Source organism: Rhyacophila brunnea, unplaced genomic scaffold, assembly GCF_057557595.1.
Source record: "Rhyacophila brunnea isolate RB1 unplaced genomic scaffold, BYU_Rbru_1.0 scaffold_5, whole genome shotgun sequence".
Classification (NCBI taxonomy): domain Eukaryota; kingdom Metazoa; phylum Arthropoda; class Insecta; order Trichoptera; family Rhyacophilidae; genus Rhyacophila; species Rhyacophila brunnea.
Genome location: NW_028233170.1, coordinates 20,770,193 through 20,842,281, shown reverse-complemented (window position 1 = coordinate 20,842,281; position 72,089 = coordinate 20,770,193). Strand labels below are relative to the sequence as shown.

Genomic DNA, 72,089 nt, shown 5'->3' with positions numbered 1-72,089 from the left:
TGTGTTGAGGGCACGAAATCTCAGATAGGCTGGTCACATTGTTAGATGCAAGGGATCTCGAGCTCTGGGTAAAGTTTGTGAAAGACCCCCTGTAAGCACTACCCATGGATGAGGTGGGAGCATAACGTTAAGATATATGCAGCGAGGCTGAGTGTCACCGACTGGATGTTCTGCAACGCCAGCTTCAGAAAGAATAAAGAAAATGTATGGTACATATTTTTAGGTAGGTAATATTTATTTTAATGTATAGTCGTTGAGCTTTTAAAACCTTCGGTGTAATAATGTTGTCAAAATGTTTTTTTTTATTTATTTACTTTTTTATATTATTACACTGCATAAAAATTCTCAATGGTTCATCAGCCAGATAAATTTAAATACAACTATTATTTAAAGTTCCGATTTAAATTTCGAATCTTAATAAGACCGCAATACCTCTTTTGTTAGGAGATGAAATAGGGAACAGGAGGGTAGGTTGACTCCAAAAATGAATAACTCAGAATTTGGTGCGTGAATGAAATGAACCCTGGTTTTGTTATCTCCTTCCAAATAAATATCAATTTAATTATTACAGGTAAGTTTACAGATTTATAATTTAGCTGAGTGAAAGCACGTGTATGCGTTATAAGAAATTGCGAAGTCGATCGGGCGGAGTGGAACTATAACCTTACGGTTAAAACTTTGATAACTGACTGACATTTGATTTCATGTAATTAGTATTTTTATAGTGATTCGATACAATAGAAAATGCTGCTATCACTATTTGGATATTTTGATAATCATGCTTTGTTGTGTAATGCATGATTGTTTTGTAAATTATAAATAATTGATTTTAATTTTAGACAATTAAGCACTTTTTAATTATTAGGCACGATTGATTTTCATATAAACAATTTTGTGCATATCATGATGTTTTGTAAATTATAAATAATATATCGATATAATTAATGAATTATTTTGCTAAATTAGCTTTCTGTTAAAAATTGATTGATTCACATAAATCGCTTGTTCTACTATTTCAACATTGTTATGTTGCAAGGTACATTGTAATTATAAATTAATGGTTTCCTGCCGAGTCATGTGGATGGTAGGGTATTGACCCTACACCTCCAACGTACCTAATCAATAGTAAGGAGGGGTATAAAGCAGTTGTTTGTCTCTGTAGAAGTTTAATTTTGTCACAATAGTGTCGATATTTTGGTACATACCATAAGAAAAACTTGAATGAAATAATGAGAAAATAAAAATATAAACGTATTCCAATAAATCGATAATCGTTTAATTATGTCCAACAATGCAGGCACAATATATTGTAACATCACACCACATGTGTATCCATTTTTAAAGACTTGAAAATTGATTACTTATTTATCATTTGCTCAACTCACACAGTCGAGGATCAAGACAGGAGAGAATGGATAATATTATGAATCATAAAACTAATAATTATTTGATCTTAATACAGACATTTATTGAAAAAAACTATAGTCTATAAATGTATTTCACAAACGGAATTTACACGCAAGATTTCATCGCGTCAAGATATGACATGCAATAATTTTCAATATAATAATATTAAGCTGGCTTTACAGTCTAGTGTGGATCTTTGCTGCTTACGGAAGAGTTTTTTCGACAGATATTTACGAGGTAGTAATCGTTTCTGAACCAAACAATGAATAGTCCACATCATCATAATCATTCATCGCCACTATTACACTGCATTCAAATCAGTGCGAACATAGATATAGAAAACATCTACAAATAGTATAATACTATTTAAAAGTGTCTTCAAATGAATTATAATAACTATATTTTGTACGTCCTTATAATGTAATGGCACACAATCTGTAGAGAGAAAGTGACAATGTCGTTTTCGAGAAGTGATAAGCTTCGTTGTGAGAACTATAATAGTCTATCGCAAGCGCTTACTTATAGTCAAATTAATAAGTTTTCCTCAAAACATATTATCTTATATTGTACAAAAGTGACTTGTGAACTTTAATTTCATTGTATCCATCTGGATAATGTCTCTACATATTATGTTTGGCTCTAAGTTGTTTACACTGAAAAGAGAATTCAATTATATTACGGAAACAATCGTACGGTGGTAGTAACACGGAATCAATAAAACAATTTATTGCCAGGCAATAATACTGAACATTCTCTTGCTTTCCGCATTCAAAATAAACCAAAACAACATGCTTTTATACGACGTATTAACAAGCTTCCATAACTATTGTGGAAGCGCAACTTTACAAACGAACAGGATCTTGAACCAATGAAATACAGCTATAAAAACATCCACGTTATGATATATAGGGCATAACTTGGATGTCCTTGCTCAGTTTTTATATAGACTTTTTATGTGGATGATAATACTTAGGGCGAATTATGCGCATCTCATTCAGAATTATTTTCCAAGTTTTTGTCCGCTATGTTTCGTCGCACTTCCGTTCTTTTATATACGTTGGCAACACAGGAAAGCGACTATAGAACCGCCTCAACTTTTCCGAAACGGTTTATATTGTAAATTAATATAATACGTTATCATTACCGTCTCGCTACGCTTGATAATTTAGACGCCACAGTGTCTACGTTACTATAGTAATAACTCGTTCATTCACTCGTATAGCGGCAAGATATACATGACACAGGGCTCAAGATGACCGGAGCGCTCCGGAGCGCCATTCTGGTTCATGAAATCCCCAAAAATTATCCGTCCGCTCTGTGGAAAAAATAATTTTACCATCTGAGATAAATAGGCCATATAACTATTAATAATAAATTAGATAACTATAAACAATATTTTTTTGTAAGCTTATCGAGCACTCCGGTCCGTATATTTTTTTATTTAGAACGCTTACACAAAACACAACAACTTACTGGGGATGGATAGATGGATCCCAAAAGTTAACACACAAGACGAAGAGAAATAAAATCAGCTCGTAGAGGCTTCCATCTAGCAGTAGATTCAACCATGATAATATTTTTTTTTTCGATAGACTGCTCTATTCATATTTCTGTTTCGTAGCTAGCGGTTTCGCGACGAAAATTATTCCATTGCTGGTTGGTTTTGGGGGGAAATTGTGGAATTAGTAAGCCATCAATGTCAGCTTTTTTCATTATAAATTATTACACCAATATTATCTTCTTTTTTTAATATCCACGAATCAGTAGAAAAGAATAATATTATGATTCTATTAAAATGGTAAGTATAAAATAATATCGTCGCCATATTGCGCACATATTCAGTTGTTATAAACTGAACACGCGTTTGTACTAATAGTGACATTGAAGTATCTATCTATATATTATGTGTGATTTCGAAATGATAGCTTTTTAATCAGCGTTTTTACTATTTTCATAATACCCAAACACAAAATAAATATGTCTGGTTGTTCCGTTATAACGCAAAAACTACTGGACCGATCTTGTTGAAACCACACGGCTTATAGACTGCAATTCTGGTACCTACGAATTTATTAAAGTTAAGTAATAGATGCGTCAAATGGTTCCAAAATTACGTGATAAAACTTCTGAAAAATAACGCACTTGCAACCATTCATCACGAGTAGGTAAAATGGTCAGATAGCAGCAATGAAGTGGTGAGTTAAAGTGCAGTGGAAGAATGAAAGGACTTAGTTGGAACTAATAATAAAATTAAATCACCATAGCAACGGTAGAGTCGTGAGGTTTGGGCGTGCTCCTAGATTCAATGGTTGTATTATATCATTGATTTGAAATACTTAGTTCAAATCGAATCAGAATATTTCTTCATGCTGTATATATGTATACTTTTTACCACGTTTTTCTTAGCTCGTATTCTTGTTTGTCCGGTGGTTGTTTATCCACTACAAATCTTGCAATAGATTTTTAACTAACTTTCCGACTAGCTAGACATTTGAAACTTTTACAATATATCAGAACACGATGCCAATGCATTCCTTTAATACTTTTAGCCATCTAATCCACTAGTATTGGTTGCTAAGGGGGTGGTCTAGCAACCAAATTATTAATATATACGTGCGTTACAATGGAAATCAAAATGACATTTCGGTATTCTATATTTGTTTGTTTGTTTCAAAATAGCAAAAAAAATATTTGTTGACAATTGCCTTATTTGTCCTACATACATAGAATTGTCAAGTTTATATTATGATTCAACAGAAAATTTAAAAACATGGTATATAAAAAGTTCTTTTTATCTAGTAATTATTATTTCCATTATTACATGGTTTACGCGGACGGCTATTGCTATATAGTAATAAAATAAAATATCAATTTGTGGGAAATTTTATGTCAATCGTCCAAATATTTAACTTTAATAATTATAATAATATCAAGTCAAAGAATATTGGTTTTTTTTTCAAAACAATACATAAAACCTATTGTGGCATATTGAATGGTTCGAATGACGATAAAACTGTAATAAACACAATACGAGAATGCGCCAGGAATTGCTGCATTGTTCTCATTCAAGAATTAACATTGTCTATGTTGTCATATTTATTTGGAATTATGCATTTCTATAAAAATAATTAACACACAATTTCGTATTTGGGAATATTTAGCTTATCGGAATTTTTCCTAGTGTCCCGTTTGGAAAATCCACCCTTATCAGTCATTATTTGCTAAATTTCATTGTTAATAAATCATAAAATAATATTTTATATAGTAGGAATGTGTGAGTATTAGTATGTCACAAAAAAAGTTATATGTGAGTAGGTACTTATTTGGAAAATCGTGTATTACTTTGTAACAAACTTTACACCATGTTTAAAATGGCCTTCTGAAAAGTTTTCAGTTCGAATATGTAAGAATAAAAGAACTGTTTTCAAAATGCTTTCACTCCACGCACGACTGCCACCACTGTGACTAAAATTGTCTGTCAAGTTTGCGCTAGGGTTGAAGGATTCCGAGATATTGTTCTCGTTGATGCCCAAATTCCGGGATTGATTTTGCCAACATAACTGGATTTGTTTTGTGTTCTCTTTGTGCAAGGGAACTAGTTTCAAAGTCAGTTATATTGAAAAGTATTCCTAAATATTCACAAAAAAACCGACTGTCATACCTACTTAGTTATGATTGAAAACACGAGTACGTATCGAGTTGAACCATTGTACATTGTCATTGGCATTGTGATTAATTATGCATTGTTATTTTTATTTAATAAAACGCAATTTTTTTGTTGTAGTACTTATTCCACTTTTATACAATAGATTAGGACTGGTTTCGTCCGCCTCAGAGGGACATTTTCAACTCAACTCTGAGGCGAACGAAACCGGTCCTAATTTATTGTATAAAAGTGGAATAAGTACTACAAATAAAATTGCGTTTTATTAAATAAAAACAACAATACAATGCAGTTCCACCATGAATTGACAGTTAACAAAATAAAAGAAAATAATTATGCAAGTTTACTATACCTACTCAAATATGAAAATATTTACTGTTTCAATGACATTCGTTGAGTTTAATCAAAATATAAGTTAAGCCGTTTTTTAGGGTAAGTAAGCATATTTTTGCGTATTTTTAAGAAGATTTTAAAGTATATATAATATATCTACATAAATTGAAAACATCTCAGATATATACCTATTAGAAAAAAACCCTTTTTTTGAAAAAATACGGTTCCCTACGGGACTTGAACCTGTAATCAACTGATTCGCGCCAATGTGCTTTTGTTTTTTGAAAAAAAAATCTAGTAGGTATATTATATCAGAAGTGTTTTCAAATTATGCGGGTATATTCAACATAAAGAATTATTCGTTGAATAAAAGTAATATTTAATTCAATTATTAGTAAGTGCAAGTACGTTATAACTAAAATTTGGAGTGATCCGGGTGTCGGTTAGTACTTAATTGATACCTTAACACAACCAATATTAACGCAATTTTATAAGTTTTATGTAAAAACTACTAGTTATCTTCGTCGTAATTAAAAAGGACGCCCGTAGCATAATTATTGGTAAAGTGATTACAAGTTCAAATTCTGTCAGCATCGTATTTTTTCAAAAAGGATTTTTTCTAGTAGGTAAGTAGGTATATATCTGACGTGTTTTCAAATTATGTCTATTCAATAATTAAGAGTAGGTATTACATTTTCAAATCTTGTGAATTATTTATTTGAATAAAATAAACGGTTTATAAGTATTTTGTTCATCTGTCATCGACTTAATAATAATATTAATATTAATAATAATATGGAATTTCACAGAAGACCCGTGCGCTTTTCAGTTACCACTTTATGGAAAATTAAAATCACCCATGATTTTTTTTTTAAATCTGGGAATAACTAACTAATCCGTGGCGTAATTAAGGTTTCGTGTCTTTCGAGATTACGCCAGGAGTGTCCTAAAATTCTGCTTTGGTATGTTCTTTATACAAAAAAACGTTAATCCCATAATACCGCGACCCAGATTTACATTCGGGATTCGCAATCCCTGGTTTGTAAGTAAAAGCAAGGCAGTGGTTATCTCATACTAGGGCTTAGGATAGACTCGCCATATATTTCAAAGACAAATGTTCTCCTCAACGCTCTGAGGGAAGAACTTTCGCATAAATCGCGGCCGCTTGTATTTTCTCTCGGCACCGACACGACAAACCGCCCGCACCGGCACTGCCCTCGGCTTCCGCCGCTCTTCTACTCGGTCGTACTCTTCAAGTCATAAACATTCTAAACAAAATAGAAATGATTCGGAAGGGATTTTTAACAAAGTTTTCTACGAAACTTCGCTGTCGCAAACTTGCGAAAACATTTCTGAGATAATGCGTACAGCTAGTTCAGTTGTATAACACAAAGTTAGACCATCATATTAAGGCATTTGGAACCAGACTCGATAGGAAAAAAATCATACAAAATAGACAAAACTTTTTTACAGCGCTTTATTTTATTTTTAGGTTAACACCGAGCAAGGAACAAAAAATAATAAAAGTGGGTTACCTTCTGGCAGTGGCGAAGAGTTGAGATAGGGTGTTAAGATCCACCATAAATAGTGCACATTAAACTTTGTCAGTCATACGTATTTGTTTTCATTGGGATAAGACTACAGTTTACAGATGGTGTAGGTTAGTTTTTAAAATTCAATTAAACCCTGCAAAAACCAAGCCATAATAGATAATATTCAAAAAAATACTCGTTTGGAGATTTTATATATATATTAATATTTTTTATCTAATATAGTTTGGTTTAGGCAGGGCTTAATGAATTTAAAAAAAAATGAACCAACTAAATGTCTAATATGTAATTCTTAATCCAATGAAAAAAAATAAGTATGAATGAAACAGTTTGCACGATTTTGTCGTATCGCCCATAATATACCAAAACTATTACGGTTTGGTTAGGTAGGGTTTTATAGTTTTTTTTTAAAGACAACACCACCTATAAATTGCAGTCTTAGTTCAATAAAATCAATTAATACTTTTGACTAATAAAGTTTAATGTGCACTATATATGGCAGATCTAAACAGCCTACCTCCACCCTTCGCGACTGCCTTCTGGGTGTGGGTGTAAGATGGTACGATTTTTGAGTATTAATAAATATGGGATAAACTTAAACATGTCTTAAAAATAGGTTATATTCAATATTTAGGTGTGTATCATAATAATATGCATTAAAACTTGTCACGTAAACATTAATTCTATATTGGAAATATTTTAGGACACTCAAGGTGTCATGGTCTGACAGTCATTAAGTCATACATAAATGATGGCTTCAACGCCTTGGTCTATAGCGGCTGGCTTTCTAATATGTGCTGTGGTTAGCACTATCATCGGCTCCTGATATTTGTGTCAGGCTTGAATTCGGCACCGCGGATTCGAAGTCCAAATCCACGTCCCTTTTATTAACCTATAATGACGAGAATACTTTAAAATCAAAATCCAGGGCTCGAAATGGACAGGAGCGCACCGGAGAGCCGTTCCGATTCGTGAAATCGGTAAAATTAGCTCTCCGTCTCGCGTAAAAAATATTTTGACCGTCTGAGCTAGATAGGCCATATAATAGAAATTTTAACACTTATTTTTATAAAATACACATACCATTTGATAACTATGTAAATATCTTCAGAAAATTCTAGAGCGCTCCAGTTCGTAATCTTTTCCATTTCGAGCGCTGTCAAAATCTATATAATTCAACGCTAGTTTTTAATATTTGAGATGATAATCTATTTCTAATCGTTCACTAGATGCACATATAGAATTATAAGATTCAATAAGATAAACTCAATAATAAAGCATTCGAAAAATCAGTATTAGTTTCAAAATTGAATGAAAGAAACTTGTCAAACAAAATATTCTGAGAATGTTAAATACACTAAAACCATTTAATTATCCAAAACCATTTCATTAATTATATTGTTTTAATTCGAGTACTCAAATTTACACTTTTTACCTGCGAGTCAGACATATTATCTCCAAAATAGCCACTTTCAGGAAAATGCAATTTAAAATTTTTCATGCCCTTAATATTATTATAATGTAATAATTAAGGCTTTATTGTTTTAATAACTTTTGGTTTCTGTTATGAATAGATTACAAGTGTGAATATGATAAATTATTTAGGTACATCATCTTTTGGCATAATTTGACAAAAAGGTCGCAGTAGTCACGTCCCTAGACGAAATGCCGCCCCTAGGCAGCGCCAAAATTCCGTCCTATTTTTTATACAGTAGGTATGTTTTATCATCCTTTCATGACTTCAATATCTAATGAATCTGTTCAATGGAGACATTACTAACAAAATATAGATACCTACCACTAAAACATACCAAATTAAATTTAGATATAAAAAGCGAATAAATAAGGTAATTATGTTAGACACTTTCCGAAGTCTGACGTCCTAATTGGTTGATACTTCTGACACATTTAGTTTGTACTATTTAGCAATATACGAATTTATTATTTTCACACCATTTTTACTACTTATGCTATTATTGTACAGCATGTAAACAAAATAATTTTAGCTATTTCTATATACCAAATGATTCTCCTCGATTTGCCGCCCTTCGAGTTACTGCCGCCTCAAGCGACGCTCAATCTACCTACCCCCACGGGACGTTACTGGGTTGCTGGTTTAGATAATATTATAATATACATAAAAAATAATATTCAATGAAATTCGTTTGCTAATTTTATTATATGCAATTTGTGAAATATATATTGTGTAGTTTTGGAATCATCTTAAAACTGAACATTCACGTTATTTATAACGTAAGTAAATTATACTCGTACATCACAAAAGACAATGCAGTAATAATACACTGTATTCCGAGTAGGTAGTAGATAAAAAATACCTTCATTTTGCAGAACAGACCCAGGTGTCCGATAGTGTAAAGTTGCGACATTATTTTTATTGGGGCAAGGATACACCGACCCATAAACTAGACGAGCAAAAAGTGTCCTTGCTGGAAACAATCCAGAGTCGAAATCTACGCCCGGCGAGCTTTTATTGAAGAGAAAATAACGTTTTATTGGTCTGCCCAAGTGGCCGTCGTTTGATTCAAGAAAATAGAATGACTGCTTTAAATTTCTCTGTCCCCACTTATTCGCTTTAATACTGTTCGATTTAGTTTAAAACGGTGATCTAAAAACAGCTTTTATTCTAAATAATTTCTTTGTTAATAGTACAAAAAAATCCTAATTTTAAATAATATTGTGAGAAATAGTCTGTTAAGTTTATAATGCTTAATAATTATAAATGATTCAATATTCGTTATCCTATTTTAATTAAATATGGATTTCTGCCTTTAATATTGTCGATTAAAACATTAACCACACAAGGCAAATTTCAAGCAACAAAACATTTCGCTCGAGGAATCCTTTCTGAAGTGTATTATTGTTGCTGTTTAAGGCTGAGAACGAGCAGGAGGATTTGGCAACGTGAATGACTAGCATGAGAACCTTGAGTGTCTGAACCAAATCCGGTTTAACTCTGACACACTCAAGGTCGTCTGTCTGTTTGGGTCCGAACCAAATTTGGTTTTCATGATTTTCTTACCTAATGAATTTTTATTTTGAACTAAGTAAATGTTTTACCTTCTTTTTACTATCGCCATCGGCCATAATATGAATATATAATATAATGTCCATAATAGTTTTTATAGTGATATATTGGTGTTGATTATAATTTCCACATACCTAACTGCCTGATGTTAACCCTTCGCACAATCCGCAATGATGGCATTAAGAGCATACATCAGTGAAACGGCAAATAATTTTCAACAATAGGTGGGACGTAATTTTCCACTTGTTGCCAATCGGAGAGCGATAGTCGAGCTGTGAGCACATAAATTTGTTTTGTGATAGTGTCGGAGGAATATATTCTTAAATCGTGTAAGGATGACTAAAAAATGTTACGCATTTACTCGAAAAAGAAAACATTTCAATGAACTAATATAACAATAAACATAACATTAAATGGACGCATGTTGAGTTTTTATGACAAATTATGTTTTGTTCGTCACGCGTGGTTTGCACAATCTGCGCGTCGCGTAGTCACGTTCTTTTTAGACCATGCCTCAGCTGAAGTAGAAAGATAACTGCGGACAAATACAATGACGGTACCTATTTGTCAACAGGCGCTGGCTAATTTTTCGGTCTCTGCGAAATAAATTAAACATATTTTTTAGAAAAATACTGAAAGAACGTTATATGTATTTCATTCACTTTCCTTTATTATTTTATGACTAGAGATGTATGGAGGCCCATTTGCGATGTTTGTATGCACAATAAGCCGTCACTGAGTATTAAAATACAGTAGTAACGTTGTGCTGCAAAGATGTATACCTACACTTTAAAACACCATATTATGAATAATAATAGTTTTCTTTTAAAAATAAATAAACAACAAATAAAAAGTCTCCGGTCGACAATTTAACCCATAATATTTTAATCGTAAGTAAACTGTATTACAACTAAGCTACAGATGCGTGTGTATTCATATAAGTCACAACCCTTGCGATGTAAATAAACAAGTATAAAAATAAAAGCTGAATACTGTAAAAACCGCAAAAGAAAAAAGTATGTCACAATAGATATATCTAACCGGGGAAATCCCTTAAAGTCAATTTTGTGAAAACGTTACAATGGCGTTTGATCCCAGTGGCTCTGGTACACTGACATTTTTACGCAAACCCTATCTCTATAATATTATTAAATAACACTGCGTCTTTATCGCGAACGTTTTAAAAATTCTATGGATGGATTGCATCCGAAATCGGTCACGTGCGAATTTTCTCGTGTTCATTGATGAAAGGCGCCCAAAACGGGAAGATTTATTCGGGCGATCCTGTCGGAGACAACTGAATGGCCGTAACAAGGTCGGCCCACTATTATCGTGCCGCTCCACCCCCTTAGCCTGCCACCTCGCGCACTGTTTGTGAAAAATAACCATTTATCATGCATACTCCAAAAAATTTGTATTTAAAAGCCAAGGAAAACGCCACGAGGGGAAACCCGCCAGACGTTTTTCGCAAAACTGCTTGCCGCCTTTTATAATCTTCTAAAGCAGTTTAAACAATAGTTTTTCTATATAGGTACATCTTATTTCGGTGGTAAATTTTAAAATACATGATTTAGTTATTATAATAAATATAAAATGAATATTATAGTACCTACTCGTATTATGATCATTGCAAATCTGTTCTTAACCGGTTATAAGCATTAATATTCTTTTTCTGTGTCTTTTCTGATTTCTTTCTATTTAATGTCATCGCCATTCTTTTACTATATTGCTAGGCTTTATTATATACCGTTACCTATCATTTATCTATGGGAATTTCACTGGTTGCAACATTTTTGCTTTAATCTATTTTATATGTACCTAAGTACCTACGTATTTATAATCAATGTTGTAAACTGTTTGTTTTCCTTAATAAAATAAATTAAATATACAAAATACAAAAGAATCGAGTTGATTATTATTTTTTTATAACCACATAAGTATTTACCTACTTACGTACATACCTACTGATATCGATTTTCTTTATGCTTTTCAGGGATTAGGACAAAACCAACTTTGGATGATCTTATAACCGGGTAGGAGCAATGGTTGGAGGTTGTCGTCACTTACCCTGTCACTTGGCTTCAGTCCCTATCAAGTTAGTAACTTGTGTCGACTGCTTTTATTATTTAAAAATAATTATTATTGTAATATGCTGTAAACGTATCTCAAAACTATTTTTTTTTTTATATGATAGTAACCCCTCAATTTATTGACGCACATATTAACAATAATTTATTCAAGTTTCTTAGAACTCATCAAGTTTGGGGAATGTACGTGGTAGTGTAGGACTAGAAACCAATAAAAGAGGAAGGGGCTACAGGAAGCATTCATCCAGCAGCGGATCGATCCCGGCTTATGATAATGATGATCGTTACCTGTATAGCTTTTTATAAACGGTTGCAGTTTGTCTAATGGCAACTATATACCTTCATACCACGGTACTGAATCGCGAATCACGATGGTAGTACTAGTTATTGATTACACTACGATCGAAATTAACAGTTTCGTGTTATAGCCTGACTACAGTGGGCCTTGCAGTCTGTCATATATGGAAACTCACGGGAATCGTACACTTTTTATACACGTTACGCCACTGGATATCTCAAATATAGTATGTCAGTCGTATTCGAAGTGTGTGAAGCGATCAAATCCCAGGGGCGCCGCAGGCTATTCAAAAAAATCCAGACAATCTTAATTCAATGCATTGAGACACGATCACAGTGATATATTCGTATGCTTTTGTGACTGTTTTCTTCAGGCGATAATAAAAAAGATCGCTCTCCATCTATCGCAAACGTTAGGCACGTACCTAGCAGTTGAAAGCGGATATGACTTCGCTTTCGAACGGTCATCCACCTTTCAGAAAAGCTTAAAAAAGCTCTGGAATATGATTCTGGAAAGTATTTTTTAATTGGCAGATCAGGAGATTAAAAAGGATTCTGAGAACCTAACAACGCCCGCAGGTCACATATACCTACTATATTTTTGCGAAAATACCTACTATTTAGAACACTGTGTAAAAATCTTTATACATGAAGTGCACCGTGAAACGAAGAAGTTTTAAAACCACTGGATTAGCTTAATCTGTTCTATCCAGAGAGTGTCTATTATAACTCTATAAAGCTTTATTGACTATTTGTATTACAGCCCTTGGTGACATTCCTGAACTATTTGAGTGTAGTTACAGAATAATATTTTGTAATATGGCCGATGTTGACTGCCAATGCATGCACAATAATAAAATTCACGCGGTATATCCTTCCACGTGCCTGCATATTATGTTCCGGACATGTTGAACATATTTTATAATAATATGTGGAATTATCATGTACATATGTATGTGTGTAACGCCAACGGTAGCCGAGCAACCAACGCATTGTCTTATAATGTCGTGGGGTCCCAGGTTCGAATTCTGAGTCTGGAAAATACACATATTGTTTTTTAATGTGTGTTTGGAATTAGAGTATGGACCTAATAGGTTGAGCAAATGACTAACATCCATTTCTCGTAAAAACAAAAATCTGATAATACATACCTCCGCTTTGTGGAGGTCCATATGATCTTCTTAGAATCGGACATGGTCAAAAAAACAATATCATCCAATCATAATAAAAGAGAAAGTTTCATGATTTTTCTGTACATTTGTTATTTATGGAATTGACTGATTGATTAGATTTCTGACAGATTCAGGCGATAACAGTTATTATATTACATGTGGCTAATTATTCACTGATCCTAGAAATCTTTTTTCAGCTTTACTTTACTTTCATATATTTACGTTCCGTGTAAACACATAGGTATATTAGTATAATATATATATATATATATATATATGTATAAGTTTTCTTGAAAACATTTGGTAATTCCCCTGACTTTCTACTATGATATTAACTTCCAGTATTAATTCTCCGCCAATGATACATTTTATTTTTAAAAGCTTATGTTAATCCTGATACCGCTCTTACCATCTCCGCAGGGCCGGATGCCTCAACTTGAAAGGGCCCCTAGGGTCGGAATTTTTTTTTTACATTTATGAAAAACCTTCAGCCAAACGAAGTAGTTGCCCCCGTGCAAAAATATGAAGTTACTTCGAAACACACCATTATTGAATGTTTACTATGCACACAGAACTCATAATAGTGTTCAGACATAAGATAAGCAAAAATAATCAATATTGATTGCGTGCTTATAATCCAAAGCATTCGTTGTAGAAAAACAGACGTGCGATATAATACGGCAAAAAATAGAAGACTATTATAATAGTGGAACAACTTAACCATGAAATTTCGTAGATAACGTTTCTTCTTCTGAGCACGAATTACATAAAATAAATTGAATTATTATTTCGAACTGCTCTTATAATATGAAGCCTATTGCATCGTTTTCTCTCGCTCGGCGTCACTTTAACTACGTCAAATTTTCTGTCAAAACTATTGAACTTCACGCTTATGTAGTATGTTTACACAAATATTTATCATTTTGATAAGCCGTTTTTCTGGGACCCCTAATATGTATTAGCCCAGGCCTCCTTCAAGCGTAAATCCGGCACTGCGTCTCCTTGTTATATCTTTATCCGATAGTACGATAAGTATTGTGCTATAGGTATTTGTAGAAGTATTAGGAATGAACAATATTGCTAATTGCTATAATAAAATTCCAGGAACGCCCGGAAAATGCTTCAATTAGCTTTTAAGAGTTCTGAAGAAAACTCAATTATTCTATTTCTAATAGGTAATTATACTACATATATATTTCTTATACATTCATAGATGCGAAAATATAGTTCCAAGCTTTGTTGTCGGCGCAATTCACGAATCTATATCTAGGGTATCGTAATATGAAATTTCTGTATACCTACATATTTATTTATTTAAAAAAGACACATTGAGCACATAACAAATTATTAATTCAAGACGTTCACAATATGAATTTTTGTTGAATGAACAATTAGAATAAAAATTACAGGTAAATCAACAAAAAATAATTGTACTTATAGCAAAAAAAACAATATTAAAAAAAAACAATACATAATTCAAAAAAAAATACAAATCATAAAATAGAATTTTAAAAACTAAGTACCTACGGAGAAAGGAAAAAATGTCTACATCTCTAGGGAGTGCATTAACCAGCCGCTATTAGTGCCTGGTGAGCTTGACATGTGAGGAAACAGGATATATCTACCCCAGAACATTTTTAGCGTGGTTGAATTGGCAATTACAATAAAATGTAATATTCTTTGGAATGTTTGCATTAATTTTTAAATAAAAAATAAAATGACAGCCCACCGTTGCGCTTGGTAAGCTTGCATACATAATATTGTTCATCTTTATAACGTTTCATTATTTTACTTTTCTATTGCCTATAATACTCGTATTTTCTCATGAGTGTTTTCAGAATTATGTATGTTCAATAAAGAAAGGCGTTATTCTTTTAGTGCGGCCCTGGAAAATCAATGTCAGGTAATACGCAGTGGCGTTCTTAGGTACGTGGAGGCCCGAGGCGCTGACAGGTTTTAAGGCACCCTTGCAAAATTAAATTTCACTATGTGATAAACCACTATTGCGTGTTGTCAGGATTTTTTACACACAGATCGTTAAGATTTCCATACTATTGAACTAAGTACTACCTAAAGAGTTTATGAATTCTCATGTAACTTGATTGAGAATTACTGGTGTATAAGTTAAGACATTTCCAACTGCCCTCCAACGCATGCCGAGATCGAATCGGATGTGAGAATGCTGAAAAAGGGAAATACACATAGGGAGACGGCATGCCTCCCGAATCCCTCATAGACAATCTGAGTGCAATCCTGCACCCAATGTTTTATCTGAGGACGAAGGTGTGGGAAGAAGAGCGCACGCAGTCCGAGGGACTAGGTGAATGATGAAGTGATTACACTGAACAAAAAAATAGTGACTCTACCGAGCTGCGACAATTACCGAGATATCTTTCACGTCATTCATCATTCCGGGAAATATTTTGGCATACGTCATCCTCTTGATAAGATTAAGGGACCGATAACACACATCGTTAGGAAAAACTAAGCTGGTTTCTTTCCCGGAAGTGTACGGACCAAATCCACATTGTGTTTCCCAGCAGAGCCATAATAGGTTGAACAAGTATGACTTTAAAAGTAATAAAGCAAACTATGCAGTTTCTCATCACTATGAAAGCGAAGGAACGAAGTCGAACCTGACTCAGCCATATGCTAAAGATGCCTCAAGAAAGTTTCAACCTGGCCTGCCTGTTCTTCAAGCTAACCGGATTCCAGCATCCTGGAAACTCACTTAATACCATCCACAGGATGCGTATGGCAGAACTCCAGGATGGTGGCATGATCTGTGAAGACGCAAGATGACTGACAAGAACCGGGAATTCTTAGAAACTCCGTATGCTCTGAGTGAGGACTGACTACTATGGATTAAGAAGAAGACATAAATTGGAAAATGACTGAATTTGGAACTAAAATCACCAAACTTACTCCAAAAACTATAGAAAATCCAGTCAAGTGATTGAGTACATGTTAAATTATAAAGAACACAATAATTTATTGACTGTGCCCAAAATGCCGAAGTTTTCAAAAATACATAGGGAAAATATCTGAAAATGATTTATTTTGATGACACCTTAGTGACCTCAATAAATGGTCAACTTAATTGGCCCATCTATATATCTAGGTACTATAAGTTCAGCAGCATCTGAACTTTTGTATAAAAGCATGAATTTGGCCATGAAGAATAGGCATATCCTAAGGGTCATTTATAAGATATTGAGCCACTTCAAAAATTTACCCAAAAGCCACTACATTTTAAAATGGTGAAGAAAATATCAATTTTCTATAATTACCGTTGCTGTTTTAATTGATTTTCAGTTTCGACGTATATTATGGTGCCGAATACTAATTTGAAGTTAAACTTGACAATTTGTAATCGGAATACCATGAATTACCATGATGGCAGTCCAAAAACATTTTTTTTCTTCTGATTCGATTGATTATTTTTTATACACTCATATTAGGCAGGTACTACCTACAACAATATTATACACACTATGATTCATGAGTGTACCATGTGCGAGGTGTTGTTTTTGTGGGCCGGTCACATAGGAAGTTGACCATTTGTGTGCCTTTAAAATATTTAAATAAGTGTAAGGAAAAAGGAGTTATGTACTAGTTTAGAAGAGGGTAATTTTTTTCTTTAGAACAAACACTGTCTTTTGAAACAAAATATATTTTGTATATATTCAAAAAGTATCAAGTAATACTTAATATTACACAATATACATTGTTTAATCATTAATTAATACAGTATACAATATACTTAATTACACTTAATTAGAGTATTTATAATACACATGTCACAGATTACATTCAAACATGATAGGCACAAAATAAGGTTTGAGCAAAATTTGACGTTCCAGGTTGTGTTTGTCGTATAATAATTGCTATTTTATGAAACAATTGAAATTTAACAGTATTATGTCATTTTAAACTTTTACAAAACGTATGACAAATAAACAATATAAACTTTCAGAGCCATCTTTCACTCAGGATAAAAATGCAACACGCCAATTTACTACTAATTATACTTTTTTATAGATATGACTATATAAAAATTTCAATTTATAATTTGGTCTTACCCATATCAAACATAACATTTTCCTAAAGCCTCAATTACATTGAGCTTCTTTACGAGCTGTTTATTGGCGAATTTAAAAGCGGACGATTCAGCTACTGCGATTTGACGATTACACACAAAACTCTCCATTCGCTGAGAAGCCACAAGCCAGCGACTATTTTGACGGAACGTAGTTCGTTTTTTTACCGGGAGGTTGGTACTACGCTCTACTGCGCAGACGCAGTAGGCCCACACGCCGGCGTGTAGCGTGTAAAGTTGACCGGCTTTCAACTTTTCTCAGTAGAGTGTTTACAACCTGCTTATTAGCTTATTCGATGATTACACTGGGCGACTTTACAGGCAGATTGTAAATTTGCCAATAAACAACTCGTAAAGAAGCTCAATGTAATTGAGGCTTTAAGGGTAGCCACAGTTAAAATTATGTATCCATTCGTTATCTACGAATTAATTATTAATGTTGTAAATGTATGTATGTATGTACTATACGCTGCTTAAGTACTTCAAAATCAATGTTGACAAAGCGAAATAAATAATTATTATTGGGTACATAATATTTATGACTCTGACTGTATATTATAAAAAAAATACTAATTGATATCTCTACGAAGAATATAATTGTTTTCAAACAAGATTTTTGTTAATTTTACCAATTTTCAAGTTGATAGTTGACAGAAATAGGTAAACTAATTTTCACTAACGATAATTCATTTTAAAATGTATTTATAGTCTGAAACTAAACTGTTAACATCAATAACTCAAAAATTGTAGAATGAACAGAAATCTTATTTCAAAACCAATATAATAGAGATCTACCTCGTAAATGCCAGTTCGATTAATAAAAAAATACAATAGCAAATTAATTTGTAGAAAAATGAATTTGTTAACGTATCTATGGATAGTAATTATAATTATGTATGGCTCTAGTTAATTCGAACAAACACTTGTAAACAAACTGTAAATACAAAGTGAAATAACATTTATGGCAGGCTTGATCATTTTATAAATGAAATAATTAAAATCTTCGATTTCGATGGAAAAATATAATAATATAATATTAAAAAATAAATCATGTTTTTCTGTCAATATAAAACTTTATTTTACACAAGCCAAAAAACTTGATAACTGAGTTCTATTATCCAATTGAAGCTGTTAGTTTCAAAGTCGGTAAGCTCCATTATTACTTTTTTAATATTGTTCTTGATTTTGATTCTGTAAGCACTTTTTAATGATAATGTATTTTCATTAACGAAATTTTACTTCACTATTCACCTTTTCTAAATTAATAAATGTTTACAAAAAGAAAATATTTACAGTCCTAAATGTGTAAGACGATTTTTTGCAATTAACTAATAATGGCAGAATATAGAGGTTACGGACATTGAAACTAACAGCTACAACTGGATAATACACATTGACAATATAATATTGTAGTTAATTTATACATGAAACAAACACGTCACATTGAATTTTAACATTTTTTCCATATCACAGAAATGCACAATAATTTACATATATAATAAATACTCATTAACTAAGTATGTATAAAGTACGATTTTACTTCGTAAATCATTGAGTGAATATATGAAAATGAAGTAAAATCACCTAATATTAAAAAGGCAGTTATTTTATTTTCAATCAGTTTGTTTAGAAATAATGAATCAAAATTTTTAAAAATGTATAGGAATGAAATACTTGGGTTACTCAGAATCATTAGAGCGCATACATCCTGGCAATTTTTAGAAGCACACACAAGATGAGGCTTCTAACACTTGATGCTGGGGCCACCTTTTTACATACATTAGGATGAGACGCATACCTATATACTTGACGCTTGAGTAAAAAAGGTGGCACCACCGTTTTAAGATCACGCACGCGTATGCCGGCGCTAGTGACGGCGCCGCGTGGCCCTTCTAAAAAAACACCACTTTATTAGGGGTCTTAAACATCATGATTTAAAAAGAAAATGTTTCTTTTTAACTACTGTATTTCAGATTTTCTTATATTATGTGCTTAATTCATGATTTGGAAGTCAATATGAAATATAAAAACATGAATAAATGGTAACATTAAAAAAACAAAATATAAAAGTTTTGTAAAAATTCCAATCCAATAATGTTGAACTCACAAGATTTGAAACTGCAAAATTAAATTCACAAAGAATGAATTAAATACTCAATGCGCTATTCTACATTTCCTTGCAAATTCTGGCGCGATTTCGTGCAGCCATTCGGGTTCGATAACAGACACGGCACTTATGTAGTTTCTCTGCGTACTTATAAGCTCGGTATACAATAAACACGGAGGCAGAGGGGCGAGTCCATGGAGCACGGATGAAGGATGAATAGCGGCCGCCATTCCTGAAGCCGTCATGTAACGGCCACCCCCATTAGCTGTCGCCCCATTCCGAACCCATGCCGTATTGACGAATAGCCCAGACATCAGACATTTGAGAATCTAAAAACAATATTCAGACATTACTGCACTGCTAGGTGAATTTCCATTTACTTTTCTAGTAGGTAATAAGTAATAAGCTTTTCATATTTTACGGCAGTTGTAAAATCTCATAAAACTTCTCAATTTCATAATAAGATCTTATTTTCCACTACCTTTCAAATTCTAATGAAACTGTTGTTATTACACAACACTTATTTCCACCCACGGTGGTCTAGTTGGTAAAACACCTGTCTCTGAATCTATGTGTCGCAGATTCGATCCCGTGACTAAGAAAAAAGTGCATAAGTATTGTTTTTTCAAAATATGTTTAGTGATGGATTAGGTGAATGAGAAACAGTCATTCCTTATAAAAAAAATCTGCTAATATAACCATCACACCATTTTATTTTGTATACCGTTTTACAACCTTAAGGAGGGACATGCTCAGCGTAGGTCAAAATCGAGCTTTTGTTCTATTTTCAAAGCATGATCTTGGACATACCTTAAACGTACAACGTATATAAAAATCTCGTGTCACGGTGTTTGTGGTCGCACTCCTCTGAAACGGCTCGACCAATTTTAATGATATTTTTTATGTATATTTGATAGGTATGAGAATAGGTCGTAAAGTATATTTCATACCGTTAGGTGATTAGGGTATCTCTATCCAAAAAATTTTTTCTTTTATTCTTTTGACAATTTTTTTTTATTTGGCATTAACTATTTATTTGGCATACTCCAAATTTTCACCCTCCTATTTTTTAATCGCGATTTTAGTATTTTTGTATGAACAAATTTAACCGTCGTTCATATTTCAAACAGAACGAAATTATTTATGTTGTTGAATGACAGATGGCGCTACGTCCGAGAAGAATTCAAGAGAAGCGTCGTGTCATTTTGACATTTTATGCGGCATATCACAACGCAGTGCGTGCAAAATTTTGTACTTTGCACTTTTTTATTTTAATTTATCTATTTGTGTGCGTGTATTACAGTGAACAATGCCAGCAAGACGCAAGGGGGCCCATTTGGGCCGTCGAACGAATAAAGCAACAAACATGCGAAATAGTAGAGCAGAAAGTGTGAGCATGTCGCAATTGCGTGCATCTCAATCACAAGAGGCACGAGCTGAACGAAATCAACAATGACAATTGGAACGGAGCCAAGCGCGCCGGTTCGTAGTTAACACACGCAGAGCAAATGACCGACAACGCCAACATCTAGCATTTATATCCGCTTCGTTCCTTCGTCTCGCATTCGATTATGAGGCAGATATTGAATATTCCGCTCATCCGAAAGTGCTGATTGGTGATATGGACAAAGAATGTCCCCATTGTCATGCGCTCAAATTCAAACATGAGTCAGCCGGGATGTGTTGCGCATCAGGAAAAGTGCAACTACCAGAAATTGAGACACCGCCAGAACCATTGAACGGCTTGCTCATCGGCACGGTTCCAGATTCAAGCCTGTTCCTGAAGTCCATTCGCACATTCAATTCATGCTTCCAAATGACTTCGTTCGGAGCAACAGAAATAGTTCACAATACTGGGGCAATGGTCAACAATTCCATTCAACGTTCAAAATCAAAGGCCAAGTGGACCACAAAGTAGGCTCATTGCTGCCAATACCAAACGAACCACATAAATTTTTACAAATCTACTTCATGGGCGGTGAAGACATCAATCGTGTGGATGCACGTTGCGGCTACAATAACCTCAATTCGCCTAATGCCAGGCGCATCGTCGGCAAACTGGACGCCCTATTGAATGAGCACAATGAATTATTGAAATTCTTAAAAAATCACATGCACGAATTGCAAAGTGACAATCATGCTATTGTCATCAATCCTGATAAAAGTGCGTGCGTTGATTCGATGCGCCTGTTGTTGACGACGTTGCTGTAATCATGGTTGGCGACCGCACATCGACGCGAGAAATCGTGATTCAAAGAAAAAATAATCTGGAGTTCATCGCTGACACACCGTTCATACAACGCTCTCCAATATCCGCTAATTTTCTGGAAGGGATAAGACGGATATTGCATAAACATTAAACAACGAGATCCCACCACAGGTAATTCATTCATTATGAACATCATTACTCATTTTGAATTGAGAAAATGAATGGTTGGTGTTTTTTTGTTTTTATCGGCGGTCATCGTCTACAGCGCTCCATTCCTCTTTCTGTCATAAATCCCATCCCCACACACTTACAATACATTCGTTATTTTTTATTTAGAATTATCTTCAAATGTGTTAATCTTGCCCATTTTTTGAATAATAAAATGCCAAATTTTTGTCAAATTTGGGATCACAGAGATTATCAATATAATTTTTTATCGTAAATATATCACTGTAATAATGTCGATATAAATTATACTGATGGTTTTATAAATGCGTTTAAAAATTAATAAATGTAAAAAATCTTAACACCACCGCACATTTATGTACTGAAATATGACTATATTCTAAAACATTAGAGCGAGAGGTTTAAAAGAATACTATTTTATGTAATAAAAATACTTTATGCAGTCATCAAATGTTTAAAATAAATATAACGGATAATAAGGCTTCAAAATTATATAAATAGATTATCTACAACGTTTAAGGTATGTCCAGGATCATGCTTTTAAAATAGAAAAAAAGCTCCATTTTGACCCACGCTGAACATGTCCGCCCTTAAGGCTATATATACCTCAGTTGAGGCATGGTCTAAAAAGATCGTGGCTAGGCAATACGCGGATTGCGGGTCGCGGGTGCAAATGACGCATGCCGAACGAAATATAATTTGTCATATAAATCTAACATGTGTCCATTTAATTTATTATTTATTATATATTTAATTTATTATTATTATATATTTATTGTTCTATTAGTAACAATAATAATATATTCATTGACATGTTTTCTTTTTCATGTAAATGGGTAACGTTTTTAGTCATCTTTACACGATTTAAGAATTAATACCCCCGTCGCCATCATGAAACAAATTGACGTATTGACACCTCGACGTTCGCTCTCCAAATGCCAGCGAGTCCAAAATTTCGTGGCGCCTATAGTTGAAAATTATTTGCCGTTTCACTGATGTATCGTCTTAATATATATTTTTGTTTAAAATTTTTTTTAAGTTTTAAGATTATTTTTATTAGAATGGTTTTTAAAGACTTTTCAACCGAGGAAGAAATACTAACAATCATTCCGATATAAGGAAAACACGAGTGAAGATTTATTAACCAGTTTTAAAAACTTCAATAAGACTACTCAGTTGCCTCTTTATAAATTGGTTTCCATTACTACGGACAGAGCACTAGCTATGACAGGTTGTCACAATGGTATTGTTCCACTGTGTAGGAATGAAGAAGATTTCCCTGACTTTTTACAATATCATTGCATCATAAACCAACAAGTGTTGTGTGCCAAGGCTTTAAATATGAAAGAAATTATGGATTTAAGATTTTAAATATCTAATTCGATTCAGGCAAAAAGTCTTCAGAGGCGTCTTTTTAAACTACAAGTGGAAGAAACTAATAATGATGGACAGGATGATGGAGAATTCATACTGATGTTAGGTGGTTAAGTCGAGGAAAATTAATTTCTACAAAGATTTAGGGATCTAATCAATGATATTAACCAATTTCTTGCTGAAAGGGGTGATGACTACAAGCAGCTGATAGACGAGATTTGGTTACTAGATTTAGCATTTTTAGTCAACTTTAATAAACGAAAATTAGTTGAAAGCCCTGATGTACAATATGTACTAAAAATAAATCCGATATGTTTAACGATTACATACCTGTTCAGTGGCTTGGCCACAAGATTGCCGTTGCATTTTATACTTTTTACAAAGTTCCGACAATTGCTCCCTGACATCTTTTGCATATGAGAGATTACGGTGGTTAAGATAGTTGTCACGGCACCATTGCTAAAAGAAGTAAACCCATGTTATGTCTAGTTCTTAATAGTATACTAACATTACAATAAACTAAAGTATAATCATGATCCCTGGCCCAGAGACAATAATTATTTAAATCGGGAAGTAATTAAAATACTGTCATGCCATCATCCGATATTGAGCAAAAATATAAAATAAAAGTTTATTTCTACTACGAAAATAATAAAATGAGGCGTCTAAGACCAATAAGTCACACATAACACCAAAATCTAACAAAAATATTTACTTATTCTAGTATCAAATCAGATATTTCTCATTTCAATATATTGAAACCTGCTGGTTTTGGTTTCTTTCCAACCTGTCACGAGTGAATTTCAACTTGTGTGTATTTAATTAACAGCACAAAACTATCATGTTGATTGGTGCTATATTTACACATGATACACCTTGACAATAGGACGTAAGAATTTAACATTTCCATTAATAGAGAACACAATAAGTAGCTGAAATGGAGGTTAAGGAATACTTCCTTGGAAATAACATTAAGATAAATAAAACATATTTAAGTACATTTATGATAACATGTTGTTATGGGACATCTGGCTTGGATGAAAGGTCAACAGAGAAACATAAAACGTTTACCATCTCAGAATGAACATATTATGTTGGTCTTTTCAAAACTATATTTACTGGCATCAATTTTGAGAATCATTCTAAAAATGTTCATATTTTCAATTCATATTAAATTGTGATTTTTTTAATATGGTGAAATTATCTAAAAAAAAACCCAATCATAATAGTTTACAACCCCTACAGACGCATTATAACATTGGTGGTACTATAATAGTAGGTTAAAATGAATATAAATTGATATGCAATGAATTATCAAACACCAATAGTAATATCACCAACCTTCGGCGTGGGTGCATTACAAAAAGCTTTGTATACGTTGAGAATAGTAATGTGGTCGCCCAATGGTGAAATAAATTTTGCCTTTGCCAACAATCCTTCCTCTCTTTTATTGACAGGGCAGTGGAAAACTCCATCACTTGATAATAATGCCACCACACTGAGTGCCTATAAAATTAATAAAAAAATATTTATACATCTGTCAAATAACAAGATTTTTCATTCATTTTGATTTTCATCATTTGTAAATTTCCCACGGCTGTAGAGTCGGAGTCAGAAATCAACTGACTTTTTTACTATTTATGAACATTTGTTTTCATTTTTAAAATCAAATTCAGTCAGATTTATTTAAATGACTCTGCAGCCCTGCAATCTTTAACAAATTTAAGAAAGCATTAAATCACGAAATACAGGTGACCCAAAGATTAATAAACATTCTTAATTTACCTCTTCTAGGCATCCAAATTCGTGTGCTCTTAATAAAACCTTTGACAGTTTCGGGTCGATTGGAAATACAGCCATTTTCTTTCCAATATTGGTTAACACAGGAGATTCATTTCCGGTGATAGCACCTAAAATAAATTTTAAAAAATCGCAATAAAAATTACAGTTCTCATAATATGAGAGATGTATATTATGTATTATAATATGTACCTACTTGATAATAATAAAATTATGGTAAATTCACACTTACATAATTATAAATAACTCAGTTAATAATGATAGAGACTATTATAATAAATGGGAGATTATATAAAAATTTTCTTTGCAATGAGTTCTTGCTCTAGATCAGTGCTCCGCAACCTTTTCTCACCCACGGCACATCAAAGGTCTTCCGAGAATTCCACGGCACACCACACGTAAAACCATTTATACACCTAAACATGGACCCCACATCCTGAAGAGGGACCCCAGGCCAGGATCTTTGGTAGGCCCCCTACCTATCGCTCAGGTTAAAGACAGTGTGATACTCTAAAATAGCGTTTTTCAAATGGTGTTCGAGGAAAAATATTGGTATTGATTGTAGCGATTTTTTTGTATTTATTAATACATCCACTTGAATTATGGTTAGCTGTCGGGTTGAGAACAATTTTATTATTTTTCGAGTACTGACATAATAATAAATTGTATCTTACAATCGCATGTTTTAAAATATTAATACCAGTGCAGTAAAATAGCGCCGCAGGCGACTTTTTTTACTTTTCGAGCAAAATTGTAATTTGTGTTTATCTCACTTATCTGGTTGACCTGCCAAGCCGGCCTCCCCTGAGCCTGGGCCCCCAGAGAGCCCTGTTAGCTCCCCCTTGTAGAGGCCATGCACCATAATTAGTATTACATTAGTTTATGTTTTTTTATTTGATGAATAATTAAATATACAAACAACATAACACACGACGAAGAACTAAATGTACAGATTACCATGTATTTGTATTATCAATAACTAATTAATGTGATAACTTAGCTTTTTTCAATGAATGTAAAAGTTTTATATATTTTGACTTGATATTTGAAAGAGTAACCCGAAGCCGTCGGTCAAGAACCTTCAAGCAAGACTGCTTATTATTTTTAATTAGAACTTGAGTTGAAAAACTTTGCTCACCTAGATATGTCGTATAAAATGGGAGCTGAACTGCGATAGCCTTGTCGAAAATCCGAAGATATTCTTTATTAACCGAAATCCTGAAAATAGCCAATGGAACATCGGCGAAATTCAGTTTTAGCGTCCCGTCGTTTCTCAATTCAACCAATTCCTCTCGAATTTATAGGGAAAGCGCTTCTATAGAATTTTCGGCATTATTTGCATAAGGTTTCGAATCCAGTCGTATTGATTGTATGAAAGTAATGATGAAATTTCTTTTGCAGCAAAGTTAAATGTTTTTGAAACGGATCCAAAACTAATTGTTTGTTTTCAATGGTGGTCTGGTAGGTCCTTTGGTACATTTGTAGAGATCCTTGTCTTAAAATTATTTGTGTTTTTTTAGAGCAATGTACCGTGGCACACCGGTTGCGGAGCACTGCTCTAGATCACAAAAAAATTATGAATTACCATCTTTGATCCCAATCGTAGCTATGGGCCACCCGCAAAATAGAGGTTGTATTAACAGATTTTTACAATGAAAACTTTTTAGCCATTCCCTCAACCCATTGGATCAAATACAAATTGAAAAAACAATGTGATTTTCTTTGACCAGCCGTAGGTTTGAACCTGTGACCCACGACTTCGTTTTTATACAAAGACAACTGCACAATACACTAGGCCAACATGGATGCAAAAGCACATTGCGACAACAACTTATCAATGTTTGCCATAAGCTGAGTTCGAACCTAAGTAAAAAGTCAAAAGCAGACACTCTGTCATTAGGGCCATTATCACAGGGACACTACAGCAACATCACTGGCCACGTTGCCAAGCTGCCTCTAGGTCAGACATCCATCATACAATTTCATTCATTATGTTTGGCAATACTGTTGTCGACGTCACCATAGCATCCCGGTGGACTATGGTACTTACTCCACCATGGGTGTTCTAAGAATTGTAGTGAGAGATGTTAATAGATGATTAAATTTGTTCACATGGCCATAATGACTAACCTAGTTGTCGCAGCAACTGTAGAGCTCCTTTGGATGCTTCTTCGGGAGGCTTGTTTATCAAATCGAATGTTGTCGGGTCAACTCCCAGTGCCAACATCTGGAGAAGAGTCGGCGCCAACGGGCATCGCAATATATCAGGTAAAGTGTGCGGTGAAAGACTCTTCAGATGATCAGCCGTATAAAGTCGGTAACAGTGACCGGGAGAATCTCGTCCAGCCCTTCCCGCTCTCTGCCAGCATGCGGCTTGGGAGCAAGGTTCTACACGCAACAGTTCGGCACCAGACGCAGGGCAATATCTCCTATATTGAATATATATTCCAAGCCTCTTTATTTTCCATATTTTAACTAATCGAATAAACCAAATGAATTGCATATTGTCAATTTCATACATTGATGATAAAATTGTGAGAATGATACATAATTTTTAATAAATGAATTTACTTCATGAACCTTTAGATAAATCTTAGGACATAAACAGGACTGACATATTTTGAACCGTCAACTCTTTTACACAATACATTTTATAGCCTCAGGTATTTCATAGAAAATTATTGGTTGATGTTGCTTATTGGAGGATGAATTTTTATCAAGTTGTTGATAGCACATTAAAAACATTATATTTTGCATTGCTTGAAATTTTAAACATTACAATTGAAACACAACATGTATTTCAGTTGTTAAATCATGAGGAATTATGTGACATAGTTATGTTATAACACAATAGGTAAAAAATTGCCATTTTGATAACTATAATCAGTAATTATTATATTTTTATCAATTATTAGGAGAACCATCAATCTAAACCAGTTTGTTATCAATTAATAGACCTTTTTTGATAAATCAATATTTTACTTCCAGGTTATATAATAACAAAATTCTTCAAAATTTTTTTGTCCTTTGATGTCCATATGAGCTGTATAATAAATTGTATCATATTATAACAAAAGCGTAATGCATGTAATGTATGTAATGAAAAATTAACAAAAATGTCTTACCGTGCTTTAACAACACCTGTATCGATAACACATTTAATATTGGGTATTGTGATTGAAGTTTCTGCTATATTTGTTGCCAGAATGATTTTTCGAATATTTGGGGGTGAGGGTCGCCACGCATCCAACTGCTGCGCAGGCGGCAATGCAGCATATAGTGGATAGACCCGAATTATACCACCCCCTACTTCCTAAAAAAAAACCAATAAGCAATTATTAGCAAATTTTTAATCTGATATTTTATACTGAAGAGACCAAACAGCAGATTTCTGCTATACTTCCTACTTTACACAATCAAAAGGTTTTTATAGATTCTAGTTACCGCTCACAGTTCACAGATTAATTATTCATAATAATATTAAATATGTTGTGGTAATTATAGAGATTATGTTCAAGTTTTGAAATGTCTCATAACATAGGTACCAAAAAAATAGTACAGAAGTATCTTACGATACAATGGTTAGGAACCAATGCCATAAAATTTATTGCTGAACGCAGGAATTCCCGAATATCAAAAAAATGCTGATTCATTATGTCTTAATCATATCATCACATCTATAAACAATTATTATGTATATTATCTACGTATCATCGCTAATACATAATCAGAGAACAAAATATGAAGTACAATGAATGTGATAAATATTATTTGAACTAATCTTAGATAAGTAAGTAGGTACTTGAAAGATTTATATAAATTGTGAAATCAGATAATTCTTTACTCACGACATTAATTATTCATGAATCTAATACATACTAAAAAAAAAATATGTCTAAGAAGACAAATATTTCAAAACTGCGTTTAATGATGATCAAGAGAAATATTACAGATCAATTTTAGAAACAAAAATCAAGATAAAATTTACCTTTGCTATTTGTCGGATATTGTACATCAGAGCTTCAATTTCTTCTTGGCCAGTGAGAAACACTAAAATATGGTAGCTGTAAAAAAGATATTGTAGAAAATTACTTAGCACATGTATCATTATTTAACCTCATCGAATTGAACATATGTCAACAGGTACTTACTTTATCGGTGTTTCTTTGTGGATTTGAAATACTGTACACAATGCAGCCTGCTGATAGTCATTTGGTTTATTTTTCACATGATATATTGTTACAGGAAACGTTCTCCCTTCGAGATAAATTACGGGACAATTGTCAAGATATGAACTGAAAACGTCAACATCCATTGTTGCAGACATAACTATTACCTAAAAAAGCATAAAATTATGAATACACAGTAAATCTGTAGCAATTAAAATGTGCATTATTATATTTAATATAATCAAACATTAAGAAAAATATAAATCATTAACGAAGTAAAGGTGCATAGTAATGCTTAGTGGAATAGCGCCTGTACACGTACATGGATTTACTTGCACCAATAGTGTACATTTTAAACTATCGCGATAATAACTGTTTACACGTAAAAGTGTTGACTGTCTTGCCAATTTCATTCAAGAGTAAGCGTGACGTGATGTTGTCGTTGTATGGTACTATTTGACAGGTCGTGAAAATCGGTTGACCGCAAAATAAGTCTCTGCACGGTGTAGTTCATTTTTTTACTGGCAGGTTCACCAATATCGTTCTACCACGCAGGCGCAGATATCGCACAGTCCAATTGTTGTGTGAAAATTCAGAAGCTTTTGAACTTTTGGTTCTAGTCGGTTATGTGGAATACAGTGGCAAACACATTTTGAAGATACCCTATATACTAGATTACTTCTCAGTTTGGGTTAATTTAGGTTAGGTTAGGTTTGGTTAGGGTAACATAACAAATAATCCAGTATATTGGCTATTTTCAAAATGTGTTTGCCGCTGTATTCCAGATAACCGACTTGTACCAAACTTTTTTAATCCATACATGCAATTTCGCAATTTGCACGATAATACGTAACACATGGATTTTTTGTTATTGCCGCGATAATACGTACTGTCAGCAGTCAATCCATACACGTGTAAATGGGGTATAATACTTATTTCAAATGTGATAACAGTGAAACCCCGATTCTACGATTTTCAAAGGACCCTAATAAAAACCGATAAATGCGGGATATATAAAAAAAAAAAATTTTACATCTTGAATAATTTAAGTTTCTCAGCTAGAGTTCTAGTTTTCTTCATGGATGGCATTTTAGTTGCAACTTATAAAAATTCGTGATAGGAGATGCGAGGCAAGCCTGAGCGGCCTATGTAAATAACGCAATGCGACTGAACGGTCAGGCGAGATTGAGAACCGACCGATCTGTGCAAACAATGCATAATAAAAAGTTTCATAAACAATTCTATGAAAGCGAAATGCGAAATTCAAAAAAACGGTCAATAATATTTGTGACGGGACCATAATATTTAGACGATAGATCAAGGAAAACCATAAATCGGGGAACGTTTAATGCGGGATTATTTAACATTGTTCTTATGGGTATTTGGCGGGACTTTCAAAAATGAACAATCCATGCGGGATATCGATTTATGCAAGAACGGTAGATCGGGGTTCCACTGTACTGTGATTTTGGATAGAAATTCTCTATATTATGAATAACTCGTGATGTGCGGCACAATGTAGGTACATAAAGTACAATGTAATAAAAAAGGATTATCCAAGTTCTGGTACGAATTTGTTTTTTACACACAATAAAGCCAGTGTTTCACGAGCCATATAAGAGGCAAGTTGCTGCGATCTTCTTGGAATCGACATTTCTGACTCTTCAGTCACATTTTCGGGTACAGCAGCAATATTTTCGCGAACAAATATGTGCAGGCGTCTGGCGATCTAAATCTCTACCAGCCTCTTTAATTTATTTAATCAGCTTGTGAATGATGAATCAGTGATGATTTTTACCAAATTCTGACCTTAATTTTCGCAGTACGGCCGTTGAAAATTTGCCATTTTCCTAGTATGATTGTAATGATAAATGACATGATCCTTATAATTTGTATTAACTTCTTCACCGCAGAGCATTTAATTACCACATTTAAATAACATGCTAACTATATCTAATGGCCATCTAATGATGACACAACAGCTAAATATATATATATATATATATATATAACTTAGCTTTTCAAGGTGAACTAAAATATTTATTCAAGTATTAAAATCATCACTAAAATGGACACATTTATACCATTCCATAAGGAATAATTAACTGAAATAACGGAGAGTAAATCTATTGTCAACTAAACTGTGACATAATAATTATATTAGAGATTATTAAAGAGAATTTTATTTTATTTACCTTCAATGGTTTCAGACTTTTGGCTTTCCTTTCCTTTTGAGATTGTTTGATGATTCCAAATAAAACATCAGTGCTAACAGTTCTTTCGTGAGCTTCATCTAATATGATAACTGAATAATCCAATAACAGAGAATCTATCATAGCTTCACGAAGGAGCATTCCATCTGTCATGTATTTGACTTTCGTTCTGGGTGATGTCATATCTTCAAATCTTACGGTATATCTAATAAACAACAAACAGTAAATTTATACAAAATCACCTATCCTAATAGAATAGTGTGTGAAACTAGTGTAATTGGAAAGCATAAACCACCATAATATTCATTATAATAAAAACATTGTATCTTCATCATCGACAGCGTGACAACCAGAGGTGGATCTTGGCTTCTACCGACAACTCTCTCCACCTAACCCTGTTAATAGTGGCCACTTTCTCCAATAGGTAGTATACGGCAGTCATTGATAGCTTCTTCCAGCCAGAAATTTTTTGGTCTGCCTTTTCTTTTGCAACCTATTGAATTGCTTAACACTGCCAGCAGAAATTTAGTGAGACTAAAAAGAAATAAACTACTCATGAATAGAACTGAGACAGGTACCTCATTTTCCGATTACTAAACACATGCAACTTTTTCATTTTTTATGTCTGATTTGAACCACTACAACACGGTGTATGACCACATAACAGGAGTGGTACAGTGTGACTTTTGTATTCTGGGCAATAATAGTTCAGTACTCTGTATATAGTGTGAAATATTGGAAGTGTTAAGCAAGGGCATAGATATATACGTAAGTGCAAGTGCGGGGGAGATTTTAAGTTCCTTAGCCGTGATGATGTAGCCTATAGGCCAGAATATAGAATTTATAATATAGGAAGCTTTTACCAGGAATGTCCCAGGAGAAACTTTCTAGGCACTTTTACTAAAATGTGCATCACTCATGATTTATATACAATATACATACCCGACCACATCTCCTAGTTGTGTATTCATCTCCTGTGATACCCGCATTGCTATGGTAATGGCAGCTACTCGTCTCGGTTGAGTTATTCCAATCATTCCAACACCTTCCAGTCGTGCCTCATGAATTATCTGAGGTATCTGGGTAGTTTTGCCGCTGCCCGTTTCTCCGATAATTATCATAAGGTCATTCTTGCGAATTTCCTCGAGCAACCTAAGGAATTATCACATTCTTTTTACTATATGTTTCGCAGTTCATTTAACAACATATTATATCATTTGGCAAATTTATTATGTATACTATATGGAGAGATTATTTTTTTCACCCGTTTACTTGCTATGTGATTGGAATTACCAAAATATTCAAAAAATCTGCCTTCTCTCATTAATGCTCAATAACTGTTATATACTTATGAATAGGTACGTAAATCATTTCTTATATGCTTACATCATTTTTTAATTTTATTGTCAGTTATTTGGCTATTTTTAAGAAAATAATTTTATTTTTCCTCTGGACAAAAGTTTTATGCACAATATGGCAGGTGGTAAGCCTTACAAATATTTAAATTTCGTTAGTATTAGTTGTTGGTATTAGTTCGTAGTAGATGTGTGATCTAGGATAGTCAAGCATTCAAGTGTCAAACATTGCAACCAAACCGGGATGTCTGTAGCCATTGTTGGGTGCTTTTACACCAGTCAAGCTATAAGCCCCGTTTACTCGTGCATGGATTTACTGCTGACAGTAGGTATTATCGCAGCCATAACAAGAAACACATATTATCGTGCAATATGCAAGATTGCAAGCATAGATTAAAAAGTTCAGCAGCTTCTGAATTTTCACACGACAATTGTAACTTGTGAGATATTTGTAGTAGAAAGATAGTAATGAACCTGCCGAAAAAAAAACAAACTACAACGCACAGAACGTTATTGACGTTTACCAATTTTCACAATCAGTCAAACTACACCATAAAATGACAACATGTCTCGCTTATGCTTTAAGAATGAGATTGATGAGACAGTCAGCACTTTTACGTGTTATTATTGTGATTGTTGAATTTACACACTATTGGTGCCAGTAAACCTATGCACATGTGCAGACGCTATAAAGCTTCATTGCTAAGAGATGTGCGTGGACACATTTTCTTTAAGAAGGTACTTACTATTTTTAGTTTTCTATAAAAATATGAGCAAAAATAGTAAACTAGAATCAACTGACGAAATTGGAATGTTTGGAGGCAATACCTTATATGGTTAGGATATGATCCTTTAAGACGAAATTTTCAGAAGAATTCAAATAAACAAAATACCTCGACAATCACAAGATATCGTAATAGATTTTTGGGGCCATTCTCATGGCCTGTGGACTGAGCCCGAGAAGTCAAGGAAAGAAGGAGAAAGAACAGGCGGTGACCACCTGTTGTGAAGTCTCAAACATTATAATCACAAGATATTCTAGTATTTTTAAAGTGCAAATTGCGCTATCCAACAATGGTGACAATAAGTATGTGTTATATTATTGGTTTTTAATTGAATTAGGGAAATAATGACAACCTTGTGAGTTACAGAGCAGCTGTAGAATAGGTACATTGTTTTCCTAGCAATAAGTACTCGCTTTTAAATAAAAATCCCATCAAATTCAGAAAGTAATGTTTTTAATTGTACAATAAGAACGTAAAGAATATAAAATGCTGAATATATATCGTGGAAATTTGGAACCATACCTGTCACGCACTCCGTAAACGGGCAATCTTTTCTTCTGTTCCTGTATTGATAGTGGCGGCGAGCTATTATTGTTGGCGATTTCATTTTGGTTAACTTTTGTATTAGGTCCACCGTCAATTTTATCAATCAATTTCATTTTCTTCTTCGGTATCAAGTTCGGCGAGTGTTTATTAGGTCTTTTTATGTTAAACTTCCCTTTGCAATTATTGCCGTTGAAAGAGATATTATATTTTGAATCCATTTTCAGATATTTTTCCGTTTACACAAAGCATGTCAGTACAAGGTTGATAAGGGACAATAATAATATATTAATTTATTAATAATGTTATTAACATTAACATAGGTACCACAGCGAAAACGTCAAATTCAATATCGTGTATCATGTCAAACACACGTGCTAAAAAAATACTTAGGTGTCTTTTTCTGTAATCAATTTACGAATAAAACCTTTATATAACAAATTTTTCAAACACTTTTTTGAATATCCATTCTACACATGAAGTAGTTTTAAAATACCACATATTTTTTTACAGGTTTTTCTTATTTTTAAGAGGTAGGTACCTACTTTTCTGTTGTATTAAAAGCTTTTTTACGAGTGGAATAATAATTTTGATTAATCACGCATGGAAAATTTTATTATATAACTGGCAATTTTATTTTTAAACGTCAAAATAAAATCAATCCCGAATTACATACAGAAATAGGTTATGAACTTACGTGACTGGGTTATCTCTGATATTATCTAAATGAATTGTAACAGCAATTATTATCCATTGACGTGTAAAGAAAATACAATATGTATTTGCCATCTAATACTAAAAACTGAAGATTGAATTTACAAACTTATGTATTCTTCTTTATCCAAGTGAGTTCCATTATCTTTCTTTGTTTATAAATTATTATAATTACATAGGTGCTATCACCTACTGATTATTGGGAGAAATATAGGGGTAATTTTATAGAATTACCGATTTAGGTATTATCACCAAATATTTAATTAATATTATACATAGGTACTATTACTGTGTTTGATAGAAAACTATCTCTATTAGCCACTAATTAATATATTACTTGATTATTGGTTGACAAATATTTTTAGTGGGTATACCTATACCACAGAATATATATATATATATATATATATACGGGCGGTCCTCGACTTTCGTACATAAGTGGTTCCTGAAAATATGTACGGATATAGCGCAATGTAAAAAAAACATCAAAAAATGTATTTTAAAATATTTACAATCAGGAAATAAATTCATTTACAGGATCTTTATCTGCACTGGCAGCTTCTCCAGTGAATTTAATATTTTATGTAAAGAATATATTACCTAATGGCTGCTTATATACCTACACCAAGTGACGGATTGTCTTTCAATACGCCCTCCAAATTGGTAAATACATGTCATAGTAGAAGTGTGAAGTTCCCTCCAAATAAACTTGCAATGCGAAGTCTCGTGTAGCTAATTGCAATGTAGGTATCAGTTTAAATTTGTCGAACCAGCCTCCATTTGCTTGAAATTCCATGTTTCCATTCCATTTCATCGAGCCATCCAATCTGCATGCAAAGTAAGAACCATAGCTTTAATAATTGAAAACCTCAGAGGGACATCTTTTTTATGTTTATTATCAATTCATGATGGCAAAGATCCTCCATTTCATCCATCACTATGCTGTGTTCTTTGAAGATATATTTCCATGGTAGACCGGCTTAAGTCGTACGAACAGCTAATTGAAGCAAAAGATTCGGCTTTTTCAGAATGCTTAATTATTTCAATTTTTGTCTTGATCGTATGAAGAGAGTCCCTAATTTCTTTTTGTCAGTATCTACACTGCAGTTTCTCCATTTCTCACTCATGTTTATAAATTTATAAGGGCAAAATATTTGAGGAAGCGGAGGAGAGGGGTATGATTACATGGTAGCATACAATTTTTGCATTATCGACAAAACTCTAAATTTTAAGAAATGAAATTGAATGAAATTGAGAAAAAATGAAAAGAACATAATACGAAAGTCAAGGACCGCCTGTACATATAATATATATATATATATATAGGTACAAGTAAATCCGCTATACACCTTACTTCAATAATAATTAATGTACTATAAGTTGACAGAGCTCTAAAATGGTTGAGATTGAGGAAATCAGCACATATCTTAATACATTGTGTCAATTTAAAAATGACATAATTCTTCGATCAAGTGCTAACACTGCGACTGGCGCAAGTCGTTGGCCATTAGATATAATTAGTGTGTTATTTAAATGTGGTAATTAAAAGGTTAGTAGTGATTGTGTCCAATGATTTAATGGCTAAAAAGCAATCCTCATAAAAATATATACTTACCTCTGTTTGTACTGTTGGAGCTTGGAGCGACAATATTCATTTATATTTTTTTACCGTGTCATAATGCCTATTATAATTAAGGAAAGTAAAGATGCAGTACTTACTCCATATTATCAAAACAAAAAATACCCCGAAATTCAGTTTTTCAATGTAGACATCAAAATGACTGTATTTCAGACCAATTTATACAATAATAATAGATTGCGTTAGGTTTTGGTTTGTCTTTAAGTTTAGAAAATTAACTGCATTGTTGCATTATTTACTTCTATCATTGTTAGGTTGAATCGAAAAAAAATAAAATTGTATCACATTGTATAAATAATTTTACTGACATGTGTTGTTCGTTCATTTTGCGTTCAGCGACGCTGTGATTAGCCGGTTTTGGAGGTTCATCGAGAGTTTAAAAACCTACTTTACAAGCTTTGCTGATATTCAAGATGACACTTTTAAATGTTTATAAATAGTTTTGAAAGAGAATTACATAACAAAAAAACAAAAATGCAACAAACTAATATACCTACATGATTTTTTTAATAAAAAATAAAACATTTTTCAATAAAAATTTAAATTGAATGTTGTTTTTTAATAAAACGTTATTTTTTTAGAAACATAAAATTTAAATGTTCTTTTTTTCAATACCCCCCTTTTACATTTTCCCTCAAATTAGGTTTTTTTTTTCAGTTCCTTAAAAAACGTAAAATAGGGGTTATACTGTATATAGAAATGAGTTAAGTCTTAAGATACGACACTATCTAATGGAAATATGTTCACACCGTAACACAAGTAGCAGGGAACATATTGTTTTAATCCAAAATACGACTTCTGTAAACGTCGTGTCGTATTCCGTTCCACATTACAGGACATCTATGTCTATGGACATCCTGTCATATCACATCTCACAAAATACGACGTCTATAGACGTCGTGTCCGCGAATGTGTTAAGTAAATGTACATACCTAGTACATTTAAAGCATCGGTTGACTAAAATAATCATTTAATAAAACAAGTATACAAAATTAAGACTGAAGCTGGCTCTATAGCTCTAGTTGGTTAATACCTATATAAATATTTGTATGGTTCATTTACCTAGTAACATTCAAAAGTTCTCAGATAAATTATATTTTGGCACAGAATGTACAATTCACGTACTGAAATTTTTAATAGCTAATTTTGTTGTTGAGCAAAGTCTTATGATTGAGGATCGTGGTCCATAGGATTTGTTTTCTACCTATTTATTTATTATATTATGTACCTAATGTACATAATTTAAATAATTATTAATTTGGTATTTACATAAACGCATCCTATAATCGCTTGAAAATTTGGTTAGATCTATACATTCATATTAGGGACATTATAATTTACCATCATCACCAAAGATATAAAAAAAATAATAACTATTTTGGCTCTGGTATTTTTATGTTGTAAAGTTTTAAATCATTAGCGTACATTAATTTGTTATCAGAACTTTGCTTCAAAATATACCTACTTTTAAAATAAACAAGATTAATTTGATGAGAATCTTAAATTTTACACCACAAATGCTGTTGATCGCACGCAAAAACTAAACAAAAAAAACATCGTACTTTAACAGAATTTTCTCTTAGCAAAAGTACTATTATGTTCTTCTGCTTATATGACGTCATTTTTGGCTCAAAATAGAATTACACAAAACTTCTTGAATTTGATAAGCTAAGAATATAGGAAGAATGGTTTACTCAATTTTTATTGAAAAATAAATCTCATTGTATTTATTACGAAGTGACTTGATTTGATAAGACACCAAATGATAGCATAATCTATATACACAGAATAATTTATTTTACAATTTGCTGATCATCACAATTACATGTGAGTTTTGTTAACGTTATCTTATTATTTTTTCATATGTTATTATTTTAGTTTTCATATCAGATTTTAATGTAAGCCCATAAAAGGCCGATTAGCTGTTGAGATTCTCTCATTTCTAGCTGTGTCAGAGAGCTAATAGGTACAAGCATTCACGGTTTGTTTTATTGCTTTGTAATAATTGTTCAATAAGTGTCATTAATTTAAACAGTTGTGGATTTTTTGTAAATACTACATTACAAAAGTTTTTTTATAAATCGAGAAACTGTGGATGTAATAGTGTTATGTATTAGAGTGAATGTCAGTTGATTTAACATAACCATTAAGATTAATCAGTGTTTATCGTAAATTGGAGATTCCACATGGATGTAAAAATGTGACCATCAATAAGTACTCATGAACTATCTACCATATAGGTCACAAGTCTGTCACTTCATCGTTACTTCAACAAAAATATAAATATTATCTGTAAAACAAGTAATCATTAATATTTCTGTCGTAATAATAAATGGATATAATAATCTTTTTACCACAATCATATATAATATTAATTCCATAATAAAATATGTGTAGAATGGTGTCAAATTCTTCTGACAATGCTGACAACTCGTTTAGGTGTTAGTAAAGTTACTTTCAAATGACACTAACAAAGTAATTTCATCGTGGCCACAATGCCAGAAGAATCTGTCCTCCCTCCCATCTGAAGTGTTATATTAATTAAATCACCACTAACTTGACTGATTTCTATTTTAAATACCGCAATAATATCAATTGTCTTGCCAGCTATCAACATTATTTAATATAATATTGACATTGAAATGACAATGATGATTATTATCAAGCGATTTTAAATTCTTTTACAATACAGTTTTCTTGTAAAATCTTCTGGATGTATTTGTGTAAGTCTGAATCTTAATAACTCAATACATATTGTGAAAGCTAAAAGTGAACAGATGAGACGCATTCTGTCTTTTTAAATTGAATTAAATGGAAAATAAACTTGAAATGAAAGAGCGATTTTATCAGAACTTTCCAAAATAAAAGTGAATGGACTAATGAATTTCCGCATATTAATTAAGTATTATCAGAATTGTTAAAAAAGTGAATTACCATATTTTATCGTAAGCATAGATATGGACCTCCACAGGGGCAGTGGAGTTCGTATTAACTGACTATTCATATGTGTATAAAGACGGCCACTCTACGATGGCTGGTATAAATTATTACTGCCATGTATATTTGGGACGAAGGGATAGGGAGATTGTACAATTTAACATTAATATAAACTCATTTTTTAAGAACATTTGGTAGGTATACTGGAAATCGATCATTATTAATATTTTCTTTAACAGTAATTTTTTATTGAGAATATAGTGAATGGGATTAATAATACTCAAAATTATGTGACATCATTTATAAACAACCCCTAAGGCAGTAATTCCCACAACCGGGGTTCTGCGGAACCTTGAGGCTCCGCAAGGCGAGTTAGGGGCTCTGCAATAATTCGCAAAAGTTAAAACTTGCTACAACAATTTCAGGCGTCAGCCTATAATGTCGTGGGTCCCAGGCTAGAATCCTGGGTCTAGCAAATACACATTGGTTTTTAATTTGTGTTCGAGTCAGATTATGGACCTAATAGATTGAGCAAATGGCCAACATCTATTTTTCTTAAATAAAAAAAAATCTGTTAACACAAACCTCCACTCTGTGGAGGCCCATATGAACCTTTTAGGATCGGAGATGGTCAAAAGAAAAAAGAAGACAACAATTTTTAAGTTTTATGTCAATATCGGGAAATACAGTAATCAAGGTCATCGCCGACTATGCACTATTCAAAACATTAAAATTTGTAAAATTGCATTATAGTTACAATCAGTGTTGCCAACTGCCAAAAATATTGCATATAGGGTATGAAAATAAGCTAGTTGGCAGAAAAAAACGCTAGATTATCATAAAGGTACTTAGAAAATGTTTAGAAACCGACACTTCAAAAAAAAAATAAGTCATAAATTCAAACATAGTTGCATAACAAAGAATTAATTCTTTCACAGCTAGTAAATACCAACAATTAATCAAGTACGAAATTTGGTCATCACTTCAATGTTACTTTTAATTTATTGGTAAGATTTTATAAGGTACAACAAGCCAGCATAGGAACTTTCAAGCAAATCGATGTAATATTCTAGCTTTTTCTAGTTTGCAGTATCAAAAAACACCAGATTTAACCAGATTATTTTGCAGCTAGCTGTCTATTTAAAAATGATAGATCTGGCAACAAAATCGTTAAGCGGTGTCATCACTGGTTACAGCACAGAAATGATTTATTACTATACTATTTATTGTTAAGTGTGTGTTTATTGAAATGCCTACTAACTTTGGATAAAGATATGTTAAATTAACCATCCCATCTCAATTTTTGTCTGTGGCGCTAAATTCCTATATATTTTGAAACTAAAAAATATCTTGTAAAAATAGTAAATTCCAGCATTTTTAGAGTGGAAACTGTAAGTTCCCAGATAGCCATGATGATGTGTCGGCTACCATATAGAACTCACACTTTACTCTGAAACACCACAGTTTTTTGTAGATATTGCCATCGTGCCAAATCTAAAATTCTGTAATATTTATTGAAGTACTTAATTAAGCTATCTTTTTTTTTACATACAGGTTCATTTAAAAAATGCTACAAGAATTGTTATTGAAAAATGTTTTACTAAATTTATTTATTTACACACTTACTACCATCATAATATTGTGATTAAAAATATTTATTATCTTACAAAACAAAGTAACTTTTGAATGTTGTTATTTGTACGAGTGATTTCATCACCTTAGTCTAGCAGATAATTAATTATTTTGGTAAAATTCTAATTGTTGTCTTGACATAATATTATTCGACTAGAGCAGGGGTCGGCAAACTCTTGAACCAAAAGAGCCAAATATGAGTGGCACAACGTTTAAAAAAAAATTCGAGAGCCATACGTATATTTTTATAAATATGATTTATTTAAATGAATTAATTACATTTTATAGTTGTTTATTTATTAAGTGAAGAAGATTTCCAGAATAAAACTAACGTAATTACTTAATATCATATGTTTTTATTGTTAACATTATAAATATAATTTTTACAGAATATGAATTACATACAATTCTTACGCATTCCTTAAAATTAATGTGAACAATGACCTTCCTTGCATTTCTTTGGAGAGTGTTTATGTTTGGTATGTAACTTGTAGTTTTTAATTTCAGGCACGACTCCAAAAAATTCTCATCGGTTATTTGGCTTCTCTAAATGCTATTTATATTGTTCATGTTTGAAAATGATTGTTCACATACATATTATTATGTAGACTCGAATATGAGTTCGGAAAGCTATTCCATAATTTGTATTAAAAATCGTAGTATCTACTTCATGTAGATCTTTTAGAGCGCCCCACTTGTGTTGTGAAATTAAATTGCATTTTTCTCTCTCCATATCCTCAATTTTGGTGGCAAGACCAACAAATTTTTAGCTCCATAACTATTTGCTTTTTAAATTCACCAATAAAATTGTATTTCAAAAGTGCTCGTGTCAATATCAAATGGAGAAAATTTTGATTTGTCGACTTTTGCAATGGGCGGATTTAAAAGAACAATCATACCTTTTTGCATCAACCATCACGGAGGAAAAATTAGGCTCGCTGTAATGTCATTATATAATATAATAAGTGTACAAACCAATGACAAAAAATTAAAATTGGGAATTTGGCAAAGAGCCGCACGCCAATACCCAAAGAGGCACATGTGGCTCGTGAGCCGCGGTTTGCCGACCCCTGGACTAGATAAAGGAAAAAGGAGTTAACCCTCAGTTTTTTCAAAATAGGTTTTATTGGATCATTGAACACAACTAAATACACAATGTGTCCTAAGGATTTTAGCAGCAAATCTCGAATTATCTAAATTTAGCTTATAATTTTTTTTAAAGATGGAAGTGAAGTGGGAAATAAGACTTAACCATCGTTTTTATTGGTTTTTCTTTAATTACCTTAATAATTGATATCAGATTGGGAACATAAAATACCAAAATAATTATCTTAATGCACTTAAGGTTTATGTTTATTGTATATTTTAACTTTGACCAAAAACCATAACAAAAACGTTTTTGTGCCTCCTGTAAAATTTGATTTGTGTGGGTTAAATCCTTTTTCCTTTTAACAGTTGATTATTATGCATGTATATTTTTGTTATTAACTTATAATTATTTTAATAAATATATTGTTTATTAGTATGTACTCTATAAAGTTTTTTTTTGTAGGTGAAGAATTATATCATCTATATTAAGCCACATACCTTAAAACCATGAATCATCTTCGGAGTCTGCAATGTAAATATTTTAGAACAACCAGACACTACTCAAAAGTTACAAACCCTGATGGTGAAAACCCATTTTTGAAAACCTTTCGGACCTTAGGAAACGATTTTCGTAGAATAATTCCAAATGCTGAACAAGTACATTACGAAGATGGAAACAGTGAAATTGAAAACTTCCCGTCTCAAGCTGACGTCGTCATTATTGGAGGAGGCGCGATGGGCTCATCGATCGCATATTGGTTGAGAAAAATGGCTGGACAGGGTCTCAGTATCGCCGTCGTAGAAAAGGATCCAACTGTAAGTATTATTGAAAATTATTTTTAAGTTACTTTATAGCCCCGTATATTTGTTGATGAAATATAGTGTTGTAATTGTTTGCAGTACTCTAAAGCGTCTACTGTCCTATCGGTTGGTGGGTTGCGGCAACAATTTTCTCTACCAGAAAATATTCTAATGTCCCAGTTTGCCGCAGAATTTTTCAGGACTATTAAAAAATCTTTGGGCGAAGATATCGATGTGAATTTCACTCCCGCTGGATACTTGTTGCTAGCCACAGAAGAAACAGCACAGCAATTAGATGAGAACTATAAAGTACAGAAAAAATATAATGTCCAAAATGAATTATTAAATCCAACTAAATTAAAACAAAAGTTTCCTTGGTTGAACACAGATGGAATCGTTATGGGTACGTCTATAAATTCAATATCTAGGTGTACTTATTATTTTTTTATTCAATACTGAATAAACACAAGATTTCACACAAGAACTCACATCTTTCACTTCCCGGATGAGTCCTCTATCCTTTAAGCTATTGATCCACTCAATAGACCACTCACCCAGAAAGTTAAAGATGTGAGTTTGAGACCCAATCAATCCAATTTTTTTTCTAGTATATATTATGTTTCTAAAGTTTTTCAAAATTAGAAAGAAAGGACATTCGTAAATCAAACATTATTTGCAATTATCTAATAAATACAGATTGACTATCAGCGATGTTCTTTGGCAATGTGCTGCCTTTAATCAAACTCAAAATGCGGCATCATATCATATTTATGTTTTAAATAAAATATAAATCATTTCCATGAGGTTTTTGAAATGCACCCATGTCTCCGCATTCACAATTATTTCCAAGTACCACAGGATAAGTTTTTTCCTAAATTTTAATATTTCCGGCATGTAATTTTAATTTAATGCCCAGATTCACGGTCACAATGATAGATTCGTATGGTTCCATGTAGTTGTTTTCTTCAGATAATAACTGAATTTCAACGAAGAACACTTCTCTTTCCTTGTGGCTGATATTTCGCATGGTATCGAAATTGAATATGACTTCATTGCCCACCATCTTTCTGATGAACACCTGATCGTCAAGAAAACCAGGGTTGACGAACCTTTTTATGTACGCGTGCCAAAATTTCCCAAATATTATTTTTCAACTGTCTGACGTGCCGAGTAGGTAGGAAAAAATAGCTTTTAAAAATTCCATTAAAAAATGATGATGTTCTAAATACCACTCACAGAACATAACACACATATAGCTTTAACACTTTTTTAAATTACGCCATACATTTTGGTCCACCAATTTGTCAACGGTCAACTGTCTGACAGAATTACTACTACTAGTTTCACAAAGTTTTGTTTCTTTTTTGGTGCAGTCATTTTTGTAGGTAGAAATGAAATTTATTAATTAGTTTGGTTCTTTACGCATATATTGATACCAGAATTGCTCCGATCAGATGAGGCGTTCTCTCGTTACAGTGGTCTTAAGCATTGTAAATCGATCAAAATTAGAGGTTTGCGGTGTAGGATTCCCCGCCGCCTGATGAGGTTAGTGCGATAATATTATATGTGACGCATAAAGTCTTAGGACCGACCTATACAATTATATATTTACATTAAACGTACTGCTTATTCTTGAAGAGTTTTTGTCTGCTATTTTTCATACAATGCGATCTGTTATTTATTATTATTAGTATAGGTTTTTTTTCTCGTCAAACGCGTGCCATGCAAAATCATCTCGCGCGCCATAGGTTCGCCACCACTGACCTAGACAGACTGGTGGTTTTGGGTAGTTTTGTATTTTCACATAAAATAATTTTTTTATTAAATAATGTTTCTAGGTTGTCATGGATTGGAAAATGAAGGATGGTTTGATCCCTGGATACTATTAAGTGGATTTAAAAATAAAGCTATTCAATTAGGTGCCACTTATGTAAAAGCGGAAGCCGTCGACTTCAAGTTTGAGAAGCAAGGTGATTTATTGATGGATGGGATTGTACCGGGAACATACGAGAGGTTAAGGTCTCTCTATGTGAAAACTGATGATGGCAAAACTAGAGAAATAAAATTTGCAATATGTGTGATCGCTGCGGGTGCATCTTCTGGCCATGTCGCCAGATTAGCAAAAATCGGTACTGGAAAAGGTATGCTTAGCATTCCTTTGCCAATTGAACCAAGGTATATTGATATGAATTTATAATAATTATGTTTATTTAGTTATATTTTGTAATGCTGCTGAATCCACTTCACACATCATTCATAAAATCCATTTTGTTAGCGGTTTACAAACAGGCAGCAATTTTGAAACTGGTTTTCAATGCCTCACTTATTTATATGAGACTAGTACATAATCAATATCCACAAACTACCTACCCCTTAACATTTAGCCAATTAAGTGTTATGCTTGGTTGATTGCCTTTTATCTATCTATGTAGTCCATAAGTCACTTAATATTTATTCTATTATGGATTATGTCAATACAATGAGTCACTTCAGATAAGAGTATAAACCAGGTGACTATTGAAACAAACTCAATAAGCCTCTGTCACTACATCGAATTTCGCTCCAGGAATATTTTAGTTTTTAGTTATGTTACTGAACTAATAATTTCTTGCTGACTCTGAAGAGAACTTAGCTATGCTATAGCTACAGTCCTACAAACTTATCTAAAGAACGATCAAAAATGGAACTATGAACTACCATATGGACGACATTTTGAAAACGTAATTCGAATTTCAGATTCTGTCCAGTTGCAAATCTTGATTGGGTAGTTTTCGACAGTGGCTTCCCCATCCATTCTATAGATAAGTTTGTAGGTCTGTACTATGCATAACTTAAAATTTAATGTTTTAAATTGAATTGAAAAACAAATTAAAATCAGTCAGTAATTTGCTTCTAAATTCAAATCTGACCTTATGCACAAACTCAATTTTGTTATTTATATTGCATACCATATAGCAGATATTATAGCCAGTATTGGTTGAGTCGAAAATAATTGGATTCACTAGACACGTCATGCTTCTATACCGCACCCTACTACATATTGTTGTAAAAATTTTTTTTTGAGATATCGAGATGAAAGTCAAATAAATTGATACCAATAATATAGTCTATAATCTATCCCTAGTTTCATCAAAATTGGTCTAGTATTTTTTGAGTTACAGGCGACCCTCGACTTTCGAACGTTCTACTTTCACACAATTCGCTATTTCATACGTTTTTTAAAATTAGAGATTTGGTCATGCAAAAACTGTTCGCTTCCAAGCAATCAATCCTCTCTCCTTCGCTCCCCATCACCTTCTCTAATATGTAAAAGGGCGGTATTCAACTATCTCTTGGCAAGTTTATAAAGATAACATCTGATTGCTAATGTACACTTTTTGATGTTTTTTTTACATCCCTCTACTTTTGAACATTCAACATTTGGACACATTTTCAGGAACCAATTACGTGCGAAATTCACGGGCTGCCTGTATAACTAAACTAACTCATAGACAGTTTCCAATTGTATTATTAGTATCAATTACCTATATGCACCAATAGAAAAAATACTATATTCTATTTGGTTATGCTATCTCTTTACATCATTGTATGACGTCGACTGCTGTATTTTTTCTGCCAAATCATTGCAAAATATGTTCAAGCTTATCAACCACTTTCTAGAATATATTATTATTAAAGATATGCTGAAATAACTTACTGTAATAAAACTTAAATTTTATATTTTCGTTTTAGGAAAAGATTTGTCTATTGCTTTAACAGTCAAGATAAAAATGCTCCAGGAATCAATACTCCGATGACCTTCGACCCCTCCGGTACTTACTTTCGCAGGGAAGGACTGGGTAACAATTATATTGGAGGCAAAGCACCCTTGCTCTGTGATGAGCCGGATTGTGGAGACTTAGATGTGGACCATAACTTTTTTGAAAACCATGTTTGGCCGCATTTAGCCGAAAGAGTTCCAGCTTTTGGTGGAGTTAAGGTAATTCTAGCCAATAAATAAGAATTGTATATCTGGCAATACACTTTGCTAAATCATTTTTGGTTGAAATCACCTATGGTTCTTTCTACTTATCATTCATAAATTACGAAAGCTCAAAGTAGTTTGTTTACCTTCCACACAAGCAATTGTTTTCCGCGCACTCCCAATTGACTGTGTGACATGCAAATAAAGATGAACTTTCAGCTTTCGAGTTTCATGCATCCTGGTATTCATTACTACATTATCAAATTTTTCATAATTATATTTCTTAAACTAATTTAACAAAACTTTGTACATGCGGTATCCGCGTTGGTCAATCAAGCTGCGGGTTCGATTCCAGAGCTAGTAAAAAAATGCATCTCTTTCAATGTATGTTTGATCCAGTGGGGAGACCCAACGGCTTGGGGGAATGACTGACAACCATTCGTCGTTGAAACTAGAAAGTTATGTAACTCCAAGAACACTACTTCACAGGAGACACAAAAAACATAGTTTCGTATACAAATATATGGTTTGGAGTTAAATCATCCATGATTTAACAATGTTGGAATTTTTTGGAATTACATCATTTGCAAGACGGGTAGATATTAACAACGGCCTCTAGATGGCATTCAAAGTCAGTTTTCGATTAAAACGGAGTTACACATTTTTTTAGTTTCATCGACGATATTACATAATATTACAAAATCTATTAATATAACCTCCACTCCTGTAGTGGCCCATATGCCTTAAGAGCGAAAATGGTATTTTAAATTTTATAACATCGATATTATTATGCTGATACATATTTTGCATGTAGTTTTGCCATACCATACGGGTTGGGCTCATAATTTTCATATCAGGAGGTAGGTTTTAAATTTGATTAAATCCACATTTTGACAATGTGAGAAAATGTGATATTTTCATTCCTCCTTACTATAAAGTTTCTTTTTACAAGCAACAAAACAAACATGCCGTCTCTCTGATAATCTTCATAACGTATGGCATTCAACAAGATGGCGTTTGCCTTTATGATGACGTGATTGGTTGAAATGGATTTGACGCTGTTTGAAAATTAACCAGACTTGATTTGTCCACTTTCGAAAATTAGTTAACGATTTGATGTTGAATTCCTGAAAATCACATAATGTGAAGCATTCAAGAGAGAGCATAGCCAATGATAAAAAAATTAGTGTTTATTTATTTATAAATTACCTCCTGACATAATGTATACATTAAATACAACCTCATCTTACATTTTGTGTTGGAATGAGAGCTAAGTATCCAACAGCATTTTTAAGGTTTATAAAGATTTGGGTATAATTAAATTTGTCTGTTCATTGATCAACCATTGATTACTGTCCTTTCTGTGTCAAGTAAAAACACTGTATATGCCAATAAGTACAATGGTGAGGAAAGGCAAAAACTTGATATCTAAACATATGAACACCTATGTGGGTGTATTGTCACATGCTATACTGGCTTAATATGTACCCTTTGTACGCTCACAATGGCCAAGTGGTTTACGCGTTGGCTTATAATTTTGTGGATTCCAGGTTCGAGTCCTGGGTCTGGGAAATACACTTATTGTTTTTCAATTTGTGTTCGAGTCTGAATATGGACTTATAGGTTGAGCAATGGCTAACATACATTTCTTGTAAAAACAAAAATCTGTTAATACTCCACTGTGTGGAGGCCAATATGATCTTATTAGAATCGGACATGGTAAAAACAAATACTGGTTTAATAGCCAACAAAGTCCAAATTATAGATGACTACAATATACATCTAATAACACAATACTTGTTTATATACAGTGTTTATATTTCTGACAGTTCAAGTCTGCATATTTGTATTGCTTTTGTGAATAATTTATTGAATTCAATTGTGTTGTGATTTGTACTGTGCAGAGTCCAAAATCGGAGAAGAGAGAGTTATTTACGGTAAGGAATTTTATAATATATTTCTTGTAGTGTTGCATTGTGCCATATTAGCTTTATAATAGAAAATTAGTCACTGTGACTTGTACATGAGAGTTCTTGAATTGAATTCCAGGCTGCTTTTCATTTTAATTTAACGTACGCATGTGTATGTACATATTATATATATATCTGGTCCATAAATCCTCGTTATGTGTTCTCACTACACCAGAGGTTGCCAAACTGTTTCAGTTAACAGCACTCATTGGCGTATCAGGATTTTTCCACGGCGCCCTAAACTGAAGATCAATCATCCTTTAGGTGTTTTTGCTGAAATATTTTTTCCAATCCAAAATCTAAACCTTGTAAACCAACAGGGTGCTGAAGTGCACTCTTTGATAACCCCCCCCGTACACATTTTTCATGACCCTATGAACATTTGGATTCTGCTTATGTCTAAAAACCATTCCTTATGAAAACATGTTTTGGACAGCTATAAATTCATTGAAGATATTGTATGTTTGGACTTTTTTGTTTATTTATAAAATTAATGTTGTATTTCTTTCATTATAAAATTGTATAAAGAAACCCTCATTCTTTTAGATTGTTTTTAGTGTTTAAATTTGTAATAAAATTTCCTAAAGAATGAATACCTTTTCTTACTGCTAGTAGAAACGCTTAATACATAATATGTGTGTGCTATGTAGTATAAATAGTTGAAAGTAATATATATTATATAATATGACAAAAAATAATATAAATACTTCAAATTTCAGGTCAACAGTGCATGGGCTGGATTTTATGAATTTAACACATATGACGAAAATGGAATTATAGGCCCCCATCCATATTACCAAAATCTATACATAGCAAGCGGATTTAGTGGACATGGTAAATACACTTTTAATAAAGTATCTACACATTTAATGGATGATTTGGATTCTATGTACATAATATGAATACGTGTATTAATTAAGGCTCTAAGTACCAAAAAGTAGTATTGCCTGTAGTTACAAAATACCGAGTCATTGCAGTAAAATTTCATGAAGCAGACCTTTTGAAAAATGTGGTTTTACAGTGTGAAGCAATCACGGCAGCTTCTATTAATTTAGGTATTAAGAACTCGCAAGTGTCAACACACCATCGTCAGCCATTTTATATTGAATGAGGTTGACCACTGTAGTGCTATTTACACCATTATAAATAAAACAGGCCAACGGACTTACAATGTCGACAGGTTTAAATATTTTGCTGTATTTTTTTGACTTGCTTGAGGTACTTAGACCATAGTTGAAGTTATTGGCGTTAGTATGTAGAACACTTTTCTATAAAAATGTCAGCTTTTTTGTTTTTGGTACTTAGCGCCTTAATTAATACACGTATTCATATGTAATTACATATTATTATAATGAACATGTGAGACAAAAAAGATAACACTATCTGAAATTATCAACAGATGGGTTATGGAAAATGTGTGTTATGAATAATTGTACTCGAGTTTCTCTTTGTTGAGAATGTATAATATCTACTAGCAATTAAGTGTTAATTATTCAAGCAAAAATAGTTTATCTGTTAAATGTATAATGATAAGATTACATAACGATTTATTGCTCTCACAAAAATGCTGAAACTATTATTTTAACTATTTCAGGAATTCAACAAGCACCTGCAGTAGGGCGAGCAATTTCAGAACTAATTCTCGACTCATCTTTTCAGACCATTGATTTGACGAGGCTAGGTTTCGATAGAATCATAATGAACAAACCAATGTATGAAACGAATATATTTTAGTAATATTACCAGAAATACATTTATTTAAAAACAAAACACTCTTATTAATTGCACTCCCATGAACATGTATAACTCCTTTATTAATATATTTCAATAAATAAATTATAATTCATTACACATAAATAAAAAACAAAAATGTTCACATACTTAAGTCCTATCAGAGCTGACTCAATAACCTATGAAAATGTTGACAGAATATGCCAGGAGTTGGAGTATTACAAAATATTGTTCACTTGACATGCTGATGTTAGTGGTTATATACACTGCTAATTAATTCTTTACTATCAGTTTTTATACAATTTATTTAAACTGTCCTGGTGTTGCACCAAACAAAGCTCCTCCTTGCTTAGATGCGGCTCTAGATGGAGCAAATCCTAATAACTTCTGTATATTTTGCCTGCAACACAAATAAAAATATTAAGTTATTTAAATTTGAAGATTTCTTTCTTCTTTCTTTCTTGAAGATCTTTACTAGAATTTAAAAAAGGACTTAGGGTCTTTCAACACAATTTAAAATACAATGAAATAAGTATGTAGTCAATCCCATAGATTTTTGTTGTTATCCCCAAATTCATGATTTGCCAGTTAGCTTTAAATAGCATATGACAATACACTAAAAATAAAATTGAAAAACAGGCTATTCTGAAACGATTAGGTAAAAAATGGAAGATTAAATAATGGCTTCTCAATACGGAATTAAATTGTAATTATTCATATATTAGACAAGTTCAAAGATTCAGCAAAGCGTGTCCAGATATTTTTAAAATATGAAACACGTAAGTATGTTGTAAAAATGAAAATAAATAAGGCGGGTTTCAATTCCACCAATTCAGAAAATAGTACTTTTCCCATGGCTACCAAATCTCCAACGCACCGGAGCAAGGTCATGTTGGTAGAGGCTAGAGTTTTTAAGGGCTCTTTTAAAATTCTGTTAATATAACCTTCAATCTGTGGAGGCCCATGTGCTCGGCTTACACGTGAAAATCATTATTATCAGTCAAACGTTTTGGTGCCAATGATGAGTTAATCAATATTAACAATACGCCAACATGAAGAGAATGAAGCACTTTAAAATCAAAAATTTATGATGGTATTACTGTTAACAATATTAAAAATAAATTTACTTGAAGATAGAATAAACAATCTTAATTCTTTAAGTCGTAATGAACTGTAGACTGCGAAAGGTTTAACTTGAGATGCAGCAGTTTGGATTACGCATACATAAATTAAAGCCTCAAATTATAGTTACCAGTCTCTAGCATTCAACTCACCTAATGGACATGGTGCATAGAATATAAAGGAAGATAAATGAACATTCGGTGAAATCGTCTCCCGGTAAATTCCTATGACTTAATCCCTGTATCCATGTTATTGGGGAAAATGGTAAACGGGCCACAACACGTCCATCAAATCTGAAAATAACCAAATACACGAATTACATTATTGTTTTACATATTCAAAACAGTATAACCCCTACTTTACGTTTTTTAAGGGACTGAAGAAAAAAACCTAATTGGAGGAAAATGTAAAAGGGGGGTATTGAAAAAAGAACATTTAAATTTTATGTTTCTAAAAAAATAACGTTTTATTAAAAAACAACATTCAATCAAAATTTTTATTGAAAAATCGTTCGAATGTCACGACCCAATCATTGTCAAGTGCGCGTAAATCGCATATTTTGAATATTTCCGACGTAAATCGCGGGAAAGAAAAACGTTAAATTAAATTAAATGTACTGAAATACATCGGGACTGAAAAAAATACACGCAATTGCCGGGAAAACGTGAATTCCGGGCACGTAAAAACGAGGTTATACTGTATTTTAATCGATCTTTCAAAAATAAAGGTTTTAGTAAGTAGATCTATCAATTAATCTGGAACTAGGCTGTAATTACAGTCAAACAGGTGGAACAGATCGAATTCCATAGAAAAATAAATGTACAGATTATAAGACTAAACCAGGCATGTCCAACACGTCAGTCTCCCCATAGACATCATGAAAATGCTAAAAACTTGAACATTCAATTGTAATATTATGTCATTTCATTAATAATAAATAATAGGGGAAGCATTAACCATTTTGGTTTTTATTTCCTTAACCAGCTTATGTGAAATTCAATAACAATGTGGATGTATCACTTGATTCATATTCGTACACTCACAATCTGCCGCAGGAGTGAGAGAAAGAGAAGATTTAAATCTTAGCGCTTAAAACTGAAACGTAGTTTCTCTTACTATCACAAGGTAGGTGAATAAACTCATCATTGTTATGACAAATGAGAAATTGAATATCTATATCCTTGTAATGGTGAAAGACAGTGGTGTTCAATTTGTAACACCTGTGTTCTCTTGTCAAATACACAGATATAAGACGTAATACATTTGTTCAAGTTTAAGAATGACAATGGGAGAGTGTGGTAGATCGGATTGATACTTTCACTGCCTTATTGAAGATAGTAATGCCTAGTCTAAACCAATGAGGTATGGATTTTTTTCACTGGATCATACCAAACCTACATCTAGTTTTGACTTACCTGCACCTTAGTGATATAAAACCTCGTCAACTGCAAACCAATCAATACCGATGGGCTGATAACCTCACTGACCGCATACAGCCTAATACTTGTACGCCGACGATTTACAAAATGTCAAGAACTATGTACGCTTCAAATCCATAGATTTAACGCGTAGATTTGACTTCAGCCAAAAGCCTATCCTATATTAAGGTGAATCAATGGTTGAAACATTACTTATAAAAGATAATGGGGGCGAACATTTAAAAACTTGTCTTACATATTATTAAACATGCTGAGTAATGCTGTAAAAGCAAAACCGATAGCAAACATGGACTTCATTTTGACAAGGGACAGATCACGGTTATTATTTTTCAACCGTTCCTCTTCTCGCTCAATTTTCTTCTTATGTTGCTTATCCAATGAATCTCCATGTGCTTCTTTGCGTCTTTCCACTAAAAGCATAAATAAATTACATCAACAGAATGTGGTAAGTATCAAATTAATTAATAATTTAGGTATATGACGGCTATAATATATAAATCGAGGAACAGTCCAAAATTCAACATGGCGACCAAAGCGTATGCTGTCAAATACACGGTACAGTGGCGAAGAGTAGAAGTAGGCTGTGGAGACCCGAGATAAATAGTACACACTAAACATTATTCCATTAAATAACATTATTTTATAGATAGAAGAATATTTTTTATCTATTATGGTTTGGCAAAGACAGGGTTTCATTGAATTTTAAAAACTAACCAACACCATCCACAATTTGTATTCTTAGTTCAATGAAAACAAATAAGTATGACTGACAATGTTTAGTACGGACTATTTTGGTAGGGTCTCCACAGCCTAGCCTACCTCCATCCTGGCACAGTATTATTATTGTTTCTATCATCACATATTTCATCACAATATAATAGCGTCTTTTCAATATTTTCATATTGAGAGAAATATTCATTGGAATGGATTGTTTTTCGTGTGCCACCATAGAGTTTTTAAGTCATGTGTATGTAGTTTTATTATTACAATTGAAATCCAATACGTGTAAAAATTTCCTTCAGATTAGCGTCAAACGTCTACATTGCCACGTATCACTCTCAAAAATGGAGTGGAGTGATTTTATACCATTTCTACACACAATAGCAAATGGTCCCAGAATATCGTAATAATCTATGTATTATTGACTTAATTACAAAATGAATCAAAAAACAAAATAGTTACACTTATCAACACTTAAATGTTATTACAATATAGTAGGTATAAAAAACAGATGATTCTCGTATTTATTTCTTCAAACTTTGATAATTTCTTGGCGATGGGTTATAGTCAGTGGCGGCTCGTGGATATTATATCTGGGGGTGTTGCAGTTGATTAAAAAAAAATGTTTATTTGGATTATATTTTACTATTAACAACAAAATTATTAAAATTAAACATGTATTTTTATTTCATTATAAAATTTATTCTTCTGTCTTTTTTCCTTGAAAAAAGGTCTATATCACCTTTTCGTTGCTCTCTACAGCTGTTGCGCTCAGAGCCGCTGCACCCGCACGCAACACGAAATACTGCCAAAGTGGCAGGACCAGACCAAGCTCCTAGCTGCGAGCCCTTCGCCCACTCGAGCATATTCCATCGAAAATGGTAATGCACAAATTCACGCGATGCGTCACTTTCTGATATTAGTTCCGCGGTGTATGATAATTATTGGATGTATCAGTGCGCGAGCGAGCTTAATACACGCTTAAATAATATTGATATTTTCATATAATATACATAAATTTATGTATATCATATTACATTTTTCTCAATTTGCTTAGGGGTGCTGCAGTTCTGCAGTGCATATGGACAAGCTGCCACTGGTTATAATATAACGCCTGAATATTGAATAAACAAATAAAATATTTAATATTCACAAAACTATACCGCTATCTTTCAAAAGAATCACATTTTGTTAGTTTTGTTAGTGTTAGCTAAAGAGCTCTTATGAGCTTCTGCCTGAAGATATAATCAATGAAGTAAGAGAATAACATTCGCTAAGTATTAATGTGCAGTTATTGAGTATTTGAGCAAAAATTTCCTGTTGAAGAGTTTAATCAGTTTAGAATGGATACACAAATTGGATAAATAAGTATGAAATAACTTTATTAAAAAGCCTAGCATAGGATTAACTAAAAATCGTACCTCACTTCTAAAGAGAAAACAGCACTTTAACACATAGTTCATCAATATGTTCGAGTTCATTTGCTTTCAACTACTATTATTATAGAAGAACCGAATAAACTATATAATTAATTGGTAAACTACAAAATACCATGTACGCCAGGCAGCTCTTTTAGTTCATTTGATGCCATAGAAATAAAGATCCCATTCATAAATGTGTAGTAGTGTTATAAATAATATATAGCAGAGCGTGATCAATCTCTGTGTTAGCCCTCTGGATACCAATTCACGAATGAAGCACTGCTAAATACGTCACCGAACCGTTTTAACTGAAGCACGTAAAATTTTTAGTTTTACAGGAGATATTGTGTGTATAGAGCTTCGAACGAAATGGATACAAGACATATAAGTGCGAGTGAGAAAGCATTCAGCATGCTTATACCTATATAAATATTGCGTTAAATATATTATTTTTTTTAAAAGCTAAGAATTTACTTACATCGTTTACTTTGGCGTTCCACTTCAGATTTCAATTTTTGATATTTTTCAGTTCGATATACCATCACCCATGTTAGACCTACGGATAAAATAAATTTTATAGGTACATAATTATAACGGAAATAAAAAATAGGTATACATATTGATAAGTAAATGCCATCTGCACAAAAATTATTAATTACAGCTGGCTGTTTTACACCATGCCGTTATGGACAAAGCGGAATCATCAACAGGCTTGCAACCCACGAACATCTTCGATTTTTTTATCAGTAGGTACTCTTCTTATGACAAGATTAAACCTTAGGCCGTTAAATTATATGTGGATTAATATACTACTTGAATTGCACGTGAATTAGTATATTACTGCGGCCATATTTTTTAATGTTATTTTTAAGATAACTTTAATTGAAAAATTGGGACGTTTCACTGATGATAATCACGATTCCACTGGAACCTGAGTGCACGAAAATTGGTATGAATATGAATGTATGGTATAAAAATGATGAATGACCTTCTCCTAAAAGCGCAGTACACACTGAAATAAAAACAATTAAAAGTGTATCGCTCCACATGTTTTAAATTGTCGATAACCAAATTAATAGTAAATTATATTTTTGAAGACATCAGCTATTCTGACGTCTTTCTTTTCATAGACTGTTATAAACTAAAGAGTGGAGGTTCGTATCTTTCAAGCTGAATCAAGCAAATCAAACTAAATCATAGACAAGATATGTACAATTTGTATGATTAGAAAGTAGAGCGGAAATGGTTTGAGATTTGACGTTTGGTTCAGTGTATTATTGAAAATCAAACTGTTCTCGGACCATCAGAAATGGTTTGACATGAAACGTCAAACCAATTCGGACGATCCATGGACTAATGACGATCTGTCAAAGTGATGATAGGCATTATTCAGCATTTATATATTGCGAGATGTTCATATTAATATTTTAGACATTTACACCATAGGAGTTCACTTGAATTATGTATATTATAGATTAATAACCAATACCTATTATTCATAACTAAACATACGCGAACAAGAAGCCGCTTTTGGTCTTATTATCCCAAAGTCCAGCCATATTTTCTATGCAAAGAGTTAGATTTAATATCATTACGTAAGTTTAATATCATTACATTATTATCATGTCAGACCAAGAATTTATTTTCATTTTATTTACATATATTTTGTAACAGAGATTCTGAACTGCAAACTGTCTTAAATCAACCCGGAATGATCAGGTTTTATATTATAAGGTACCTACATAATGAATTTTATCAATTTAATATGTTCGATTGTCGTCTAAGTGACAATATCATACTGTTAACATGAATACAATCTATCAACAAGTGGGCAATTATGAAAATCTTTAGACAAAAGTAATTTTTAAAAACTTTTGTCATACCTATAAATCTTATAAATGAACTAAATGGCTACTTATTCATGAAGCATTGTTTATATTTTGTACATTTTAAATAAATGAATACGACAGTTTGTTAACTTTGTGTTATCATAGACGACGATAGGTTAGAATTTCATAACAAGTTGACGTTTCAATAAATGTGTTTCTGTTTTAGAAACTAATATGTTATTGAATTATTTTTAAGTATTGGCAATTGGCAACACCAATTAGTTGTCAGAAAAGCGTTCCCGTGGACATTCTGCCAAACGGTCCCAAATCCAACAAGTCAAACGGTTCCATTTGATTTGTTTTATTCAGGTTGAATGAAACGAACCCGAGTGTCAGTGTTGCCGTCTAATATCAAATATACGATCGAGCTCAAAGAGAACCTCTTTGTTATTAAAAAAAAATTTTCCTTTTGAACCATAGTGTCACAAATGAATTTATCAATAGGGAAATATTAATTTAGCATTCTGGTAGCCCTAGTCAGGTGCGATTGTGGGCGTGACAAACGCTCACCTGTATATTTTTAAGGGGTAAAGGTATTTACACGTACGCAAGGCAGGTGGAGCTGTCATTATGTTTTGTTTTTGCAATTTACCATAAAACTCGTACATGCTGAGCGCCCAGGATTAGGTATGAGTCTACAAACTTCCAATGGTACGGGGCCTGATCCTCTGCGGCCAGCAGCGGTATCAGAACACGAAAATAATACTCTCGAAACACCAACAACAAAACCCGTCAAATCGTGGGTTCAATTCGACGACGAAGTTTCCGGATCGCAAAAACCAGCCGTACTAAACACGGAAACAGTGCAAGTTAGTCTAGAGAAATCTCCAGAAATTCCTGTTGTAGTAGAACCGGCCACATCACCGCAAAGAAATGTGAGCTTGGTAACTACAAGACAAGGATTCGGTATGTTGACACATTATGTACCTAGGTACCCAAGTTAATTGCCAAATATCGATAAACGATTTATTATTGTGTTTCTGTTGAAAATTTTGTGTAGATGTTTTAATCAACTGACAAGAACACTAATAATACATTTCTCTCAGTTTTCATAATTTGATGTCTAGAATCTTTTACTACTTGCTATTTTTTCCACTGCACCTGTATAATATTGTTGGTTTTTTTTTCAGTAAACGGAGACGTTGTAGTCACTCTCATTCCAATCAACACAAAATGGCCATGGATAACACCAGCTCAATTCCGACCTGAATTAGTTCCGGAAGAACTAATGGCACAAGGCCTAACAGTAAGATATTTATGCTAAGAACTAGTTAATTAAGTTTATGCAGGGCTCGAAATGAATCGGAGCGCACCTGAACACAGCTCCGGTTTATGAAATCCCCGAGATTATCGCTGTCTCGTGGAAAAAAGTAAATATTGCATTTCAGTTTATAAATCATTGATTCTATTAATAAATTCATTTATTTTATATATTGAAATTTAATAAGTACCAAACTTATAAGTACTCGTAACCAAAAATAATATTTGTGACAGTTGTGAATCCTGCTTATCGCCTGCGGCACCGAAAATATTTGCATATCCTGATCTTGCCATACATCTGAACTAGAAAGGTGTATAACAAAAATTCTAACACACTTTTTATATACCTACATAAAATTCCTTAAGTATGTACCTAAATATTATCGAGCGGTTCATTAAGTTATTCGTTTCGAGCGCTGGTTTTAAGCCAAATAGATTGTGGCTATTTTGCAAAACACACTACCATATTATTTCACATGCCCATGCCCTCTAAGATTTATTTTGATGTTTCGTATAAGGTAATCGGGGCCATTCATTGGTATAAGATGGTGTAAGGTGCATTGGGGTAATTCCGACAGAAATTTCTACGAGATGACTAGAGGTTATATATTTCGGTTAATTATTCAGAGTGTTTTATATTTACTGCCATTATTATTTTACCTCTGTGTACTTAAAGAAAAGATGTATTATAAATATATATTAGATTCTGGAATATATAGTTGGGTTCTTTAAATTGAGAATTTGAAATATTGAGTCATTTTTTTTTGGCATTGGGGAAATTACGAACTATCTTGGGGTAATTCCGAAATTATTCAAAAGTTGATTGTATTGCACTTTGACCGAAGGTTTACCTTTCTTTTTCGACCGTAATTACTCCTAACACAAAATATCATCAATTTTGTTAAAAGTATCCATAATCCCTAACTTTTGATACTATTAGTTCGGAATTACCCCAAAAAAAAGGTAGTGGTTCTCAACATTTCAGTTAAGTACTTAGGATTATAGGGATTGTGGAACGGGATGGAGCAGAGCAGGTTTATTCCCGGTTGTCACTGCCAGTTTTGTTCCCACTGGTGACATATAATGAGAAAAATATCCCAATATGACACAAGTACCTACCACCTTAAATCAATAAAATAAAGACGAGGAAAATCAAAGAAAGTGATAATTTTAAAAATCAATTTTTATTTGAGTCTACATTCTTATTTGACTACCTTGATAGAACAATATTTTTTATAAAGATATCTTTTGTTTACTTACTGCTTTTTGCATAGCAAAATAAACTTTCTTCATGACCATACAATTAAATTAGTCAACATTAAAAATGTTAAATCAAAGTCGGAACTTGTCTTTTTAATCATTTTAATCTACTTTTATGGCATAAACTTATAATTTATTCCTGCTAGGAAACCTAAAACTAAAATGCGGGCTACACTGTTAAAATAATCTAACAGAATTGCTTAAGACATGGTCTTAAAGCCTCACATATACATAATAATGAGGTTTGGTACGAAATCAGTCAAAATAAATTCTATCTTTATCATTACATAAGTAATATTCTTTTTCATCAGCACTTTTTTTTGTATATCTATCTTCTTCACTATTAATGACTCTGGAACGTTGTCACTATCTTTTCTTTTGGTCGTAATAAAGGTTAGCTGCTGCTGTAGTTTCATAGTTTTTAAGAAGTTGATAGAGAAATATGTTTCCTCATGTTTTATTATTTCTTCTATGAACCCAATATAGTATATCCGTTTTTTCTGATTGAATATCTGACAAGCACTGAATCATTTAATTTGTAATTTTCCTTCATGGCAGGGTCCTTTTCTTGAGTTTTGTATACAATATCTTTATTTTTCAGTATTAGTAGCAGTTGTTCATCTTTGTCTTTTTCTTTTGAGTCTTCTCTAGTTGTCATATTTTTTCCTTTTATAAAAACATAAACGTGGTTTTTGTCATCTCTTTCAATGTGTCTTTTCTCTTCGTTTTTTTTGTCTGTTTTATCCGCTTGATTTTCTTTACCTTTACTCTTTTTGCCAACACCTTTGCTCTTAGTACAGAGAGAATTTGAATCGTTGTTGGTGAGTATCTTTAGTCAGTTAAACTTTCACCATATTTCACATCTTTTGTTTTTTTGTGACCTTGGTTTGTATATTTTAAAATCATTTTCAGAGTATTCATCCATCAATTCTTTAAATCAAGATAATCTATAATATCAGAATCGCTATATTCGCTCATGATGTCGGATACACTAGTTATGCTGTTAAGTGAAGGCTGGCGTTGCCGCACTTACCCAAGATTATAATAGGACGTGCGATAGCTTCTTATTAGGACGATGCTAAACTTACTTATTTAAATATTAATTTAATTAAGTATATTATGTACATCTAAATTAGATATAATTTTAGTTTCTTTACAGATTGAGAATCACTGCCAATTACTATGAAAAAGTTAAGTGGGCTATTGCGGAATGAATATATATCGGAATAACCCCAAAGGGGTATTTCCGAAAAAAAATTAAAAACACAGCTAGGACGTTGTGTTCCTCTAACAAATTCGTAGAAAACGATAATCTATCGTAAAAGCAATCACTTATTGAAATAACTTACCAGAATTCCGAGATATGTAAGTTGGGGTAATTACGAATCAGCAAAAAATGGCACGAAAAACACTTCTCCGAAAAAACTTGATGGTATGCACGCATTGTTGACACTACCGACTAGCGACGACTAACGAGGCGAGCACAATGAACATGGCGTCTAGACTAAATGTTGCCAATAGGAAAATATCACTTCGATTGGTAGAATTTTTGAACTTTCGGAATATACCCATATTCGGAATTACCCCAATGCACCTTACTTGTTTTACATTGTTATAATGCAGTTAACTTCAATGTAGTCAAAAGTTTTAGGCTCTATAAGATTTTTATAAATAGGCATCTCCATAAATATCAATGCCATAATTTCAAACCTTAGTCGAAAGTAATATGAAATATACATTCTCCAACCAATTCCATATTAGGTATATCATTTTTATTCTGATTTTCTTATTCATGAAGTATCAAAATTTGTATACTCAAGAGTTTTACTAGAATACACTTTAGATAACCTGATTCTCAAGTAGCAATGTAAACGTAATGTTTTGTTGATATAGTTATTCCTGTTATCAGATAACTGGGCAGTCAATTATGCCTTGTATATATTTGTACCCAGGAGCATAAAGAATTAAGTCAACATAGCTTAGCTATTTGCAGGCAAGTATTGCAAACATTTGTACCTAAAATGTGACTTTGATTCCAAAGTATCTTGTAGCGCTAAGTATACTTTTTGATTACATGAGGCTGCTACTATCAAACATAGCCAAGTCACATTTTATTTATATATTCTAGCATCAAAATTCAATACTTAGTATTCACTAAAGTTTCAATATCAATATCGGACTAAGATTGTATAGTAAAACATAGATATCTGACTAATTCTAGCAATGCGGTGTCCATTAAAACTGAAAGTCAGTGACAAAGTATAGTTTACCTGTTTTTGATCTATGTATTTAACTAAAAAGATAAACAATCAAATCAAACTTCTTAAAAACAAATCACTGTTTAAATTTCATAAGAATGCAAAAAATCCTATTTACAAATCAGACAGTCGGCCGGCACGCGTTTAAACTGCCATAAAAAATTATACCACGTTACACTCAAACCAATTTCAGCGCTAATAATACTGTGTGATGGTGTACTAATCATGCGTCAAACATTGTTTACGAATATTAATTTGGACAAGAAACTTTGTCCTTTAAATTTGAAGTTCGCAAAATTCCATCAAAAGCAACACAACAATAATTACCATCTTATTCAATCAATTTAAATAAATTCATTTTTATTAATTAAATAACCATAGTTGTTAATATACCTGCGTAAATTATATTTAAAAATACCCATCCCAATAGAATAAATAATGAAAAAACATAAAATTTTGTACAAATGTTTATCTTTCACCTCACCTGAAAAAAAAATGAAACTGACTTGACCATGTTTGGTTGTAGAAGCCACACAACTTAACATGCATTTGTTTTGTTAATGAGTAATGACAAAGCTATCTGAATCCATTTTGAACAATGTTTGTTTATATTTTCTTTATGAATCATGTTGATACTTATGTCACACTTTGCTCATGACAAAACACTTTGGCGTTTATGGCTTAACTCATATGATATGGATAACTCATCCATTTTCCTTTTTTTTCAGTTGACCGTGGAAGAATACGTACATGCGATGGAAATTTTAGTAAATGATGTCAGATTTACTCTCTACAATGTCTGTTACAAAAGAATCCTGGTCTGTTGGATATTACTGTCATTTATTGTCCTAATGGCATTACTATTCTCCGGCCTGGTGGGTCTCTTATTATTTTCCCTGGGCGTGGTATGGCTGCTTTTAAACGCGGCTGCTATATTTATATGTATGTGGTTGAAGTTCGTATTGTCCAAAGGGCTAGAGAAGTGCCTCGGAAGAGTCAACAAGCAGCTAATGAAGCACAAATTACTTCTGGCGTTGGACGACAGGGGAAAGATATCCTGCCATAAAGTAACACTTTGCTTCATGTATTTTGATTACACACCGTGTGTAACTCATCTTCAACATGTGATCGAAAGAGATGAGGGCGGAAGCATTCCAGCCGGATGGGAAAGAAGACTGGATGTCACCACCAATGACATCATCATTCAAGGCAGCCAAACAACAAGGGTATCGAGTAAACAGGTAAATTTGAATACTAATCGGGTTTGGATTGGTGGATGTTGTAGTGTTTATTTCACCTACTTTATTATGTTTATGTACCCAACACTTCACAGCCGTATACCATAACTAGGTATTCCACATTCACTACTCTGTGTGATCATTACTTTTATCTGAATTTTTACTGTGCCATATGGCCCACGTAGTCCAATGCATAAGGCACTGGCTTGTCCGAGGGCTTCGGATTCGATTTCCAGTGAGATCACAATACATTTATGTGGTTTTCTCAAAACCTCATTGTTTCTGTGACTGCTTGACTTGTATCATTACACCAATGTTTCACTTACACTACTGTCATTGGACCTCGTAGTCTTTTGTAATGTTAAAAAAGAATAAAAGTATAATTCTATGTGCGAAGAAAAGGGGCGATAATTTTTTCAAAATTAGTTGCATATGTGCACAATAAAAAAGGGTTGAGTTCAACCAATGACACTCAATTACTAAATTCCACACAGACACTTATCTCCATTTTCCTTTCGCAACAGAATTATTAGAAAGCTACAGATATGAATTATTATAGATTTCAATGTCAAGACTCGAAGAGCATTAAAACTGGAGAAATTAATCAATACTGTTTAGCATTTCGTCAGCTTGGTCGATTAACTGACCATTACACATCCCATATTCATATTTATGAGATATGGAAGTTTTTAAAAATCATGTTGTGTTAAACATGTTTTTATAAAATAATAACATTCATAAATTTTAATTGTTTTCAACAAATAAATATATTTCGATCTTATCACTACTATACAATTTATCATGTTAAGTCCTTCGGCTAATTAATATAACCATTTTTTTTTTTCATATTTATATGTGGATTACGTCAATTCATCACCAAGGTGACAAATTTTATTTCTTCTTTATTTCCACAATGTTTTCATTAAAGGATATTAAACATATTATTCAACACAAACTACATAGAAAGTCGATGTCCTAATTTGTGAGAAATATAATAATGTTTATTTTGGTAAGGTCATAATACTAATGATCGATTTCCATGCAGGCAGTAGGTCAGGCAATTAGTATGTCAACATGGTAATGTTGGACGTGTGTTTGTTTTGAAGAAATAATGTGTTTATGCGATCCAAATTTTCGGTTTCATTTCAAATTTTACATTGGTATTTCCATTTTTACTAAAATAAAAAATAAAGGTATTGTTTTCAAAAATATCGATAAATATTAAATGTGTTTTCATTCAAATTATAATTTATATACCTATGCTATTCGCCATTCAGCAAAATAAACAAAAGGAAATTATCAACAGGCGTACATCACTATTAAGATATTTTTGGAATCAGACTGAATCATTGCAATTCATAGAATGGTAGAGGTAATTTACATGTCGGTGATTATTTGTTTTATTACAATATATATAATTTATCTATATAATTTAAGTTACAATAAACCTACAAATTTACAGGTAGCACTGTGAGCAACACAGAGTAAGTGTCCTCTGGTTACCTATTTGTTCAATAATTAAATATTGAGATTCATAAATATATCTTATGTTGAGAATACAAATATGTAATCACTGACTTGCTATTTGCACATCTATGTCAAGTTTGATGTAATGGGTGGTTTGCATGTGCAGGGGTTGGCAGAGCATGCCTTTCTTCGCTACTTGCAGCGGTGGGGCAAAGATTTCCTTCGGCACCGTCTCGATTGGACCTTAGATGAGGACGGAGGGAACCCCGCGGCCCCCCGACACCTGTCGCAGGCACTATGTCCGTGTCAATATATCGAGGAACTCCTCCGGAATAAACCTCGCCGTGACCCCCGTGCCTGCTTCCCCCATTGCACTAACTGGTTGAAAAGGCGAGGCGTGGACTGATTGACTCGGCCGCTTACAGGACAGAGCCGTGTGTCTGTACTTACGATATATAGCCCGATGGGGCACTCGTTCTCTACGGGGGAAACAGAACGTCACCCCCCTCACCCCAGGACTACACTGCGCGCGCTTCCTGTGCCCGTGTCAGTTCATCGATGACCATCTCAAATGCAAGCTGCCGGGAGGGATTCTCAAGTTCTGTCCTACTGACCAAAACTTTTACATTGTCTAATAGTCACTAGTAAAGTGTCCGTCCAATTTGTACCTTATTGTTTTTACTATATTTATTGTTATATTTTGTACTTATGTATACATATATGAAACTGAGGCCAGGCCATAAATTTGTAAATTATATTTTATAAAAGCGAAGCACAAGTAATATTTTAATCGTACTTAATGAATCTTAACACATTCCGTCCAAGAGAATTATAAATTGTACTTATGATCTTATACTCGAGTAGTGTAAATAGTGATAATATAATATACAAATAAATATTTTTATTTAATTTTCCTCTCGTCTTTTATTATTTCTGGCACACATTGAATCCATTACCTTTTAAAAATATCCCCACAGGTTTGAAATTACTACATTAGATAGATTCAGAAAAAAAGACACTCACTATCTTTTATTATATTATTTATTTTAATCTTACACATATTAGAAACAATACAATGTACCACATTAATCTCAATCGACATGGTCAATCAAGCAATTTTTGGTAGGTGCGGCAGTGTTCGTAATGGATAACACTTATGGTTCAAAATATTCTATGGACTTCAGTCATTGTTAATGTTTTGATCTGAATGGTCGCAGACAAAAAATATCCACGAACTTTTGTAACCTTCCGATTTTAAAACATGCAACTTAATATTGATTTACACTAGTCTACATAAACACTATCAAGACAAAATAATTAAATGATTTTACTAAATTTCTAAACTGTGATAAGAAAAGTGTTGATATCTTTGTATTGGGCATTTCAATACCCTTCCAATTAAAATAGACGATTCCAAAAATATCATAATTAAAATTAAACAAAACAAATCAATATTCTTACTGATTCTCGTACTTTGTATTTACTGCTATTTAACTTGTCGATTATAATATATTTCCCACTATGATTTATCCTTTTTTTAATTTAATACATTTTTACATGTATTGCGAATTTGTTAGGTAACTTATGACTAATGTAAAATGTGAATCACAACAACAAATAAGTTGACCACCCCCGTAATATGAATTTAAAAAAAAAAAAAAAAACTTACAAAAAATATACGGCAAATAAATAATAAACTAATCAGCACTCCTTACATAGGAACATGGCGCTACAAACAGAGTGGAAGAGCCTGTCAGGCATCACAGAAAATAGTAATACATATCTAGTAAAAATATATTATAAATTTAGATATCTAAATGATTAAAATTAACTATATGGTTTGATGGTTGAATACTGCACCATCCTTTGTGATTGATATTCTTTGATGAACTTATTGCAATATTTATTGTCCAACTAGGCTGCATGGTTCCTTTTAAAACTTCATTATTGCCTTTCTCGTCACTCCTTGTGAAAAATACTCTCCTTTAAGCAAAAACAATAATTATTAATGGGGAGTGTAATGCCACTAGGAACATCTTGCGACAGAAAACATAGTACGTATATACTTTACACAATTAATTGTATTTAGTGTTATAATTAATCAATACAGTATTTAAAAGAAGAATACATCATAATACTATGTACACCAGCGCAATCCAACTGGCAGCCCGCAAGCTGTATAGCAAATTTTTCATCAAACATTGGGGAGAGAATTACCCATCATACATTAAAATATGACAATATTTCATTATAATATTAAATATTAAAAACACTTTTTCAAAACAAAAAAATATACTGTTTAATTTTTCCAGCTTGAAAAAAACATAAATTTGTTGAGAATTAAAATATTGCATTACAAATAAATAAATTTAGAAACAAACTAAAATTGATGAAGTTAAATTTGCAGGAAAATAATTTATTTCATTTTGAATCTTGCAAAGAGTTGTATGAAGAAATGAAGGAATGTAATATAGAAGTGAATTTCGATTTTTTTTTACCTAAATTAGATACCCTGATTGAAGATTTTAATACAAGATTTTCTCAATTTGATGACCTTAAGCTGAGTATTAATTTATTCAGTGATCCATTCAATATCGATATTAGCTCTATTGATCCTAAATATCAATTGGAATTATGTGACCTTCAGGCTGACCCATTTATTGCATCTAGTGGAGCAACTGGAATAGAAGTGTTCAAACTTTTGGATATAGAAAAATACCCAAAAATGAGAGATTTTGGACTTCAAATCATTTCTATGTTCGGAATTACATATATCTGCGAGCGTGCCTTCTCTGACGTGAAATACATATCGTCACCGTTTTAGCAAAACCATCTATGTGCACTTTCTCAAATTGTGCAGGAGAAGGATAAAACTGAATAAAAAAATAATGTTACATTTAAACATTAAAATTATGAAGAATGCTTTATTATAATCAGAAAATGGTCTAAGATTATTATTTTGTTTACAAAAATCTTTTATTTTTAATACAAAAATAATAAAAATACAGTTTGTGATGTCACATAAGTTGTTTTGACCGTTTTGTAAATACACATAGTTTAATTTATTCATCAAAATGTGAATAATAATAAATTCATGAAATACTATTACATAAATAATAGTTGAAATAATATACATAGTGCGTTAGTGATAAATTGCAATATCATTTTATTAATTATTAATGCAATAGTGAGATGATATTATATTTATAAGTTCGTTTACTTTCTATTAGCAGGTTTAAATGTTAGGTTATCGTAGAAATAGTGGTGATCTTTCTCTATTACTCTTTTTAATTCCTGAAGATGTATGTATTTCGACTGCGATATTGGCAATGATTCATTATATATATTACAAAGGCAGTCAAACGGTTGGACTGATAAAGTTGAGTTTGTAAAAGATTGTTCCATCTGGTAGATACTGTAACATTTTAATATCATATACAACAGGATCTCCGATTCGTTTTCCTGGTCTGATTGAACTTAATCCAGATTTAATCTTTTCCATAATTCTTAAAAATTAAAAATCAATGACAAATATTTTATAAGGTTGTTTTGGTCTTGCTAGCCGCATACGTGCTATATAATCAGATGGTGAATATATTGGAGGCTTAAAATACTTTTCTTATGTGGCATGTGCACTATCGGCCTCTATCATGTGTGGCCTTTTTCCAGAAAAAGCTGTTGAATCTCGATGTTTTTTCTCTCTAAAGATATAACTTAGAGCAGTAGCGAATAATTTATTTCGGTTTTGATATCCACACCCATCCGATATTAGAATTATTTCATTGTATTGTCCTGCTTTCGATGAGATGAGACAAATTCATTAGAAGATACATTATGAAGAATGTATATGGTGAAATTGTGTAGTTGCAGCTTTTGTTTATAATACATTTGTGCCTGTGTTTTGGACATAGCAGCACACTTTGGAGACCCATTGTGATTACTAACCATCCAGTAATACTTCTGGTACTCTCCTTCATTTCATTTGTGGTCTTCTAGCATCTTTTTTTTTTTTAATAATGTGGCTATTGTATTCCATTTCTGAAACATTCTTCATTTTATAACTACAGCAGTGATCACTGGCAGTGATGGCACACTGATCTTTACGTGGTTGGTGGATACTGATTTTTTGGTGGTAAATATACTGGAGTATATTCTGCTGCTTTATGACCATTTTCCAGAGACCATTTTTTATATTCATCATGCATTTGTATTTTGGATCGGAAACACGATTCCACATACACCCTGGAGGTATTTTCTCTGCAATAATGGCTGGGAACTTTGGAATTAGATCCAACCATAATGTAACATTTTTCCACAAATCTCTCCGTTTTGATTTTTGGTTGCACTACCAATTATTTATCTTCAGTCAGATTCTTATTACCTGTCATTGTTGCTTTCAATTGGCCACTGTCATCGAGACGTTTGTAGTTGTTTATCCAACTTTTAAATTAATTCTCGCCTATACCCTATTGACCATGTAGGCATCTTCCAGAAATTATGGAATATTTCCTGTCTCTCTTTTTGAGAAAGCATCTTTCAAACCGTCGTGCAATAGCATATGCGTATGCATAGCATATAACATAGAAACAAAGTATGTGTAGCCAAACTGTAAAAAAACATTACACTCTCGATATCAAAATACCATCTTACTTATATGTTACTATAATATACACATAGTGGTTTTTGAACCTTACACATAGCTGTTTTTTATTTTTTGAAATAACTTCGGAGCGAGTTTACCCAACACATAGATCATTTTACTGCCCTATAGAGAAAAAAATAAGGAATGACTTGGTATTTAAAAGTCATTTTTGATAAATGTGACACATAGATGGTTTTGCTAAAACGATGACGATATAATCAAAATATAGGAAAAGCTTGAAGGACTCCACGCTTGAAAATATAATTAGACTTGCCACAACAAAATGTTGATATTGACATAAAATAAATTGTTGCTCAACAACTAAGGCCACAATGCTCCCATTGAATAACTTATAAGTACGTATAAGTATAATCTTTGTTTTGTAAACGTAATTAATTTATGATGAATCAAAAATTTTACAAAAAATAAATTAAATAACTTAATACTTTAGACGCGGAAGACGCACACGGCGCGTAATGACCAGGCAGCCGATCGGTGTAATTAACGTGCATTTTAAAGGGGGCAATTAAAATCTCATTATCTCTTCAGCAGCGAAAGCGTTAATAGTATTATTGTTTTTATTATTTCTAGTTATGTGTTATTTTTGGTTTTTTTGTCCTCTGAAAATACCATAAAACCTTCATTTGGAGCATGTGGGCCCTTAAGTGATATGTTAGAATAGACCTGCCCTGCTGACCAAGATATATCTGTGTTTGAATAAATAACTACATTCTACAATTTTCTTGAAAACCTTTAAAATAGTCTAATACAAATGTCTATGCTTTTTTGTATTCCGTTTCGGATGGAAAACATTGTTCACGTGTAATAGGTGTTCATGATCTGGACAAATATATAACTATGTGTATTATATAAATATAGTATATATATATATCAATTACCTTGTTATCCTTGTCACATAGCTCATCCATTTTATCATATATCACAGCATGCAAACCTAATTCCTTCATGTCTTTAATAGTCTCCTTATTATTGTTGTCATTCCCCCAGCAAAATATCACCTGCCCAGCATCTAGGACTAGTTTTACCTAAAATATGAGTTCAAATAAGTATAAATTAAATTATTGCACCATTCAGATTTAAGAATTCAATAAAATTGTCTTTGGTGGCCTTGTATTAGTTTTGATATTGACCCTGAAATGCTAGGGTTAATTATTATTAGTCATAAGTAGGGTATATAACGTTGGTGTTTTGTAAAAAGGGCAAATCAACCATTTTGGCGAAATCGAGATTTTAATGAAAATACAATATGTACCCCACTAGCTTTGTTGTGTAAAAACGGCGAATTTTTATCTCCACAGGAAAGTACTTAAAAACGATAATCGACTAAAATTAAATTAATTAAAAATACGAAATAAAAAGCAAATGTGACATATTAGGCCTTTTAAACTATTATACAATAGTACCTATTATAATGACAGTATTCTTTCTAAGCTTTATTATAAACTTGTTAGATATTTATAATCATCTACAGGTAAAAAACAAATAAAAGTCAAAAGTTAAAAATCCTCCTCCTGTAAAGTAGCATTTTGGTTAATTCGCCCTTTTTACAAAACACCGACGATAAGGATGTGACTGTCAAGTATCCCCACCTGGGTTGGATCTCGTATTAAATCTTCAGTGTGCACAACAGGTCCGAGAAGATTTGCATTGATTGAATGGCGTATGGCAGCCGGTATTGAGATGCATCGTTGGTCCATATAACCAGGATATTGCTTTGTCACCCCGGAAGTCAAAAACATAACGGGATAAAGATTCTGCTTCAGCCGTAATGCTGTACAAACATCCGGATTGAAACATGAGAATACAATTATCCTCGGAATATTTGAGTTCAAAACAACCTCAAGAATCTGAAACAGTAAACATTATAAATTATGAAACATATCGTCATCAAGCTATTAAAACATCCAATGTGATAATATAACCGAATTAATATTTTTGAAATATATTTTCTGTTCATATAATATATTACAGAGCATTTTGAGTAAAACCTTCAATGTTCTATATACCAGTGGCGAGTGCACATTAAACTTTTGTCAGTCATTCTTATTTGTTTTCATTGAACTAAGAATACAAGTTGCAGGTGGTGCTGGTTAGTTTTTAAAATTGAATTAAACTGCCTAAACCAAAACCATAATACTTGAAGTATGCTATGGGCGATCCGACAAAAAAAGTGCACACTTATGCAATCATACTTATTTGTTTTCGTTGAATGAAGAATACAAATATTACAGATGGTGTTGGTTAGTTTTTTAAAAGTCAATAATCAATAAAAAAATATTCCTCTATCTATAAAATATTTTTTGATGATTATTTACTATTTTAAAAAGTAACAAACTCTATCTACACATTATAGTCTTGGTTCAATGGAAACAAAGGTACATTTGAATAACAACATTTAGTGTGCACTATTTATGTGGAATCTTAACAACCTACCTTCACCCTTCGTCACTGCTATATACCACTAAAATTAAAGTGTAAT

The 72,089-nt window shown here is 32.6% G+C and overlaps 5 protein-coding genes across 13 annotated transcripts in view; 2 read left to right on the top strand and 3 right to left on the bottom strand.

Moving 5' to 3' along the window:
- Positions 1-18,713: 18,713 nt before the first annotated feature.
- ath (ATP-dependent RNA helicase DHX33) lies at positions 18,714-34,766 on the bottom strand. Its single transcript, XM_085955588.1, has 11 exons — positions 34,376-34,766; positions 32,656-32,865; positions 31,696-31,918; positions 29,483-29,667; positions 29,320-29,395; positions 28,457-28,644; positions 27,462-27,760; positions 25,317-25,441; positions 24,873-25,037; positions 23,862-23,990; positions 18,714-20,091 (listed from the first exon to the last, which is right to left on the bottom strand). The coding sequence occupies exons 1-11, from the start codon at positions 34,615-34,617 to the stop codon at positions 19,810-19,812; spliced, it is 2,124 nt and encodes a 707-aa protein (XP_085811714.1). The 5' UTR covers positions 34,618-34,766; the 3' UTR covers positions 18,714-19,809.
- A 289-nt stretch (positions 34,767-35,055) lies between these two features.
- Positions 35,056-50,907, top strand: l(2)37Bb (FAD-dependent oxidoreductase domain containing lethal (2) 37Bb). 7 transcript variants are annotated; one of them, XM_085956219.1, is made up of 8 exons: positions 35,056-35,241; positions 42,871-43,223; positions 43,308-43,611; positions 45,047-45,383; positions 46,941-47,187; positions 49,077-49,109; positions 49,862-49,976; positions 50,737-50,907. In XM_085956219.1, exons 2-8 carry the CDS (start codon positions 42,915-42,917, stop codon positions 50,874-50,876), a joined length of 1,485 nt encoding a protein of 494 aa, XP_085812345.1. In that variant the 5' UTR covers positions 35,056-35,241; positions 42,871-42,914; the 3' UTR covers positions 50,877-50,907. The 7 variants fall into 7 exon arrangements, with proteins under 7 accessions (XP_085812345.1, XP_085812347.1, XP_085812346.1 ...); XM_085956220.1 differs by lacking the exon at positions 35,056-35,241 and adding an exon at positions 35,648-35,773 and having other exon boundaries at positions 50,737-50,902; XM_085956218.1 differs by lacking the exon at positions 35,056-35,241 and adding an exon at positions 38,687-38,715 and having other exon boundaries at positions 50,737-50,902.
- A 30-nt stretch (positions 50,908-50,937) lies between these two features.
- On the bottom strand, positions 50,938-56,703 carry LOC147066148 (calcium load-activated calcium channel). Its single transcript, XM_085956224.1, has 5 exons — positions 56,564-56,703; positions 56,054-56,131; positions 53,670-53,844; positions 52,148-52,288; positions 50,938-51,273 (listed from the first exon to the last, which is right to left on the bottom strand). The coding sequence occupies exons 1-5, from the start codon at positions 56,622-56,624 to the stop codon at positions 51,177-51,179; spliced, it is 552 nt and encodes a 183-aa protein (XP_085812350.1). The 5' UTR covers positions 56,625-56,703; the 3' UTR covers positions 50,938-51,176.
- A 1,240-nt stretch (positions 56,704-57,943) lies between these two features.
- Positions 57,944-65,861, top strand: LOC147066147 (uncharacterized). Of its 2 annotated transcripts, none has more exons than XM_085955567.1 (4): positions 57,944-58,370; positions 58,595-58,710; positions 62,971-63,483; positions 65,114-65,861. In XM_085955567.1, exons 1-4 carry the CDS (start codon positions 58,094-58,096, stop codon positions 65,351-65,353), a joined length of 1,146 nt encoding a protein of 381 aa, XP_085811693.1. In that variant the 5' UTR covers positions 57,944-58,093; the 3' UTR covers positions 65,354-65,861. The 2 variants fall into 2 exon arrangements, with proteins under 2 accessions (XP_085811693.1, XP_085811694.1); XM_085955568.1 differs by having other exon boundaries at positions 57,960-58,370; positions 65,373-65,714.
- A 918-nt stretch (positions 65,862-66,779) lies between these two features.
- The window catches only part of LOC147066146 (glycerophosphocholine phosphodiesterase GPCPD1), an 8,129-nt gene continuing 2,819 nt past the window's right edge, over positions 66,780-72,089 (bottom strand). Inside the window, exons 4-6 of one of the 2 annotated variants that reach the window (XM_085955565.1) lie at positions 71,200-71,457; positions 70,489-70,635; positions 66,780-66,930 (exon numbers count right to left, since the gene is read on the bottom strand). In XM_085955565.1, coding sequence (XP_085811691.1) covers positions 66,907-66,930; positions 70,489-70,635; positions 71,200-71,457 — 429 coding nt within the window. In that variant the 3' untranslated portion in view covers positions 66,780-66,906. Of the gene's footprint in view, positions 66,931-68,959; positions 69,554-70,488; positions 70,636-71,199; positions 71,458-72,089 lie in introns of those variants that run through there. The other variant, XM_085955566.1, reaches the window with a different exon arrangement.

Bases quoted from the DNA above. Each gene is read 5' to 3' on its own strand.
- LOC147066147 (XM_085955567.1), top strand. From the start codon at position 58,094: ATGAGTCTACAAACTTCCAATGGTACGGGGCCTGATCCTCTGCGGCCA. The intron at 58,371-58,594 runs GTATGTTGACAC...TTTTTTTTTCAG, and splicing joins AACTACAAGACAAGGATTCG to TAAACGGAGACGTTGTAGTC. The intron at 58,711-62,970 runs GTAAGATATTTA...CTTTTTTTTCAG, and splicing joins TAATGGCACAAGGCCTAACA to TTGACCGTGGAAGAATACGT.
- LOC147066148 (XM_085956224.1), bottom strand. From the start codon at position 56,624: ATGTGGAGCGATACACTTTTAATTGTTTTTATTTCAGTGTGTACTGCG. The intron at 56,132-56,563 runs GTCATTCATCAT...TTTTATCCGTAG, and splicing joins TACTGCGCTTTTAGGAGAAG to GTCTAACATGGGTGATGGTA. The intron at 51,274-52,147 runs GTGAGTTGAATG...TTTGTGTTGCAG, and splicing joins CTATGCACCATGTCCATTAG to GCAAAATATACAGAAGTTAT.
- ath (XM_085955588.1), bottom strand. From the start codon at position 34,617: ATGGATTCAAAATATAATATCTCTTTCAACGGCAATAATTGCAAAGGG. The intron at 29,396-29,482 runs GTAAGTACCTGT...TCTTTTTTACAG, and splicing joins CACAAAGAAACACCGATAAA to CTACCATATTTTAGTGTTTC. The intron at 25,442-27,461 runs GTTAGTCATTAT...AATTTATTTTAG, and splicing joins ACAGTTGCTGCGACAACTAG to GTGCTATCACCGGAAATGAA.